This window comes from Mustela lutreola, chromosome 15 (assembly GCF_030435805.1).
Source record: "Mustela lutreola isolate mMusLut2 chromosome 15, mMusLut2.pri, whole genome shotgun sequence".
In the NCBI taxonomy this organism is placed as follows: domain Eukaryota; kingdom Metazoa; phylum Chordata; class Mammalia; order Carnivora; family Mustelidae; genus Mustela; species Mustela lutreola.
The window spans coordinates 38,084,328-38,154,619 of NC_081304.1; the positions used below are offsets into that span (position 1 = coordinate 38,084,328).

The following is a 70,292-nucleotide window of genomic DNA, read 5'->3' on the forward strand; positions in this document are numbered from 1 at the left end:
ACCTCACTGTGGATGGAGCTGAGGTCACTGGAGGAGGGGGCACCTGGCACCAGCTTCCTGCTTAGAATAGACACAGACTCATTATCTAGCGAGTACCTATCATAATCCCAAAGATGCACGGTTCCCCTCCGGTGCCTTCAATCACCACCCTGAATGCGAGCGGAAACTTAAAGCAGGCGTCAAACCCACGCAGATGGGAGCTGACAGCTTGGTCTCCAGCCTGCTCCCTGCTCCCCGCACCGAGACACCTGGCTTGTGAGGAGGGGATGCTTTGTCCTCACCAAGGCTGGTCCAGCCTGAGGAGGGGGAGGAGGGAGCCCTGCTGAGTGGAGGTGTGAGTCGGGGTCCCTGACATGGCAACTCTGATCCTGGTCAGGCTACGACAGGTCAGCGAGGCTCACATCCATCTCTCACTTAACACAGGGCTGCTGGAGATGACGAGCGGGATGCCTGGCACATAGCAAGCCCTTTATCACGGCAGCAGACCTACTATGTTCCTAGAGCTCCATCCTCCCAGATGCTGGGGCCTGTCACCCCCACACAAACCCTGAGGAATCAATACAGCTGGCCCAAAGCAACCATAATCCTGTCCTCCCCTCAAAGCCCAAGGACCCAGGCTTCTCAAAAGGCCTGTGGAGGGAGGAGCTCCCACCCAGTGCAGGGGTGGGGCAGGGCCGGAGTGCCTTTGCCTCAGCAACCTGGGCTGGGAGGCTTGCCTAAACGCCTCCTCTTCTCTGCACCCCAACTGCTTCACCTACCAAATTCTAGGACAGTTGGCTGGGGTGGTCCTGCAGATGCAGATCCCCGGGCTCTTTGAGCCTTCCCTGGAGTCCCCGGGGTCCCAGAGGAGACAGGGTAGAGGAACACGGGCTCTCCATTACTCAGACTTCCTCTCAGGAAGGAGGGATCCAGGAAGTGGCCCCTTCCATGGGTCCAATCTGCTGGGCGACTGCCAGGAAGCCACACGCCCCCTCCTCACTGGTCTCCCCGTGGACACGGTCCGTGTGGCTGCTGGCACCTCCAACAAGGGATGTTTAACTCAGGGCTTCCACTCATGCAGCGTGATGTCACAGAAAGAATGTAAGCTGGGGTCCAGACAGACCTGGGTTCAAATTTTGATTCTGCTACTTCTAGACTGTGTGGCTTTAGACCTGTCCTTCTCCCGTCTGTGGCCATAAAGTAGGCATAGGAGTGCCTTCTTCCCAGGGCTATTTGAGGACCCAGGGAAGCTCTGGGCATGGACACTACTTGTTTCTCAGGGGGGTTAATCCCCTCTTTCCCTGGGCACCTGGTCTCAGTGTAGCAGGAGGGTGAAGCTGCCACCTCGGGGTCACGCTGTGCCTGTCTCCCCAGGAGCTGCACCTTCCCTGCCTCCATCTCTTCTGTGACGCCCAGCCTGCTGCAGAAACCCCAGACACAGCGCCTTTCAGAAGCAAGGCCCAAAGGCCAGATTTGGTGAAAAAGTCATCTTTGATGGATTTTTGCTTCCTTGTGAACATTTCTTTTTTTTCTTTTTTTAAAGATTTTATTTATTTGACAGAGAGAGAGAGAGAGAGAGAGAGAGAGAGAGAGACAGAGATCACAAGTAGGCAGAGAGGCAGGCAGAGAGAGGAGGAAGCAGGCTCCCTGTTGAGCAGAGAGCCCGATGCGGGTCTCCATCCCAGGCCTGAGATCATGACCTGAGCCACCCAGGCGCCCATGTGAACATTTCTATTCAGGAACACAGAAAGAGGCACCGACCAGGAGCCAGGCTGACATGAAAGCTGGTGCTCTCGCTGCAGAGCTGTGCCAGGATTCGGGGCCCCAGGGCTGTTCCAGGAGGCCTGGCTGTCAGAGCTAGGTGCCCTCCCCCTGCAGCTCCCCCCCAACAGGGGAAGGGTGGCAAGGTGAGGAGGGACAACCACAGTTCAGTCAGGCTGCCCTGGGCGTGACTCCCAACTCAGTCACTGGAGAGCTGTGCAACCTGGGGAGATGAAGTAAACCTCTCTGAACTTTGGTGTCTTCTCCAGCAAGATGGGGACAACCACAGTTCTCTGAGCACATTAGAGTGCAGATTAAATGAGGCAAAAATCTGTGAATCTTCATAGTAGGTGCTTAATGGATACTTGTTTTTTCCTCCTATTGATACGTTTTTGTTGAAATTTGATGTAAGGCGATTTATTGTTTGATACTGAGGACCCAACAAGGAGTAAGATCTAATTGCTGTCTCTCTGGGTGCCACAGTCCAGTGGGAGGAGCCCTCCCTCCCCCTTCCCCTCCTCTCCCCTTCCCTCTGCTCCCTTCCAACCCCTCCCCTCCTTCCCTTCCTGCTTCACTGGGGCAGCAGGTGGGGACAAGGGGAGTCATTGGAAGCTCAGAAGGGCTCAAGCTGGCTGCTGTTGAAAAGGGGATGCTTGGGGGGCATCTGGGTGGCTCAGCTGGTTAAGCGTCTGGCTTGGGCTCAGGTCATGATCTCAGGGTCCTGGGACTGAGCCCTGTGTGGCTCATGTCCAGCTCTCTGCTTAGTGGAGAGTCTGCTGCTTCCCTGTCCCTGTCCCTCCCCCACTCCCTCTGCTCCTGTTCTCTCTCTGTCTCTCAAATAAATAAATAAAATAAAAATAAAAAAATAAATAAATAAAGGGAAGGGGATGCTCACAGGCCCAGTGTATATAAGCTTGTGTTCTCTGTCTCCCTAATCCCCAGGCCTTGTCTTCCCTTAACCTCTGAGTTGAGTGAGGTCCCTTTCTAGGTCTGTGTTGCAAACCCTTTCTATTTTGAGCCCAGCTGAATATAGGTAAAATCCCGAGCCTGTGGGGGAACTGGAAATGGCTGATCTTTGCTCCCAGCGCTGAGTTTCGTCCCCTTCCTCCTGCCATTCAGAACCCTCACTTGATTTCCTCAACCAAACAGAGCTCAAGACCAGGTTGGAAGAAAAAAGATTTTTAAAAAAGAACAGGAGTCGGTCTGGCTCTTCAGCTGGCCCTAGGGTTGGGCTGGCGCTGGGGTTTTGTGTTGGTAGGGACCATGTTGTCCCTTGGGAAGGTAGGGAAGAGGGCCCGCTGGCGAACCGCAGGAGCCCACTGCTGCTGCTTGCCAATATACAGCCTTGACTAAGTCACTCCTTGGCCGTCCCGTTTCCTCATCTGCAAAATTCATCTGCAGAATTGCAGAAGGATGAGCTTGTAGGCTCCCAGCAGAAACCCTCGCCGCCCCCTTTTCCTATTCCCTGAAGTTCCAGGAGCCCCAGGCCTCTGAAGCAGGGAGGCTGGGGAAACCAGGGCGGCTCCTTCCTAGAGGTGGGACTGCAGTTCTCCAAGGTCCCTCCACACCCTGGCTCCTGACTGGGAGTCCGAGCTGTGATTGTAGCATGCCGCACCTGGAGCTTCTGGAACAAAGAGACGGGAGGGCCTATATCCTAGTGAGTGTCCCTCAAGAGCTGATGTTCTCTCGCCTTCTCCTGGGAGACACAGCACTTACTCCTGCCATGCTGTATTTGCTCAGACTATCCGGGGGAGGTTCCTTTTGGGCATGGCCATCAGAGGCCCTGGGAGACGTGGGGTGGGGAGACTCACAAAGGCATCGCTCCAGGCACCTGACTTGGCTAGGTCTTCAATCCCTAACCCTAACCCTGCGGGCTGCAGAGCCTGCCGGCAGCACCATGAGTCACAGGTCATGCAGCGGGAAGAGGATGGGGGTGCTTCCTTGACGTTCCCACTCTCTCTGGCCTCTGCCCCAAACATGGCCCTCCTGCTGCTCTCCTTACTTCTGCCCTCACCCTCTCCAGGTGTCCCCTGCTCCCCTGGGGTGAACTCCAGGACCTCAGAAGCTTCCCTGTGCATGTGTGATCCCTTCGACCTGTGCTCTCCACATCGCCTGCCCCAGATCCCTACTCTAACCCGGCACCCCGCCTGCTGCTTTATGAACTCGAGTTTCGTTTTCATGCTTTCCTGGGTGCATTTGTGGATGTGGAAGCCTGGAAGGGCTTTCTGTCCCTGGCTGGGCCAGTTTCTGATTCAAACCAGAGCTCCGGCGTTAGTGACTCAGGACTGCCTCCACTCCCCCCCGCCCCCAACCTTTCTGGTCCCCTCTTGCTTCCATCCAGCACAGGTCCCAGTGTGGGCTTCTCCTCTCTGTGGGCTCCTGTGGCCTGCCACCTCCGTGAGACCCACAAGTGAAGAATTATTATGATTTTTTTTTTTTTAAATCTCTGTATCCCCAGGGCCTCGAACAAAGTGTGGCAGAGTGTAAGGGCTTGACAGATAACTGTGAATGCATCCATAGAGAGGGTGCGGGCTGTCTGGAGCCTACCAGTATAGGGAGGAATGAATAATAAACCAGCTTATTGAGTGTTTACTATGTGCCAGGCATTCTAATGACAACAGGTGACATATATTGCGAGGGTATACTGTGCAAGCAGGATGATATTTATTCCTCACAATAACCAACAGAAGTAGGTAGTTCCGAGATCCCTCTTTTATGTAGATATGGAAACCGAGGCATGGGGATATGCCAACACTTTGTGACAGCTTATTCACCAACTGAGGCTGTGCGCTTCAGAGCCCGAACTCTGCCAGGCTCTGGGTCTACCCATCTCCAGCTAGGGCACCAGTCAGTTGTGAGGCCTGGAAACATCTCAAGGACCATCTGCCATGGTCTCTTTACATAGTGGGAAACTGAGGCCAGGGCCAGGAGAGGCTGGCTGGGCTGCCCCACTCTTGCTGTCAGCTGTGTCTGTTGTCTGGTTGCCCTCCCCCATCCTTTTGGCTTCCTCTTCAGAAAGAGGAGATGGGGGTCCCCCTCATTGGACCCTGCTCATTCTCAGCCGTTTCCAGACCGCTGTTTTTTGGACAGCGCCCCCCGATGCGGCTTTGTTGCCATGGAGACCATGGTGGGTACAGGTGCATCTACACGATGGTGAAGGATAAAGCTCCAGTTCCTTCCCTCTGAGAGCTGAGAGGTGCACGGATAGGTCCTGGGACATGCAAACTCGCCAGGCACATGCCAAAGGACCGGGTTAGGCTTCCGGTGTGGGCGGGTCTGGGCGAGGGGCGGAGACTGGAAGGGCTGGGAAGGGAGGGTACAGGACTCAGAGCCTGGTTCACTCGAGTGGAAAAATTTCCCCTCGAAATTCCTGCTTTAGAGTCCACAGCACCAGAACATCAGCATCTAACCCCCAGCCTCATCTTCCCAGAGCAAGGAAGAGAAAAGGATTTCATCTTCTTTGGAGGAGGGGTCACCTTTTATTTTTCTTTTTTAACTTGAAAAATATATTAAAAATACACACCCCAAAGAAAAAGTCACCCCCAGGGCCACTACATAAAATTACCCCAAAATAAATTAAAATAGACACTCCCCTCCAAAGCAAGACCTATTGCTCAGAGGTTAGAAACTAAGTTTGTGAAAACTACTAATTATTTCTATGCTTAGGCAGAGATACCCATCTCTCTCTAAATACATTCATATCTGTAAAAACACATTGTATCGAATTAGAATCATACTCTGCAAATTGGCTTACTTCTTGCTTTTTTAACTTCACAGTGTATCCTGGAGATTTTCCCTATTGGTAAGCATCGATCTATTTTATACTGCCGTGGAGGGGATTAAGAGTAGAGAAAGAGGAGGACTGAAGCAGGACAGTCCTGGCGGGGGCGGGGGGGGGCGGTCTCTGAAGGAGGTAGGGTGTGACTGATGAGCTGAGCGACAGAAAAATCGTGTTTGTTATAATTACAGTGTGCGGGGTATGGTCATCCCATCACGCCATTTCCTTCCCTCACAATCCACAAAGGAGACCTGATCCTCCCCTGCTTACAGATGCAGAAATAAGGCCCAAGTTCAGAACGATGGGGTGCGGAGAGAAACCAGGTCTCGATTCTGATTCCCGGCTGGCAACCACCAAGCCTGTGGGATTCCCCCCACCCCAGCTAAGGCAAGCTGTGCAGCCTCTGGTGGGTGGGATCTGGGGGAGCCTCTTCCCCTTTCCGAAGTCCCCTCTGTCCTTTCTCTTCCGGGAGTCAGAGCCAGGTGGAGCTCTGCGCTCCACAGAGCACTTTGGAATTCATAAAATGGTAATTTATTGAACAAGCCTTTGGAGAAGGGAAGTAATGAAAACCGCTATATAAATTACGAGGCCATTGGTGTTATATGGCTGGAGCTAATGCTGTTAGTCCCCAGAAGGGTGCAGGGAGCCTCCCCCAACTCCACCCTTCTTGGCCAAGCTGTCAGCCCCTGGGGAAGAGCCTCCAAGAACAAGGGGCCGATGGGTCCCCGACACAGACAGGCCTACGCCTGGGCTCAGCTGGGGAAGCTCCTCCTTGCCACGGTGGCGAGAATCGTGATGGGACCCAGGGTGCTGCGTCGATGGACCAGGGCCCCGTGTGTTGGGGTATTCACCACAGCTGCACCTCCCCAGCCTGAAGATCCCCATTCTCTTCCCTGCAGACATTTTAATTCTGGCATCATGATGCCTCTCCCATGTAATGTGGCCCCCCTTTTGCTCCCTGAAAAGCTGTTAACTGGACTTACCCTAGAAATCAGTGGCCTCTTAGAATTGAAGAAAGGTCACATTCTTGTTTCTCTTGTATGTTTATGGCCGTTAGGATTTGCAGGCCTGGATGCCACCAGCCGGTCCTTCCCTCATGGGAAACTGGTTCCTGGGTGGGGAGAGCATGTGCCGTGTGACCCCAAGTATGAGGCCCTCAGTCTGGTGGGTCTGAAATTGAGGATTTTCTCCGGATGTGGGAGCTTTAGGGCTACAAAGGGGCAAGTCCCGCTGCTGTCTCTGGGCCCTGACTTCCTTCCCCCATCCGCTGGGGACGACTGCCATACGAAGGCATGACAGGTTTGTCAGAAACAAGCAGCACCCCCGCCATGCAGGGTCCCTCTGACGTGGCCACGAGGTCTTAACCTGAATGACCCGGATGGCAGTGTCTGTGAGGGGGAACCTGAGGCTTTGGGGGTGGCTTGTCCTCTTGTCTGGTGACCCATTTCCACGTGGCCTGGGGAGCTGGCCAGAGTCACTGCTTAGCGTTTGTGGGATTTTCCTTCTAACTGGGTTCTCCCCTCCAGGAAATAGAATGATTGCATCTCAGAGATTTGAGTGACAGATAGAAGAAATGAGACCCAGAGAAGTTAAAGACTTTCCACACAGCACATCCTTGCTAGGCCCAGAAGGGGAGGGATGTGGAGTCAGGCCACTTGTTCCCTGCGAATGTCCTGCTCTAGCTTTCCTGACTCGGTTACTTGAGAAGAAGTAGGGCTGGAGGTGAGGGGGGGTGATGCTTGAGAAGGCCTGGGGCCTGGCTTCTCTCTGTTAATGGCCCTCCAGGTTGAAAGGGAGCTGGGATTTAGGTTTTACTCCAGGCTTTCGATGTGTGATCTTGGGCTGATTGCATACCCTGTCTGGGCCTCAGTTTTCCCACCTCTAAAATAGGGAATTTGGGCAAATAAAGTAGTTTCTAAACCCATTTGCAAACTGGAGCCACTAAAGCAGGTTGTTCAAACGCGATTCCCTGGGCCCCACCCTTGGCCAAGTACCCCGGGGAGAGGGCTCAGGAACCTCTGAATTTAACCAGCTTCCCAGGAGACTGGATGCAGTTAATGTCTGAGCTGATATTTGGACACTGTGGGCTGGATGACCAGGAGGTGGGTGGGAGAAGCCAGACTGTGTGAGCCTGGTTGGAGTGGGGTTTGAGGAGGTATTATAGGGGAACATGGGAAGTGCAGGGCTGGGCTTCAGAACAGCTGACATTTTTGTCTCTTGGTTGTGTGACCTTGAACAAGTTACTTAACCTCTCTGAGCTTTTGTTTCCTCATCTATAAAAAGTGGAGTAATAATAATAATTCCCTGGAAGGGCAGGAGAGAGGATTAAATTCTATGATCGATGGGGGTAAGATTCCTATTTACGGACCACACATCTCCCATGTCAGCCCCTCCCAGTTTGACCTACCCCCCCTCCTGTGGTCCTGACTGAGTCTGGCTCATAGCTCTGTCCCCTGGAATCTGGGGGACCAGAGGGTGAGCCACAGGGCCAAGGAGAGCAGGGGAGGGGCTTGGCAGAGAAGGAGAAGGAGAGGAACAGCAGGGAGAGAAGGGAGGAGTGGGAAAAGGCGGAGGGTCCTCTGGGGACTGAAATATGGCTCCTTCATTCCGGAATGTGCTTCTTAATCAACTTAATGGGCCTCTGACTGAGCAGGGGCCTCGGAAGCTAGGAAAGATGGGGATGGCAGCCCAGGCCGCCCACTCCAGGGCTTCAGAGAAGGGTTCTGCTGTGGGGGGGAGCCTGGGATCTGAGCTGGCTTTTGAGACCTTCATCATTTTCCTCCTGACCCTTGCCCTAGCCCCGGCCTGGCTCCTCCCGGATTTGGTGGGAACTGGGAGCCCCGACCCTGGCCTTTAGATTTCCAACTTCTGACTTAGCTTAGCAGCATCATGAATTCAGGGTGTGCTGGAGGGAAGGTGGAGAAGCCCACTGAGGGGTGGGTCAGTGGTCACGGTCATGGCTGGGGCACCCAGGGGTGGCTCTTTCAGATGCCATCCATCAGGAGAGCTCCAGAAATGTCCTTCAAGCAGCGGCAGTGACTCTCAGCCTGAGTCACTGGTGGTGCCAGCTTCTCGAGCAGGACGCCTTGTGGGTGCCCGAGCAGGGACGCGATGGTGGGAAGTGGGGCCGCAGCCATTTCTCTCCATCTGCTCTCCTTTCTCTGCCCCTCGAACTACTGCCCATGGGAAAGAATCGGGATCTCCCCTGCCCGGCCAACCATTCTAGCAGGGTAGCTGCTTTCTGATGGCTCCGGTCTGGGTCTTGAGCTTCCTGACCTCCCTCCCTTCCTGCCACCCTCCCAGCAGCGAGGGAGAAGCGTGATAAGTGAGTGCAGCGCTTGAGCACCTCGGTGAGATTTGATCCGCCACTCGGGGCCTTCTGCCTACGTGGGAGGCGTCTCAGATCCGGCCAGGTGGCGGGACAGGGCGCCAGGGCAGCAGGGGCAGGACGGTGTGGAAGGGGAGGGGTGGAAGCAGGAAGACGGAGCTTTCCCCGGGTGGTTGGGCAGTGCCCTTCCTGCGTGTAGAACTGAGGAAAGCGTGTCTTCCATGTGCTGCGTGTGTGATGGCCAGCAGCCCATGGGCAGGCTGGGATCTTGTGCTGCCAGACCTTGTCACAGCTTGAAGGGCGCCACTGCCATCCCTTTGGGGGTACAAAGGCCGAGGGGGCCAGAGGACGAGGGGCAGGGTCAGAGCAAAACCCTAAATCTCAGGCTCCTGGTCCTGGGTGCATTTTTTACCCCATAATGATGATGGCAATGATGGGGATGATGACGGTGATAAAACGGTAGTACCAGCATCTGCTTCCCAAGGGTTTTACTAAGAATTGTACCCACGGTCACTCATTCAATCCTCACACCAACCCTGTGGGGTCGGTGTTATGCTTTACGCCCATTTGACTTCTGGGGGCACCGAAAAACGGACAGGTTTAAGTGATTTCCCCGAGGCTGCAGAGCTGAATGCGGTGAGAGCTGTGATCCACATCCACAGGTCACATGGCCCACTGCGGCCTGTAATGCAGTTTCACCGTGAAGTGCACAGATGTCCCTCCTTGCCCTGCCCCCCCCGAGCTCCTGGCCTCTCGCTGCCCCAGCACAGACCTGGGGACCTGGTTGGGGGTAGGCGGGTGGGAGAGGCAGGGTCCTGATGTCTGAGACTCCTTCCTGGAGATGATTAAGTTGATTGCCTTGAGAACATTTTTTGTCTCCCTGGTGTCAAGCCCAGAGCAGCCAGGGAGACAATGGCTGCAGGAATCACATTTGTTAATCTTGCATTCGTTAATTTATTTTATTTTCCATCCTTAGAATTAGGACGAGCCTCTTGAACTCAATATGCAAATGTATGCAAAGCAAGATGAACAGACATCTTTAAAACCTTGGCACTTTGTTTCCCCTCCTTTCCATTAATGGAATTGCAGACCTCCCCAGGCAGTGGGTGGAAGGGTGGTGGCAGTGGGTGGGCCTGGGGGAGGGGGTCTTTTGTCATGTTTCAGGGCAAGTTTCTGTCCGTGAACTCATCTGACCCTGGGACGCTCTGCCGTGGGTCCACATTCTACCTGGGAGGCCAATGAAGGTCAAAGCAGTGAAGTGACATATGCTCGAGGTCACGTAAAAAGGAAGGAGCGGAGCTCAGGTCTGGGGTTTTGGACTCCAAACCCCATGCTCTTTGCTCTGCACACGCACCCCCTTCTTCTGCCCACGGCCCCAGCACTAACTTCTTTTCTAGCTCTCCTGCAGGGGGGGGACATGCAGCTCAATGGCCTGGCTAGGGCCCAGCTGGGCCTGTAGTCCTTGAAATGTGGCATGCAGGGAGGGACTTTTGAGGCCTGTATCCCACCACAGTCCCCAGTACCTTCTCCCCTGCAGCCCTTCCTGCAGTTGGCCTTGGCCCCTTGGCCAGGAGGTGGAAAGAGGCTCTGACTGCTGCCCTGCCCTCCTCCTGCCCTCCCCACGGGGCCCAGTGGAGCGGGTTATTGCTTGCCAGGTGTTTAGCAATCTCTCGGATCAGAGGCCTTGGCCTAATTGCTAGAAAAGCCTCCCTCGGCTCCCCAGGAAGCAAAAGCTGACAGATTTCCCAGCAGCCGTCATGTTGCTGGAGGGAAGATGGAGAGAGAGGGAGGAAGACAAAGAGAATCAGAGAGGGGCACAGAGAGAGGTGAGTATCAGGACTTGCACGTCTCCAGAAAGGGGCACCCTTTCTCCCTTCTCCCTTCTCCCCCTCGCTGTTCGTCCCCTCCCCTCTCTCCCTTAATCTACCTGGAACCCAACTGCAAAGCTAACAGCCTGAAGGATGAGGACAGGGCCACAGAAGGACCTGGGGACTGTGTGGGGCAGTGAGCTGGGTGGGATGGATGGGGAGGAGGGAGCAGGCCCCTGAGAAGAGGCAGAGAACATCAGCGAGTCTGGAGGAGCCTATGTAGGCAGAGAAATGGTTCTGCATTCTTTAGACCAAGCCCCACAGTGGGTTGGTGTCGACTCTACATGCTGAGCTGGGAATATTATCTGACCCTACTATTATCTGCCCTACTTCCCTGCTCAGATGGCTCCACCCTTGCCCAAAGCCCTTCCCTTCCTTAGACCCAGGAATGAGGAGTTCGGAGGCCCAAGGGAGAGGTCATGCAGACAGACCAGCGCCACCTCCCCGGGCATCTAGCCCCTGGTTCCTGCACCCATGGAGCATGTTCTAGGCATCAGCCTGTTGCTCGGGGAACTATGCCCAGACCCAAAGTGAGCCTGCAGGCTGGTGTCAAGGGAGAGGTGCCCACCATCTGCTCTGCAAAGAAACAGATACCATCAGCTCAGCCAAGTCAAACAGCCTGGATGAAAACAGGTTCTCCCGGAATCCCAATACCAACAGCCAGCGTCTCAGTGAACGATCCAGGGTCTGAGGCAGAGGGAACAGCAACAGCCCTGCCCCGGGGTATCAGCGAGCCTGCCCTCTCCACAGCAGGTGGGCACCAGGCCACCCAACCCCATGACGCTTCCCCACCCCCCATCCCCTTCCCTTCATTGAATTATTCTCCAGTGTCAGGTTTTACTGGGAAAGAATGAGAGGGAGTTTGAAAAATAAATAAACGTTTAAAAAAACAAATCAATAAATAAGAGAGCAGGCCACTCTTTTCCCCTTTAATTTTTTAAAGGAAAAATTAATTTTCCCTTCGCCTAAGTACCTGTCACCTTAAATTAATGTCTCTGAGAGCGAAAATGACGGAGAAGTTGGGTCATTAGGCAAATTTTAATTAGAGGCTCAGATGTCCTTTACTAATAAGATGCTACATATATTTCCTTCTGTTCTTGCCTCCCAACAGCCAGGACATCTCTGTAATGCAGCCAAGGCCCCTGGAGGGCCAAGAAGTTGGGGCCTTGGGGAGATGGGTGTGGGGCAAGGGAGGGGAATGTTGGGGGCTTTTTCCATGCAGGGGAGGGAAGGGCAGGGGAGGGGATTGTGAGGAGAGGGGGTCCACTCTAGGGCCCAAATCAGCTTCCGTTTTCCTAATGTATGTTGTGTGTGCTGTGTGTGTGTGTGTGTGTGTGTGTGTGTGCACAAAGAGACAGTGTATCAGAGATAGCAGAGTGCTCAAGAGGTTGGGTTCAGAAGCCAGACTAGTCCAGATTGACATTTAAGCTCTAATTATATGTCCTCGAATGGCTACTTAACTTTTCTGTGCCTCAGTTTCTTTACCTGAAAAGTGAGGTTGAAATCGTTCAAATTGACTTAATAAACCCTTTGAACAGGTCCTGGTGAGGGTAACCCTTGATGTTGGCCACACCCAGGTGCTGGGGAGAAGGGGTGAGGGCACACGTGTGTGTACTTTTGTGTGTGTGTAACATTTCAAAAGAGACAGCACTGATTTTGGACTCAAGGGCCTGATTTTGAATAGGACATCTGCTACTTCTAGTCTGGGTGATGTTGGTAGGTCACCTTCCTTCTCTGGTCCTTTTTAGGTTTGCCATCTGCCAAGAAGCCCGAAGATGAGACCTGGGATTCTGACCGTCCCTCTGTGGGTAGGACATGCGAGATGAGACAAGTGACAAATGCTGGGAAGCAGCGCCGTGGATCAAGAGGCATGTCTGCTCACACTGGCCCTTGAGGGAGCCCCGATCAGCATGCAGGACAGGATGCCTGGCCTGCCTCCAAGCAGGTGTGTAGGAGTGTCTGTCTGTGCATGTGCTCAGGGACAGGCTCTTTGAAAGTTTCCCTCTTCATCCCTCAAGGACTCCTCTGTGCTCTTCCTGATCAAGTCCATCTCTGGCTCTGAAAATGGGCATCATTTCACCCAGGCCCACACCAGCCACGGTGCGGCCATAGAGCCCGGCAGCCCCTCTAGGGTGTGGTGGTGGTCAGACACAACTACGTATGCAGAAATTTAGCACATCCTACACTTCTCTGTCTAGATCTAACATGCTCAGGCTCGGGACTGGAACATGATTCAGCAGGAGCTTCTCTTATCTTGTTGTGGGAACTGAGCCCCAAGGGACACCCTAGACTCCTCTGGCAATGGGATTGTCCATTTCTGGGCCTCCGTTTCCTCTGGAAGCCATTTAGCATGGGGCAGGAGGATACTGGCTATGAGCGTCACTCTGGATATTCTTGGATATTCTTGCTCCCCCTGGCCATGTTTGGGGAGAAAATGGAGAGTGGAAAAGTGCACAGGCTCTGTGGATATTAAGCACCTACCATATGCTGGGCTGACCTTTTTATTCCTTTAACCAGCCCAGAGAGACTGTCATTACCACCTTTCATAGAGGGAAACACTGAGGCTGGGTAATTTTCCTAGGTCCCTCTGCTTTTAGTTCTTTCCTTTGTAAATAAGCATGGAGGCTAGTGGCAGGGCCCTGGGAGGGTCAGAATGTTCCACAGCCTCTGTGGATGGCAGGTGGTAGTGTTCTGAGCAGCTGTGTGCCTTCAGATGAGGCTCTGCCCCTCTCTGGGCCTCCAACTCCCTCTGGTGCTGAGAATCAAATGAGCTCGGGCAACATCTCCTGAGACCAGGTCTGGAGGACTCCTTGGAGAAAAGCAATAATGCAGGGCTGAGGGGCTGATGTAGGGTTGGTGGAGCTGAGTTGAGGCTCATTGGCCCTAAGTTCATCTTTGGGGCATGAGGTACAAGCGAAGGGCAGAGCCATTGCTGGACCATTACTCACCAAGGCAACACCTCGCTGCTGCTGGCTCCCTGGACCCAGCTTCCTGCAGAAAGGAGGGAAATTGCACTCATTTTCCAGGAACAAAGAGGCCAGCTCACTGACCCTGTCAGTTTCCTCCCACCTTTACTCTGTTCCCTACCTCTGCTTGGTTGTATAAGGACTTCTTCTTCCTCTCAGAGATGGGTGGAAAGACACCCCCCCCCAAAAAAAAAAAAAAAAAGCAGTAGGGCAAAGAGCTCAGAAGTGGGGCAGAGACCTCGAAGTCCTGTTCATCAATTTCTCCTTCCCCAGCTCACTCTGGTGGGGAGGGAGTCAGGGGCACTTAGGTAGTAGCAGGAAAAGTAAGGGTAGAGGCCCTCTAGGGAGAGCAAATTTGCTGATGGGGTTGAGAGGGAGCTGGGGGTAGACTGCAGGTACAGAGGAAGTCCAGACTAGGAAGAGAGAATTTGCTTTTTTGATCATTTGCTGTGTACGAAGCTCTTCTGCTTGTGCTATCTCATTAAATTCCCACAATACCCACCATTGGCCCATTTTAAATACTGCAACAGACTCAGAGAGGTTAAGTGATTTGCCTAAGAACACAGAGCATCTCAGATGGCAGGCTAAGGATTGGAACACCAGCCCTATCTGACTCCAGAGACTTCTCCATTCTCCCATGATGCCTCTGCCCTGCCCAGAAGGTGGGAGTTCTGAGTTTCAGACAAGGAAAGAACGTTACCTTACTATGCAAATCTCTCTGAGCCTATATTTACCAATTATGTAAAATGAGATTAGACTAAATGATTTCTAATGTCTCTTTTAGTGCTGTCTTTCTGTGCTTAAGAGGGGAGAGTTTTGGGGCTCCCCAAACCCAGAGTCGAGAACCACGAATAGCTTGGAGGGACATTAGGGCATCAGGACTGTGGTGAGTGAATTAGAATGAGGTCTTTTTGACTTTAAGGACTTCATCATTACCACCTTCAGACACAGAGTACATTGTCTACTCATTCTAGCTCCGTAGCCATATGCCTACCCTAGGAAGGGAGGAAAGAGACAGCCCCATCTCTGGGATCCAGCAGGTGAGGAAACACACCAGTACTTTCTCTGTGACACAAGAAACCCTTGTCTCCAAGCCACAGACCCCAATTAACAGCTTAGCACCAAAGTTCCCAAGATGCTTTCCTGTCTTTGGATACACTGAATAATGGAGATGTTTCTGGGGCTGGGAAGAGAAGGATGGAAGGTAGGATGTGAACCTGTAAAAATGTAGAAAGAGAGATTTCAGACTCCTGGGTGTTACACTTCCTTCACACTTTTAGGAAGGTGTCTGGCTCCTGAAAGGACTCCTGACCCAAGTATAATTTTCTTGTAATTAAACCCCTTCCTTTGAGCTCACACTATCATCGTAAGTATTGAGGAGTGAGAGAAAGAGGCAGGGTTCTGCCTCCTGGGGGAGACCAGCCGTTGTCCTGTGGGAATGTGAATCCAGTGAGGGTGACATAGCTCCCAATGAGGAGGAGCGTCCAACCCAACAAGCTATCATGGCTGCCTCCCTTGGGGCATTCTTGGGCTGGTGGAGAAGATAGAATCCTTGTCTAGTGGGGGTAATAGGGGGCTGGACTGAAGGAGTTAAAGGGACTGAAGGCAGAAAATATAAAGTTCAAATGCAAAAAGATGATATAACCGAGGAAGAGCATTCAACTCGATGCTGGAGGGAAGAGGGAGAGAGGTAAGTCACCCTCAGGGAGCCCAGGGTAAAGTCGAAGGGTGTGTGTGTGTGTGTGTGTGTGTGTGTGTGTGTGTGTGTGTATGCGCACACATGCAGTCACATACCCAGGACAGGAACTCCTTTGTTTGACAGAGACTGTAACAAGGAAACTTCAAGAAAAGGATTCTCTTGTCTTGTTCCTCATCATCTGGGGCAGAAAAGCTCAAATTGGAAACACGTATATTCCCTCTACCAAGTTGAAGTTGTTAGATTTTGTACTCTTTGTTGAGTTATGAGAAAAATGTCTGGAAGTCTCAAGAGCACACTTGGTCATTGTGTGACTTTAGAAGGCGTCTTTCCCCATTCTGGGCCTTAGTCGGGTTGATGGAATTTAGAAAGTCTCTCAGATCTTTTCTAGTCCCCAACATTCTTGTTTTTATTTTTGTTTTGTTTTTCCCCTTGTAAGCCTTCTCAACCAGCTTCCTGAAGGGGACAGGATCTGTCCGTGGTTCTGAAGACCATGGGGCCAATGAGAATCTCCCATCTGGCCCAATCACAGTCATGATTGAAGTAATCTGAAGTTCAAGTGGCCTTTGACTTCTTGCATTTCTGCGGCGGTGTTCAAAGTCTTGTGGTATATCTGAGATGAGTGAAGCAAAGAAGAGAGGACAGAAGAGAACCTGTCATTCACTAAGTCCTCAGGAGAATCCTGTGAGGAGGGATTGTTATTATCAGACTAGTTTTACTGATGTGAAAGCAGAAGTCCAGACAAATTAAATATTTGGTCCAAACCGACCAGTTAGCAAGTGGTAGATCTTAGTTTCCAGTACAGAACCCATACTTCTTCCACTGCAAAATGAATGGCTGACTAGGTGTAAGAACAGAATGGGTCTACAAGAACCTCTTAGTGAGTCCTTTCAGATTTCCCATCTCTTTCTACCTGCACCACTGTCTTGGTTGTGACAGGCAAAATACCAGATTTCTTCTCAGAGTCAGTCCATCTTTCTCCCTTCTCTGAAGAGTGAAGCTGGGCGGGGCTTCTCTCTCTTTATCCTTGCCCTCCAGATCTCAAATATGCCTCTTGGGAGAGTTTTTGTCACACTAAGTGGCTTTGCAAGATTGGAAATGTTCAAACAGCCCACTCTTCTCCACAAGGGTCATTTGGTGGCTCCCTAGAATACTAAATCTGCAGGTGGGGAGACATCCTGCTGGGACACACTCTACTCACCCAGTATCTCCTGCTGATGCCGTTCTTTCTCCACTTCTCACCTACATTGTGTACAGGGAATTTGTGAGTAGTAACTGTGTTAAGGGAGAAGAGCCCCCTCGAATGCCCAAAGGAAAACACTTTCCTGTAAATGTTGGTAATGTGATGGATTTGTCAACATAACTAGAAACCAATTGCATCAGTTGTGAAACACAAATCAGGATTCTGTTTATTCTGCTTCAGTGTAAAAATTGCTAAAATGTCATCAAGAAAGGAAGTAAAAGCAAAGGAAGCAGGATGAGAGTCACCAGAATCCTGGGTTTAGAAAACAATCAGGATAAAGTTTATTAGCATGAGTCAGCACCTTGGACAGAGACAGAAGCTTGTTATCTGCCCTCCCCCTTTCTCTCTTTTTAAGGATGCTCTGCCTATGGCTAGGGTCAGGTCCTCCAACTGGCAGGCCTCCTTTTCCTGACCCTTGCCTTCCCTTTGCCCTAGCTTTGGCATCTCCTGGGGGCTGTGAACAGCTGGCACTGTCCTGGCACACTTACAGGATGAACTTGCTACTTTTCAAAGCTCAGGCCTCCGACACGGAGGGCATCTGGGCTGCTCAGGCCTCCTCCCCACAGGGTAGGTGACCTTCTTCTTTGATGAAGGAGCAGGTGGGTCGGTTTGGCTCTAGTGAGGATTTTTTGCTGTGACAGGTGGCCTAGAGCGATTGGACAGGAACCCTCTCCCTTCCCCCACATCCAGGAGACTCTGGCTACAGGGAAGAAGGAGAAAAATTAAAACTACAGTTTATTATAAAATTAGGGCCATAAAACCACAGGCTATAGCAATGTAACAGCCACAACCATAAATATGGAGCTCATTCGATCATCGAATAGGTGATTTTACACATTAAGCAGAAACACTCATGTACAGGTAACAGAGAGCAACTGTCGTGTTTCTGTTTGTGGCAATTACTGCCCCTTTATGGAGTTCTTGTGACTGCTTATTGTTGAATAGATGGAGGTCTGGGATGGGGTAGGTCAGTGTATATAAAACTGTAGCCAGCCTCCAAGGAGCATGGGCCCAGTGTTCAGGTCAGATGGGTAATGATAACATTGGGATGTAGGAAGCAGGATGTTGTTTGCTTGTTGTTGTTTTTCTAATCAACATTTTCATTAAGTTTTGCTCTGTGGTATGCAGTGTAACCCTATCTTTCATCTTCCGATGAAATCTTCAGTAATACTGGCTTCACTTGCTAAGACTTTATGATGGATTTGGATCAGCTTTGGGGGCTTGGCCCTCCTTAAAGGTGGGTGCAGGTTGCCAACCTGGAGCTCTCAAACTGGTTTCCAACTCCAGGTAATTTAAAAATGGTTCAGCATAGAGCAGAAGCAGAAAGAGCTTTTTTCTTGAAACACCATGAATAATGAAAGTCCTGTTGTGTTTCGTGAGCTATCATCAAATGTGATACTGGTCCATAAGACTGGAGCATTTTGGTGGCAGGTTATTTTCCCTCCTAGTCCTTCTGTTTTTCCTGGCTCCAGCCTCATCAGTAGAGTACCTCTCTCTCTGCTAACTCCAAGGACAATGCCAGCCCAGGCCCTTCCAATTGCCCAGGTTCCAGCTTGCCACATGGAAATAGAATGTTTTGAAGTATTCCTTGGGTTTTTCTCCCCCCACCAACCCAATTTTTATTCAGTGAGTCATGGCCACTGTCAACATTGAGAACTCAGCTCTGGAGCTGGTTTTTGAGCTTAGGCTCCTCTCTTCCCATCTGATAAGGGTTTCTGTGACCTCCCCTGATCTGTCAGGTTCACAAGACAAAGGTGGATTTGTAGAGTAGGGTTTTTTTTCCCCTCCCTGAGTTCTAGAAAAGGCTTAGAGGCACAGTTGGCCATTATCCAGAAATGTCTCTAACAACGAGTGATACATTCTAATCTCTAAATTCAACAAACATGCTTTCAACAAAATTTGATGAGCACCTATGGTATGCCAGGCTCTGGACACAGGGGTGTAAAGTGAATTAGACACAATCCCTTCCCTCAAAGTATTCCCAATCTGATGGGTGGGGGAGTTGTGAAAGTAACAAATAAGTGATAACGTAATAGGGGATGTTATAACAATAAGACTATGTAATATGGGCTGTATAACAGTAAGACTATTGCCATGTCATTATCTGGGGGCTAACTAATACATTACCTGTGGCTAAAATACTTTAAGAACTGGGATGTGCTTAACTCCCACAAAGGGACCTAGAAGAGGTGAGTAGTGCATATTAAGACCTCTTTTGTGAAGGGAGAATGTCTGTGATTCCTTGTCGGAGGGTCATATCCAAGCCCCTACTTATCTCCCAGCCGGAAGAGCCCACCTCATCTTCTCTGTCCCTTCTCCAGCTTGGGATCCCTTCTGATCCCAAGGTTAATTCCTTTCTGCCATTGCATTCATTACCCCTGCCCCCAACTTCCAAGCCCCTTCTGAGAAGTGAGTACCTCTGGGTCCAGTGTTCCCTTACCCACAGATAACATGTGATGGAGGATTGACTACATTTTTATTTGTAACTCAGCTCTATCTGCGGCTTCCTTCCATGCCCAATTAATTGAGATTTAGCCATTTATATAAGCAGCAGAACTATCCTGGGGAAAGGGGTGAGGGTCACTTGCTGGGGGACTCTAGGCCATCTTTCTGAAGGAGGGGTAGCATGAGATATGGGACTTTGAAAGATGTAGAGATATATAATTAGCTTGGTTTCTTATCTGTGAATGTTGTAGGATGTGGAGGTTGGTGTGGGACAGGTAGCTGACTTACCCTCTTCCACCTCCCTTGTGTGTATTCTGGGGAGGACCCTGACCAGGCTTATGCCACAGAAAACCCTGAGCATCCTTCCCCTGTCAGATGGCAACCCAATATTCTGTAAGCTGGCTCTTGTTCTCATTTTTTCAGAGGTGAGAAAAGTCATACCCTTTCCTCCTCTCTCCTGCAACAGTTATTTCAGTGATCTATACTGCCAGGAATAATCTTAATATGGCTGTAGAACTTTGTAGTTGATGAGTCTTTCCACTTGGGTGTAAGCAGAGCCCTATAGTATGGATAAGTTGGGAAAGAACTGTCAGTTTCATTTTACAGACAAGATCCTAGAGCCTCAGAAAGATTGCCTCAGGTGGAGAGCTGGGACCAGAACTCAGGTCCCCTGACACCAAGGAAGGACCTTGTTGTTCTACTAGACCGGAAGCTCTACCTCATCTTAACCTGAATACCTGTTGCTGAACATGACTCTCACTTCTTCATTCTTGGACTTGGAAAGCTTCCACAAGGGGAATCCCCACATAATTTAAAATCTCTGGGTTTAACCCATATCCCCTGAATAGTCGTGATAGCTGGCACTTACTAGATGCCATTTGTGGGCATTGTTCTAAGTTCTTCACATGTGTTAACTCATACAATCACTCAACTCTATGAGGTCAGTCCTATTATTATCCCTAATTGACAAATGGTAAAATCGAAATACAGGGACCTTAACCAACTTATTCTAAGTGGCAAATGGCAGACCGAGCAGCCTGCTCCAAAGTCTAAACCGTTAACCGCTATACCACATTGTCTCTGGAGGCCACATGTGTTCAAGCCCTTGTTCTGCATTTACTTGCAGTGTGACTTTGGATGAGTCGCTTAACCCCTCTGGGACTGAGCTTCATTCATTGACAGATAACAACAATACCTCACATTCATGTGGTACTGTGTAGTTTACAAAGTGCTTTGTCAGGCACCATCTCATTTGATCCTCACAGATGCCAGCGAAGATGACAATCTTGACTTTCCCCACGAGAAAGCCCAAGGCTAACTAGTATGCTCTGACGTAAGTCCTAGAACCCAAGCCTTGGTGGTTTCCTTGATGTGGATTAGGTGTGTCTTGGACTAAATGCTGTCCAAGGGTCCTTCCAGCTCTTGTCTTCTCTGTGCTTGGAAAATAAGAATCTGAGGTGGTCTCAGTCAATTTGGGGTGCTACAATAAATTACCATAGATCAGGATGACATAAACAACAAAAACTTATTTCTTGCCATTTTGGAGTCTGGATGTCTGACATCAAATTGCCAGTATGGTTGGGTTCTGGTAAAAGCTCCCTTGTGGGTTGTAGACTACCCACTTCTTATGATCTCACATAGTAGAGAGAGTGTGAGAGAGATCTCTACCAACTCCTTTGTAGGAGAACTAATCTCATTCATGAGTGTTCTACCTTCATGACTTAATTACATCCCAAAGGCCCCCACTTCCTAATACTGTCACACTCAAAGCTAGGATTTCAACATATGAATTTAGGGTGGACATAGACATTCAGGCTATAATAGGGGTTAATAGTGAGCTCTTAGCTTGCGGCCAGCCCAAGCTAGTGGTACGGATAGCAGATCCTTTGTACACAGCATGCAGACTCTGAAGCTGTCCTTTGTAATCCCCTACCAACCACAAGGCTTAATGGGAGCCTCCCACAGACCATCCTCCCAGTAGAAGCTGGCATTAGAGAACAGCCGTGAAACCACCTCTTGACCTTCTCTTCCTCAGTTTGAGAAGCCTCCTCTCCCTTGCCCTTTCATTTTTTTCAGATATCAACCCTGGGGATGACCAGGAAGCATCTCTGAGCTGAGGCTTTGTCCCCAGAGAGGCAAAGGGAAAAAGGGCAAAAATATAAAATGAAGATTGTACAGAAGAATTACCCTGTGTGTTTCTCCCATCTCCCTCATCTCCCCGTGTAAATTACCCTATTATTCTGCTCCCTTAGGACGCCTGATCGTCCTTATTTCTTCTTTTGAGCTAAAGTCATTCATGCAGTAAATTAGTTCTTTGCTTCGAAACAGCTCTGATTGTGGCAGTTGCCACCACCAGTAGCAGCACCACATCCCCCGGACAGTTTCCAAAAACAAAAAACAAAAAACAAAAAAAAAGGAGAAAAGAAAGAAAAAAAAAACAAAAAACCCTCAACAACTCTCCCTTCCTCCCACTCTATTCACATGTATGGAAAGACATGGGGTGCCTATTTCCTGGGAAATGTTTTCTTCGAAAGGCAAGTAGGTGTTGAGAGGGAGTCCAGATGGAATCTTAACTAAGAAACAACTCAAGTTGGACATGGCCTGAAAACTTCCACTCTCCTGTCTCCCTTTAAAAAAACAAACCTTGGGGGTGCCTGGGTGGCTCAGTGGGTTAAAGCCTCTGCCTTCGGCTCAGGTCATGATTCCAGGGTCCTAGGATCGAGCCCCACATTGGGCTCTCTGCTCCGCAGGGAGCCTGCTTCCTCCTCTCTCTCTGCTTGCCTCTCTGCCTACTTGTGATCTCTGTCTGTCAAATAAATAAATAAAAATGTTTAAAAAAACAAACCTTGGTTTTCCTTGGGTTGCTGGGGAAGCAGAATTATAACATAGAGGTTAAGGACCCAGTGTTGGTGTCAGACACTCCTGGACTGAGTCCTGGATTCTGCCACTTTTTAGCTGTGTGGCCTTCGGTAAATGTCTTAAAAGGCCTTAATATGCAAGTTTCCTTTAAACATTTATTCATATTCATTTTATTTTTCTATCTGACTGTCCATCAAGTATTTATTTAATGCCTACTATGTGCCAGTTTCTGTTGGAGAAGTAGGAAGTTCAGCAGTAAAGAAAATATATAAAAATACCTGCTTTCATGCAGCTTACACTCTAGTGGGATAATTCCAGTATCTGAGGTCAAATGATTTGCAAGTAATTTCTCTTATTCTTTGGGTTGTCTTTTCAATTTTTTGATAATACCTTTCAATGCCAGTTACCATATTCTTGCTTATTATGGTTTTGTAGTGAGTTGTGATATTGAGGAATTGTGAGTCCTCTGACTTTGTTATTATTTATCAACATTGTTTTGGCTGTTTAGGGTCCTCTTACATCTCCACATGAATTTAAAGATTGGCTTTATTTTTATTTCATTTTATTGATTTTATTTATTTATAATTATGGTTATTAATTATGATTCTTTTTTATTTCATTATTATTTTATTTTTATTTCAGAAAAAAAAGGCTACTGGAATTTTGATAAGGATTGCATTGAATCTGTGGATCACTTCAGTTAGTATAGGCATCTTAACAATATGGTCTTCTTACCTATGAATATGTGATATGTTTGTTGGGGAGGGAAAATTTTCCTCTACTTTTGAGGTTCTTTTGGCTGGTCTAAGAATTAAATTGATATGAATAGGCTACAGGAGAAAATCAGATTTAATCATGCACTTACAGGAACTCCATAAGAATATGAGGCCTCCAGGCAGTTGGGCAACTGGGGCTTATATGCCATCTAAAGCTAAGGAGAAGGGGGTATGGGTCTGGAAGAGAAGGAAGACAATTCATAGGAGCATGAAAAGGAGTAAATATTTGGAAAACAAATAGTTGCTGGATTGTGCAGAAACAATGGGACACAGAGGAATTTTAACATGACTTTGTTGGGTTCCTTCCTGTCTACCACACCTAGTTCACATTATACTGTAGTTGTCTAGGGTGATACCTCCCTTCCTGGAACAGTTTCTCTGTCTATATTTCTTTTAAACAGCAAGAGGGGAGGCAAAAAAGAAAAACTTCTTGAGTCTCCTATTTCTTAAAAATAATCAACCTAAAATAACCCACATGCCAAAGAGATGCCTTTTGGGGTGGTAAATTTTGCTCCCTTAAGTTTCCATTTAGTTAGGTCTTCTTTAATTTCTTTTGACCATTTTTGTGGTTTTCAATGTATGAGTCTTTTATCTCCTTGGTTAAGTCTATTCCTAAATATTTTATTTTCTTAGATGCAATTATAAATATTTTTATTCTCTTAACTTCCTTGTCTATATTGCTGGTACATAGAAACACAAATGATCTTACACCATACAACTTTGCTAAATTGCTAGCTTTAACAGCTTCCTTGTGAGTTATTTGGGATTTTATACATATGGGATCATGTCATCTATAAACATAAGTAGTTTTACTTCATGCCTTCCAACATGGATGCTTCTTATTTATTTTTCTTGTCTAATTGCTCTAGTAGTTTAAATAGCAGTGGTGGAAGTAAGTATCCTCGTCTTGTCCTAACACCTGTCTTTTGAGTTACCTTGCTTCTTATTACTCCTTGCCCTAGTTTCAGTAATTTTGGGGGATGGATGGGACTATTACATATTTTTCTTACTTATGTTGACCCTAGAAATGCACTTAAGTCTGTTTTTGCAGGAGCTAGTCATTTTGTAGAAAAGACCTCTTAGGCTATTTAGTCTCCAATGACTGGAAGCAACATTGAAAAACTCTGACATTGAAAAACTCTGACATAGAAAATGGGAGATTAGTTCTCATGGCCTAGCTTAATGGCCCTCTCTCCATCTCACCCAGAATAATAAAAACAAGCTGTATTATCACATTAGAAACTGAGTCCGAAAGAAAATCTGGAAGTTAATCAAACTTATAGGGGTCTAAGGTTGGGGAAGGCTCTGGGAGAAATAGGCTTGAAGGATGGGAGATGAATAGATCCTGTATCCCATACAATAACCAAGTTTGTTCCATTTCTCAGCTAGGTGTCTGTTGTCCAATCATGGAGCCCCTTGGAAATGTGTCATCAGTTGCTAGGGAACTTACCCTTGAGAGCATGAGTCATATTTTAAGCTGTGCATCTGTATATTCATGAGACAGTGGCGGGGGTGGGGTGCGCAGGAAGAGAGGGGAGAGAATGAGATAAGGGGGAGATATACTAGTTGTCTCATGGAGTCCTCTAAAGAAGAGAAGCAGAGAAAACACTTCGGCTCTTGCCCCTCTTTCTTTTCCTGTCTGTTCTTCTTCCTGGGGCCTCTGCACCATCCTCCTTTCTCTGGATATCTGGGCACCCTCCCCCCCCCAACTCCTGTGAGCCCAGGTGTGTGAGGGCGGACGTGCTTCCAACTGCCCAATAAGCTGTTGAGCTCTGTGACCTGCTGCCAATGCCTGGGGGTGACGTTGCCCAGCTACAGTTGCTGGGGGAACCTCAAGTTAGAATTTCTTCACTTCAGGGCGTGTAGAGTCTCAATCACTACCCTGAATTAATGTTGCTGTTCCCCGGCTAAATGTAAGTGAGTGTCGGCTTCTGGGATGATTGAAGTTAGAGCGTTCCTGCTTGGATACTGTCAATCATTCCTCCCTCACTCTCTGCTGTGTGCGCTCAGCCTGCACAGCCCAAGTGGGAATCATGGGGGGGAAACACAAGAAACCACGAGCAGGCCTCTGAAAATCCCCTATCAAATGGCAGGTACATCCAGAGAGGTCTTCCGGTGGTGGAGTTAGTCCCCATGCTAAGAGCATTCCCAAGCTGATGGAAAAGACAACTTCTAGCCTTAGGAAGCTCCTGGTGTGATGGGGAAAGACCAAGGTCCTACTTAAAGTAAGCACTTACTCTGATGGGGGAGACCTAGTCCCTGCCCTGGGGAACCTCCAGTCCTAGGGGGAGGGACACTCATTGGGAGATAGAAAATGTGGATGGCACCATGCGGTCCCTCAGATGTCCTATTTGATAGGTGTGATCAGGCCGGCTGGGCATGACTGTTGACAGAACTGCTGGGACTCATGCTGACTGACTTTCTGATGCACAAGGGCTGTAGCAGCCTAGCTGATCCCTTATTTCACCCACGAAACCCTGACCACTCCTTCCTGCTCTCACCCCAAGGCTCTTCTGAGTTTTTTCCATTTTTGACCAGCTTTGCATCCCCTCTTTGGACTCCCCATTCCCCAAATGTTTATTATGAAATTTTAAACATGAAAAGAACTCTAAGGACTCGCCATTGAGTACTCAGCATGTAGAGTCTACGAATGTGAACATTTTGCTCTCTCTCCTATCCATATGTCTACTCCTCAATCATCTTATTTTTGGCATACTGTAAAGTAAGACACAGACCATCAGTATATGTTACTCCAAACACTTCAACACTTCATCATGTATATCATGAAGCAGAATTCAGTGTTTGCTAGTGGTTCTTTGTGTGTGTGTGTGTGTGTGTGTGTGTATGTGTCAGGGGGTGTTAAGTTTGTATCAGTAAAATGGTTAAAAAACGCAGATTATAAGTATATTCTTCCAGAAGATTTGACAACTTCTTACACATGTGTAACCCAAATCCCTACCAAGATATGGAACATTTCTATCACATAGAAAGTCTCCTCATGCTCCTTTCCAGTCAATCATGGATCTTATCTTGCAGCAGCAATCAGTTTTCATTTTTTTAAAAAAACCTTTCTAGGATTTCATGTAAATGGAACCAAATAGTTTGTACTCTTCATGTTTTGGGAATTCACCCATTTTCCTGCATGTGTCGCCACTTTCTTCCTTTTCTATCACTGAGTAGTAGTAACAATTTGTTTTTCCCTTTTCCCCCTTTGTGTGGAGTTGTTTCCAGTTAGGGGCTACTGTGAATGTTATTGTAAAAGTATTTTTGTAGATGTATATTTTCTTTTCTTTTGGGTAAATACCTTAAAGTGGAAATGCTGGGCCATAGAGCAGGATACCTTTAATATAGCCACCTTATTTTGAAATGTCTTCAAATATTTTCCCTTCTCTTTATCGGGTTGTTTGTGCTTTTATTGTGTTTTTGTTCCTTATATATACTTGGTATAATTTCTTTAATGGACATGTTTTGCAAATATTTCCCCCTAATCTGTGACTTATTATCCATTTTCTTTCTTGGATAGGAAGTAGGCTTTATTGGTGGGGCGTGAGTAAGGACGGCACGATGCAGAATCTCTCAGGAGTGCACAAGTCACCATTTGTCCATTTGTCCAAGGGGAGCCATAATTAGGAATGTATTTAACCTCACAGCCAAGCAGGATAAACTGCTTTTCAGCTGCCATATCTCCAAATTCATCCATATCAAACTTGGTAAATCACCACTTCTTGGAGATGTGGGGTCACCTGGCCCCGGCGAACTTGAACTTGGCTCTGTGAAGGGCTTCAGCCACATGTTTCTTGTTCAGTAGCTTGGCGTGGAAGGACATGATGACTTGGCGAGTGTGGACCATGGTCACTGTGCCCTGGGGCTTTCCAAAGACACCCCAAATACCTGACTGGAGCCTAGATTGGGAGACAGTGTGAGATCAGACATGTTCACTGAAAAATGTAGTCTCCAAGGTCCCTTAGGACAGCCCCTATGCAGCAACAGACTGCGTACACCACTGAGGAGGCCACTGTGTGCAGCCACCGCACACTATCATTTTCTTAATGAGGTTTTTGATGAGCAGAGTTTTTAATTTTTATAAAATCTAAATGGTGATTTTTTTTACTTTGATAATTATTATTTTTTGCTTCCCGCCTAAAAAACTTTTGCCCATCTGTAGGTCTCCTATGTTTTATTCTAGAAGCTTTATAGTTTTACCCTTTACCTTTAAGTCTGTCATTCACCTCAAATTAAATTTTGCGTATTTTGTGAGGTAAGGATCAGTTTATGTTTCTCCGTATTATTAGCCAATTGTGCCAACCACACCTGTTGAAAAGACTGCTTTATCCATAGAATCATTTTGGCTCCTCATTGAAAATCAAATGGTCATATACATGTCAGTCTATTTCTGGGTTCTCTGTTGTGTTCTGTTGAATTATACATATTTCTTTGTCAACATCTTTCTGTGTACCAAGCTTTACTACATCCTGTCTCCAAGACAGTTTACCAGCTTTATACAAGCCTGAAGTTAGTCCTTAATTAACATTAACCTCAGATTGCCTTGGATAGTCTAGAAGTCCTTTGCATTTCCATAAAAATTTTAGAATAAGTCTATCAACTATTACAAGTAAAGCCTGCTGAAAATGGGATTAGGATTGTGTTCAAATGTAGATCTATTGGTGAGACTTAATATTTGGAGAGAATTAATGTTTGAACAATATTGAGTCTTCCAGAAGACAGAAACATTTTATTTAAGGCTTCCTAAATGTTCTCAGAATTTTTAAGCAGTTTTCAGTGTATAGTTCTGGTACATCTTTTGTTAAATCTATTTTTAAGTATTAAAAAAATTTTTTTTTGCTGTATTGTTAATGAAATTTTAGAAAAAAAATGTCTTCGTGCTGCAGTGGTTTGTGCTAGTATGTGGATATAGTGAATATTGCTCTTTTATCTTGTGTTTCTTTTTTAAGATTTTACTTATTAATTTGAGAGAGAGAGAGAGAGAGTAGAGATAAAGCAGGAAGAGTCGGGATCAATTTATATATTACATATAACTCTGAAGGGTCTTGATCCAGGACCCCGGAGTCATGATCCAGGACCCGGGATCATGATCAGGCTAGAGCTTAACCTACTGAGCCACCCAGGTGCCCTTACCTTGTGACTTTGCTAAATTCATTTATTCCACCTTGTTGCTATTTTGTTGGTTACTTGGGATTTTCTACATAAAAAAAAAAATCATATCACTTGTGCATAAAGTTTTAGTTCTTCCTTTCTGATCTCTGTGCCTTTTATTTCTTTATCTTGCTTTATTGCCTTGGCCAAAACCTCCAATGAAACATTATATGAATGTAGTGAGAGTGCACATCTTTGCTTTGTTCTTAATCTTAGGGAGAATGTATATTAACTATACTAAATATAGTGTTAGCTCTAGTTTTTCATAGGTGTACTTTATCAGGTTGAAGAAATTCCTTCTTCTCCTAATTTTCTCTGATTTAAAAACAAAGATGAACAGGTATTAGATTTTATAAAAACAGTCATGGTTTTTCTTCTTTATGTTGTTAATGTAGTGAATCACATTAATGAGTTTGAGTGTTCAAACAATCTTGCATTCCTAGGATAAACCTACTTGCTTGTGATGTATCTTTTTGTGTATTTCTGGTTTTATTTGCTAATAATCTGTTAAGGATCTATGTTCTTGAGGGATATTGATTTGTCTTTCTTTCTTTTTTTTTTCCCTTTTGTAATGTTTTTGTCTGGTTTTACTATCAGGGTTATTCTAGCACCATGAATCAAGTTAGGAATGTTCATGTTCCTCTATTTTTCTGAGTTTGTATAGGATTAATATTATTTCTTTCTTAAATGTTTGATTAAATTCATAGTGAAAACCTCCAGTTATGGAATTTTGCTTGTAGAAAGATTTTTCATAACAAATTAACTTTATTTAGTAGATAAAAGGCTATTTAAATTTTTCTATTTTATCTTGTGTCAGTTTTAGTAATCTGTATTTTTCAAGGAATGTGTCCAGTTTGTCTAAAGTTGCTCATAATGTTCTTATTACCCTTCTAATGTCTGTGGAAAATATAGTAATAGTCCCTCTTTCAATAGGCCCTGTTAAGTCTCTGATATTAGTAATTGTGCTCTTTTTTACCCCTCTTCAACCTATGGACCCTCCCCCATTCCCTACTTTTTTGTTTAAACTAATGCTCTTGGGGCACCTGGGTGGCTCAGTCGGTTAAAGCCTCTGCCTTCAGCTCAGGTCGTGATCCTGGGGTCCTGGGATTGAGCCCCACATGGGCTCTCTGCTCAGCAGGGGGCCTGCTTCCCTTCCTCTCTCTCTCTGCCTCTCTGCCTACTTGTGATCTCTGTCTGTCAGATAAATAAATAAAATCTTTAAAAAAAAACAAACGAATGCTCTTGGCTCTGATTTTCTGGGAAAGTCAAGGGTGGACCTCCTAGGCAAGTCAGTTCACCACTCTTTACTTCAACATGATTTTATCTTCTCTTTCTTCCTTCCTTCTGACCTTAAAGGAAGAATTGTCCTTAATTCTTCCTGTTTGAATGCTCCTCTGACAGGAAACCCATATCCTGAACTCCCATTAGGGTTCCAATACCTCCAACACAACATTCTTCTTGATGCTTCCCTCTTTCCCTTTTATGGCCCACGCTGCTCTCTGTGCCACGGTGTCTGTAGGCATCTGCAGCCTTAGCTCTGGATATGACAGTCCCAAGTATCAGAGTGACTTCTAAGTCTAGAACATGTCATGTTTCACTCACTGGTATTTTTCTCAGGCTTTGCCTCCATATGGAGTATGTTTTCCCCCCACAGTCTTCCTGGAGAACATTTACACAGTCCTTGAGTAACTTCCTCCTTGAAGTCTGATGAAATCAATCACCTTTTTGTTCTGCGGTCTACTTAGACTGCTACTGTGGATAAAAGCATCTGTTCTACTTCATTGTGTGCATTTGTTGATGTCTTTGCTTCCCCCACTGATACCATAAAGTCCCTGGGGCAGGAACCATGTCTGTTTATATTTATATTCTTAGTGCACACTGTAGGCTCGACATATGTTTGTTGACTGAATATAGAACATTCGCATTTTGTGACGATCAGGGTTTCCAATGTGGAACTATTCACCCTTTTCCCATCAGTCCTTTCTTCTCCTGTTCTCTTAACCCCCCTCCCTTTCTTAAAAGTGTGATGTCACTGGTGAGTTCTTGCTCTTCATTATTTGCCGATTTCTGCTCTGCTGGGTCCTTTGCTTTTTCCTCCTATCAGTCTGTATTTTCTCCACTAAATTTTGAAGCAGCATTACATTACTCATGAACCACTATCTCAAAATCTAGTTCTTAGACGTCTCCTTGCCCCACTCCAATCCGTCTTTCCTACCATGCAATGACTCATTTCCTTAAAACATATTGGGGAAAATGGGACTACATCAACATAAAAAGCTTCTGCTCAGCCAAGGGAAAGGTCAACAAAAAGAAAACACCCTGCTCAATGGGAGAAGATATTTGCAAATGACATATCTGATAATGTGTTAGTATCCAAATATATCAATACAACTTAGCACAAAAAAACCAAATAATCCAATTAAAAGTGGGAAGAAGACATCAACAGACACTTCTCCAAAGAAGACAGACAGAGAGATGGCCAACAGACACATGGAAAGATGCTCAGCATCACTTATCAGCAGGGAAACACAAATCAAAAACACAATGAGATATCATCTCACACCTGCCAGAATGGCTAAAATAAAAAACACAAGAAACAAGTGTTGGTGAGGATGTGGAGAAAAAGGAACCCTTATTCGTTTGCTGGGAATGCAAACTGGTGCTGCCACTGTGGAAAACAGCATGGAGGTTCCTCAAAAAATTAAAAATAGTATTACTATATGATCCAGTAATTCTACTACTGGGTATTTACCCAAGGAATATGAAAATATTAATTTGAAAAGATATATGCACCCCTATGTTTATTTTATTTATTTTTTAAAAGAGTTTTAAACATTTTTGTTTATTCATGAGAGACACACAGGGAGAGAGGCAGAGGCAGAGGGAGGAGCAGGCTCCCCGCTGAGTAGGGAGCCTGATGTGGGACTCAACCCCAGGACCCCGGGATCATGACCAGAGCTGTAGGCAGATGCTTAATCATCTGAGCCACCCAGGTGCCCTGTGTCCCTGTGTTTATTTACAATAGCCAAATTATGGAAGCAGCCCAAAAGTCCACTGACAGATGAATGGATAAGGACACATGTGCGCACGCGCACACACGCGCGCGCGCACACACACACACACACACTAGAATATGATTCAGCTGTAAAAAAGGAATGCAATCTTGCGATTTGCAACAACATAAATGGCTCTAGAGGATATAATGCTAAGTAAAATAAGTGAGAGAAAGACAAATACCATATGATTTCACTCTTATGTGGAATTTAAGAAACAAAAGAATAAAGGACAAAGGAAGTAAGTCGAGAACGAGACTCTCAACTACAGATAACAAACTGATGGTTGCCAGAGGGGAGGTGAGTGGGGGAATGAGTAAAACAGGTGAAGGGGAGTACATTTATTGTGATGAGCGCAATAAGTAAGGTATGGAAGCAATGAATCACTATATTCTATATCTGAAACTGATACAACACTGTTAACTATACTGGAATTAAAAAATATATAACAGGAAAAAGCTTCCCTCACTCTTCATCATTCACAGGCCAAACCATAGTTCTCACTGAGTAGTAGTACCCTTGCCTTCCATGTGCTGCATATGCATGTTCGCTTAGTGTTACATTTTAGGGGCATGTATAAGTGTCCTGGTAAGGAAAAGAAAACTGAGGCTTAGAACCATAACTTACTCAAGGTCGTTCAAGTACTAGGAGGAAATGGACCCAGATCCCTGCCTTCCCTGGCAAGCTTGAACCTTATTTCTGAATTCTCTGCTCTCCCCATCTTTAGGCAAAGTTGCCAGTAGTGGAAGCCCTCACAATTTTTTCTTCTTTCTTTTTTTGTAATGCGAAGGCTGGTTTATGCTGTGATTACTAGAGCATCCACTTCAAAGACCGCGATCTCGCCATCTGGAATAAATATTTAGCTGGCCACAGGCTGGATAAAAAGCCGAGTCACCTCCTCCAATTGAGGCTTTTCTGTTTTAGAGATTGTGGCCGATTTTGATAAGTGACAATTGGGGCCACTTGTGTTTTCTCTTCTCTGTGCTTTAAATTCCCGCCTGTGTATTTTAAATTCACCAATAAAGAGTGAGCCTGAGGGACGCTCAGCCTCTAACCTTGACCCTCGTGAAAATAGAAGCCCGGTCCAGGTGGCCTCTCTCCACTTGTGACTTTACCGTGTGGCCCCAGGTGTGCTGTGTAGTTTCCAAGTCTTATAAGAAATAATCCTTTTTTTTTTTCTTTTTTTAAAAGTTTTCTGGTGGTTGCTGCTGAAACATATCTTGCAATTGTAATGAGAACCACAAGGGCTGATCTAGTCATGATGTTGGTTTGGAAAGGGGAGATGTCTGCAGGATGCTCACGCAGGCCCAGGTGAGTGCCCCCAGGCATTTCTAGCCCATAGCATTACCACTGATAGGTTGAGACCTCACACAGAAATGCCCTGTAGAGAACCCTGGGGCCTATCCTTGTGTGTCCTTCACAGTCTTCCAGAAGGGCCATGTGCTGCTACCCTGGGTCTTGGCTCTCACTGATCCCCTTTCCAGAAGGCTCCCTCCCCTGCCCCCTCCCCCATTTGTGGACACTTGCCAAATTTCCACCCCTCCTTCATGCCTCATGCAACTCTCACCTCTTCCAGGAAGCCTGACTGCTTATACCGTCAGGGATATTATGACCCTTTCTTTGATTGTTCCTTCCTGAAAGTGCTGGTTGCCTGAACTCTGCATAAGCCCTCCAAGAGCGGCTGCTGTTCATCCTGTCAGCCAGCACAGGGCAGGTGCTCACAGACGCTTCTTGTCATGGAGGGTTTCCTGTTCACCTCACAGCTGGCTCATTCGCTCACTTGATCTTTATTTCCTGCCCCCCCAGCTTTACTGACATTTAATTGACATATAATATTGTGTAGGTTTAAGGCATACAACGTGATGGTCTGATACGTGTATACATGGTGAAGCGATCACTACAGGAGGGTTAGCAAACACCCCCATGCCCTCACATAATTACCATTTCCTTTTTATGGTGAGAACATTTACGATCTACTCTTTCTGCAGCTAATACAGTCGTCCCCATGCTGTACATTCAGTCCCCAGAGCTTATTTTCTTTGTAACGGGAAGTCTGTGCCCGTTGGCTGACGTCTCACCATTTCCCCACCTCCCAGCCCCTGGCAACCATCATGCTCCAAGGTGTTTCTACCTTGTTTCTACAGGATTGGCTTTTCAAAATTCCACATGTAAGTGAGAGGATCCAGTACTTGTCTTTCTCTGTCTGACTTACCTAACTTAGGATAATGTCCTCACATGCCATTCTGTTGCCGCAAAGGTCAAGATCTCGTTCTTTTTTAAGGTCAATGAATATTCCGTGGTGTATGTGTACCACATCTTCCTTATCCGCTCGCCCGCAGTAGATGTTTAAGTTGTTTCTGTGTCTTGGCTTACTGGCAATAATGCTGCAGTGGCCACGGGAGTACAAATATCTCTTCAAAATTCTGATTTCATTTCCTTTGGCTTTGTACCCAGAAGTGGGATGGCTAGATCGTAGAGTAGTCTTAATTTTGTGAGGGCCTTCCTCCTGTTTTCCATAGTGGCTGCACCAATTTACATTCCCACCAAGAGTGTACAGAGGTTCCATTTTCTCTGCATCCTCGCCAGTGTTTTTTATGTCTGTCTTTCCCCACTGCCCCAGCTTTATTGATGTATATGGACAAAATTATAAGATATTTAAAGTGGTATGATGATGATATGCGTATACATGGTGACCCGATTCCCTCCCTCAAGTTAAGCAACACACATTCCCTCACCTCAGATAGGGCATTATGCTAAGTGAAATAAGCCAAACAGAGGAAGACAGATACTCTTTGCTAAAAAATAAAAAAATAAAAAAATAAAAAAATTGAGCCCATAGAAATAAAATGTAAGGTTGTTGGCAGAGACTGAGGAGTGGGGGAAATAGGAAGAGGTTGGTAAAAGGGTCAGACTTTCAGGTATAAGATCACTAAGGCCTGAGGATCTAATGTGTGACACCGTGACTGTGGTTGATAACATTCTGGTGTATAACTGAAATTTATTAACAGGAGAATTTAAATGTTTTCACCCTTCCAACAAAAAAAACAAAACCCTGTTCTCACCCTCCCAACAAAAAACCAAAAAACCAAAAAAACCCACTTTGATCTTTGAATAAGCCCGGTCAAGAACCAGTCTTTGGGAAGGTGACCCAGAGCTGAGACTGATGACCAGATGCTAGGGACAATGACATGAGCACACAGGTTCTGGGACACTTGTTCTGTGCTAGGTTCTATTCTAAACCCTTTGCATGGATTGCAAATTCAATCCTCAGAATAATCCCTTGAGGTAAGCACTTATTAGCCTCATTTTGCAGATGAGGAAACTGAGGCACAGAGAGTTTTTTTTTTCTTTTAAGAAATTGGTCAGATGGTAGCTATGCGTGTGGTGAGCAGAGCGTAATGTATAGAGATGTTGAATCACTATGTCATACACTTGACACTAATGTAACATTGTGTGTCAACTATACTAAAAAAAAAAAAAAAAAGGAAAAAAGAAAAGAAAAGAAAGAAATCTGCCCACAATCACAGGGTGAATGGCAGATCAGGAGCCAGGCGTCTTGGCTGAGTCCAATCCAGACAGCTGTGGAGCTCCCGTTTCTGCGTAGGTTTACTCATTACAGACTAATAATGATAACCGCCACTTATTTGGTACTTAAAATGTGCAATATATTATTCTAAGCACTTTAGATGCCTTGTTTCGCTTTAATCCTCCCCCCCACCAAAATCCCATGAAGCCGGTATTATGACTCACATTTCGCAGGCGAGGAAATAGATGTTCAGGGAAAGTTAACTCCTCAAGGTCACACAGTAAGTAAGATGCCGAATTGGGACCTGAGCCCAGGTCTGTCTGACTCCAAAGTGTGTGCTCGAGACCGTCCCATCCCGCTGCCTCTGCTGTCACAAGATCTCGGAATTAGAAGAGCCGCCTTTAGAATCTCCTACTTGATGTGGAAGTTGTTCTGAGAGTCTCTGACAGAGGATCTTCTCAGCCCAATTTGAATGCTTCCAGGGGTGGGGAGCTTGCTCCCTCCTGGGGCAGCCCACCTGTGGTTGCACAGGGCTGATTGGCAGAGAACTCTTTTTTTCCAACAAGCCCAAGAAGTCAGTCTCCCTCAATCCCCAGAGAGTCCCTTCCCGAGCAGCCTCTATCCCCGGTCCTTCAGGACAGACTGTGTGCTCCTCCAGCTTTGCCCGTGGGAAGACGGAGTCAAATCTCCTAGACCAGAAAGGGCCTGACTGGCCTAAAGTTGTGCAGTGGGGGTGGGGAACCAGGATGTAGCAGGCATCCATGGGCAGAGATGTTCTGGGTCTTTCATCTTAAGTGGTTTCTGATCTGTCTGGCTGAGCCATTGCCTAGAGCCACTCCTGTTTAACAGTCCTGTAGACTCCCAGGCTGGGCTATTGCAGGAGTAAATCACCCGGGCCTGACTTAGCCCCCACCCAGTCCCAGCCCCCCAGGACACATAGCCCCCTGGTCTCCATGGCAACAGGGCCATCTGTTTCACACAGCATCCCAGGCCAGGAGAAGTTCATTCTGTCCCAACTCTGCTAAGTTATCCGTTGTGTAGGAAGAAGAGGGAGAAAGGAGCCTCAGGGGAGGAGGGCGGGCTTTGTGGTTCCTTGTGATTGCATTTAGAACAAGGCAGCCTGTTAGAGCTGGAAGAGCCCTTAGAGGGCCACTGGCCCAACACCCTCACTTTATATACAGAAACTGGCTTGAGAGAGGAAACGAGTAGTTAGGGACAAAGCTGGGGCTAGCGGGTAACCAATAAACATTTGCTAAATGAATGAATCACAGAATCAAAGAGTTGGAGGCAGGCAACAGATTATGCCAAAATTCTCATCCAGTGCATGCAAGTGTCCAGAAATTATACTCTACAACAGATGGTCCAAACTGGGCTTGAATGCTTGATCTGTGCTCGATCACTACCTTAACTGCTTCCATTACTGGACGCTTTGAATAGAGAAAGCTTCTACATACTGAGAGGACGCCTGAGTGCCTGTCAGTTTACCCATGGGTTGTGATTCTGTCCTTGGAGTCCCCAAGATTCCAGTCCTTCGCAGGTGTTGTCTTGTTGGACTAGCTCTGGGCAGGGGTGGGTGGGGGATGGGGAGTGGGGGATGTCTGAGAAGGATTCTTCATCTTCTAGGGGTCTCGGGGGTGAAGTAATTGACCGGAGGTTGAGTGAGAGCTAGGTAAGAGTACCCTGGCCCTTGGGTGGGGGCAGTTGTCTTTTATCTCCTCTGGGTGCTTCCCATTTTCCTCCCATCAGGTGGGCTGGCCCAGCCCTTTTCTTGTCTGTGCCATCTGTGGGGTTAGTTTCTGAGCTGCCTTGGCTCCCCTCCTGCCTGCCCTGGCCTCCCAGGGACCTACTGTCTCTGTAAGGCAAGAAAGCAGCCCCCTCCCCCTCCCCAGCCCAACCTCAGGGCCAGGTCTTGTGAATGGGTGGAGATGGTGTCAGATCCCAAGTCCCCAGCCCAGCCCCTCCCGCCAGAAGCCCCTGGCCCCAGCTGCCAGCAGCCTCCCTGATCCCAGGTGTGGAGGCTGAGGACATGCCAAAGGGCCAGGGGTCTCTCACCTTCCTGCTGTAGATGCTCTGTTGTGTGATTTGGTGGGAACTATAATCTCCTCCCAACATTTCTATTTCCCTTCTCAGTGTCCCTAGTGTCTTGTATTTCTCACAAGAAGCTCCACGTGGGGAAGGGTTTGAGCGGGTGGGCTTCCGGTCACAGTTCCATAAGGGGGTCGCCTTGGGAGATGGGGACAAAGGAATGAGTGTTGGGGGCAGAAGGCAGAGTTAGGGCTGAGAAAGGGGCAGCAGAAGGTGATTTGGGGAGTAGCACCTCTGTCCTCTCTTCCCACACATCTTAAATTCTGCCCCTCCTTCCCATCTTCCAATTAGGCTAAGAAGCTCAGAAGGGTAACAGAGCGTCCTTCCTGGACCTCAAAATAAGCCGAAAGCCTTCACGTGGATTGATAACTGGATTCCCTCCGCCTTAACTGGGAGCTTGCTTTCCACCACAGGGGGCAGTGGTTTAGCCAATCAGTGCAGGCATGCAAATGAGAGACTCCCGAGTAGCCATTTCCCTGGCCATTCATAGGCCAGACTTACACCCTCAGCTCTATGATTGGTCCATCACAAGACTGAGCTTGGGAGTTCAGGCTGTTCTTTTCTTGAATAACTGGACCAGTGGGCAGGGGAGGGAACACGAGAGTAGATAATTAGAACACACACGCGCCCGCGCACACACACACACACACACACACACCTCTCTCTCTCTCTCTTTCAGTTTACTTTGAAATGCGTTATATCACAATTTTACTTCCCGTTTGACTTCAAATAATGCAACCGTTAGTTAACTTCTGTTAGATGGTGTGGGGCATTGGGAGAAGGTTGGGAAGGGCAGACAGGGACAAACATGGGATGAATATGGTAGCTGCCACTGCCACCCCTACCCAGTAACACCTACCCACATTATATCCTGTCTCCCTTCTGATTGGTGTCAGATCCCTCTGTGGCCCCCTCCCTCAGATGTGTTCACTGAGACCGCTCCACCATTTAGCACCAGGGCCTCGGGTGCGCCCTGAGTGGGGCTCTGTGTGTACAGACCAGACATGAAGATGGATTGCTCCCCGCAATAAATATCGACTGATTCATAAATCTGGTTGCCAGATTCAATCAAAGTCGCTGCCTGCATAATCCAGGAGCGTAAGATGCCAGCTAATTCTGTGCAGGGCCTGCTGATTCCCAGCGGAAGATGTTGTATGAACGTCAATGTCTCTCAGCTCCGTGCAACCTGGAGGCTGTGTGCGGGGGCTGGGGAGAGCACATTTTCCCAGCCGAGGGGCAAGTGGTGAAGACAGAGTGAGCCAGGGGGCAGAAGGTTCCACAGGGCAGGACTACCACCGCTTTTCTCTCACCATCCCCTAGGCTCCTCCTCTCGAGCCTGTCACGACAGCAACCGCTGTCAGCCTGAACCTAGGGAATGCTGAACATCTGGACGAAAAGCACAACCAGCCAGCCCATCACTCAGATATTTCTAAATACCCAGAGCTTTGTACTGAAAACAAAAAACAAAAAAACAAAAAAACACCCCACCTTGACGATGATGATTTTTCACTTTTCATCCAGATGCTGGATGTCAGGTAAATACAGCCTTGGGGGCCCTTAATTGCTCTTTCCTAGAACCCCTCTTGTTGATGTGGGGCCCCACAGCCCTGTGAGGGATTTAATAAGAGGGAGAAGCCAGTTGCTCTTGCTGGCACATTTTTTTTTCAGGTGCTTTGAGGCGGATTCTTCTTGCACTGGGGTTGGCTGTGTGGCTGGTGCGGCTGGGGTTGTTGGAGGGGGAGATAGAGGAGACCGCCCCATCTGCCCTCCATCACCCCTCCAGCATTTGGACCCAGCCTCCGCTCACCTTCGCCCTCTCTCATTCTCTCGTGAGGCATCCTTTCATTCTCTTGCTTTGTGCAGCCCTTCTGCTCTTGTTCTCTTCTGAGCTCAGAGTCAGTAATCCAAACTGCTCTCCCCTCCCCAGCCTATCACGGAGTGACTCCAAGAAACTAGCCCTGCCCTGCCCAACCCTGGACGAAGCTGGGTTTCCTGTGCTCCTGATGGAGGAGACGCAGGGCCAGGAGGGTACAGGAGCTGGGCGTGGCCAGGCCAGGGGCTTGGGTGGGGGTGGGGGGGCTGCAGTAGGTACACCTGCTAAGAAGGCGGGCTAGGCTGCCGGACCCTCTGGGCTCTCATCCCAGCTCTGCTACCAGCTCTGTGGCCTCAGGAGGTCCCCCGACCCTCAGTGTTCTCATCTGGAAGACAGGGGTAGTAATAGTGCCTGCCTCACAGGATCGTCGTGGGGTGAAGTCAGTCAGTGTGTGAATGAGCCGGGGCAGTGACTGGAACAGGACACACAGTCCGGCGTTGGTGGGGACTTCTGTCCCGGGCTGGGTCTTTGCCACCCCTATTCTACCAAGAGTGTGGAGCATCCAGAGGGCGCAGGTCCCTGGCTGGTATACACGAGTGTGCAAACGTCCGTCAGAAATAGTCTCCGTCATGCTCCTGTGTGATGTCCATAACGACTGCAGGCAAGGGGCAGAGGGCAGGCCTGGGTCGAATGTTCCAACCGTTTGGAGAGTCAGGGAAGATCTGATGGGGAGAGGGAGGATGGCCTCTGCTGGGTCCCTGGAGGATGAGTCGTTATGATCGGTGTGGGAGGACACTTGGCGGGAGGGCACTAGCGTGAGCAAAGGTACAGAGACAGGAAAGCGCAGGGTCTGGAGAACAGAGGATGAGAAAGGGAGCTCAGCTGGAAAGGGAAGGTGGTGCTGAATTATGGAGGCCCTAGAAAGCTCCGTGAAGGACTGTGCCTGATCCCATAGGCCTCGAGAGCCGTCGAAGGCTGTGCAGCAGGGGAGGAAATCAGAGCTGCATGGTAATATGGTCTCTGCGGTGGAGATGTGGCGGCAGGAGAGAAGGGGGCAAGACTGCCTTGGGGGTGGGGTGCCCTGGCCCTGAGCGAGGGGCTGTGGAATGGAGTGGACAGCGACCCGACGTAAAGTGAAGGGCGGGTTCCGGAGAGCTGACACATCCCGCCAGGAGAAGTAGGGTGTGAGCAGCAGGGTGGGACACACCACGAATTTTGTGGTAGTTACTCAGTTTCCCTCCGGGGAAGGGCACAGCGGCCTCCCTCAGGAGGTAGGTCATGGGATTTGGGACAGAACCCTCCTAAATCCAGAGAACATTAGAGCTGGAGACACCCAGAGAGACAATGTGGTGCAGCCCTTGGATGAGGTCTCCAGAGGGTGGAGGGCAAGGGGTTAGGAGGGGCCCCCTGCTGCTCCCACCCCCGCCTGGCCACTTCAGTCCCATTCAAAGCTAGCCAGGTCCTCAGAGGCGGCCGGCTGGAGCTGCCTGCCAGACACCAGTGAGGCACGCAGGAGGGCAAGGTCAGAGCAGTGCTGGCCCCCCTCCCAAGAGCCCGCGCTGCAGCAGGAGGGGGATGGGTGCTTCCAAGTCCACGCATGTGATCCATGCAGCAAGAACTCCAGCAGCATGAGGTGCCGCCGTGTTCCAGCAACTGTGAGATATTCTCGGCAACTTGTGCTCTCCCGCTCACCCCCTCTGCTTTCCCGTCAGTCTCTGGCTGCCTGTTGACTCTGCATATCTTTTTCTAAATTTTCCCCTCTCCTTTCCCTCCCTCGCACTCACACCCTCCGTGGCTTCTAGGGACCCTCCTGATGGAACAGCTGCTTGTGCTGCAGTGGGAACAAATGGGCGGTCCTAATGGTCATGATCCTTGGGACCACGCAGCGAAAATGTCCTGCCTGGGTTGGCCTGGCTCCCGCCGCCCTCACTCCCACACTTGCTTGCGGCTGGGTGGGTTTACAGGTGCATGGTTGTGATATCCTCCCGTCGCTTCCGAACATGGACCCAGACTGTGTCCCAGGTGGTGCTGGCTCCCACCTTCAGAAGGCGAAAGACCCGGGGAGGGTGCACATGTGTGCCAGGCAGGATGAGACGCTCCAGGGATAAAACAAGCTGGACGAAATCCATGCTCTCCCAGACAAACACATCCATGCATTAGGACAAAATATATTGTACTAGATGGCCAGAGGTATTAAGGAGAAAAGACGAGGAAGGGGGGTTAGGTCATAGTGGGGCTGACTTGCAATTCTAACTGATGTTGCTGGGGGAGGGGGCTCTCTGAGAGGATGATATGTGAGTCAAGACTGGAAGAAAGTGAACCAGCCATGTGATGTCTAGAGGAAGTGCAGGCGGAGGGAACCGCAGTTGCAAAGGCCCAGAGGCAGGACTGAGCATGTGGTGTGTGAGGAATGGGGAGGTGGCCCATGAGACTGGGGAGGGGCGAGCAGCCTGGACTAAAGTAGGACGTAAGGTCATTGAGGTTAGAGGGCCTGGGTCATACAGGTCCCTGGCAGCCAGCACAGGACTGTGGGCTTTTCCTCTGGCTGAGCTCTGATCCCTGGGGGAATCCTCCTCAGACCCAAGCCCTGCAGGAGTGCAGCTTCCATGTTCTCTGGCAAGAGCCTCCTCCTCTGCCCCTTTTCCCTCCACCTATCCAGAACTTTCTGGAATGGGGGGGGGGGAGGTCCTTCCGTGCTCCTGGTGCAGTATGTGCGTTTCCATCTAGTCTCCATGCCTGTTCTGGGGGCGTCCAGGTGCCTTGGCCTTGGCACAGCTGGGCCATGCACACAGGCAGGGCGAGACTCTGCAGGGAGAGAAGAAAGGCCAGATCCCAGGCAAGTGTCTGATCTGCGGGTGCCGCGGGCTGGGGTCCACCTTGGCCGGAAGCAAGGTTAGCTGTCTGCCGGCTTGCTCAGACCTAGCACTTGTGACCAACAGTGTTGTTTTTCAGTGGATGAGATGACCACCCCCCCCCAGCCCTACTCTGACCCTCTCCACCTCTCCACAAGCTTCCCAGCTTGTGGGATTTTCAAAAAATAGTATTGGGGGGAGCGTGGGCTCTGAGGCCGGACAGCTTGCAGTTCTAGGTCTCCCACTTGCCTGTGATCTTGAACAAGTGGCTCAGTTTCTCTGTGCCTTAGTTTCTTCATCTGTAGAGTGGGCAGAGTGGAATGGTGCCGCTGTGGGAGGGCTGGATATGACAATCGTGCCTGGCACAGAGCAAGTCCTCACTGGGGGGGTTGGGGGAATAGAGGCACCAGAGCCACTATTGCTCAGTGCCCAAGGTCCTGCTTGGTGCGCCAGGGGGCTCTGGAGGTGGCTGTGGTTCTCACACTGCGGGTTACCCCAGGACTGTCCTCATATTCGTGCTGCTCTCTGTGCAGCTTCTGCCTTCTCTCAGGTGCCACTTGCTGGTCCTATTACCTCCTGCTTTTCTCTTTAAGTGCATGGTTTGTGCATGTTATAAAAAATGGGGGGACGCCTGGGTGGCTCAGTTGGTTAAGCAGCTGCCTTCGGCTCAGGTCATGATCCCAGCGTCCTGGGATCGAGTCCCATATCGGGCTCCTTGCTCCGCAGGGAGCCTGCTTCTCCGTCTGACTCTGCCTTCCACTCTGTCTGCCTGTGCTCGCTCTCGCTCGCTCTCTCTGACAAATAAATAAAATCTTTGAAAAGAAAAAAAAAATGGGGGCACCTGGGTGGCTCAGTGGGTTAAAGCCTCTGCCTTCGGCTCAGGTCATGATCCCAGGGTCCTGGGATTGAGCCCCACATCGGGCTCTCTGCTCAGCGAGAAGCCTGCTTCCTCCTCTCTCTCTGCCTGCCTCTCTGCCTACTTGTGATCTCTGTCCGTCAAATAAATAAATAAAATCTTAAAAAAAAAAATGACCCTCTGCAGGAGAGGGAGGAGAGAGAAAGCCACACAAGGGACCTTAGGAAATGTGGGTTCTCACCCTTCCTGTGCTGTGTGGCCTTGGACGGGTCACCTCTCCTCCCTGGGTCCTGAGCAATCATTTCTGTGAAAGCTCCAGCTTGGCCCAGAGGATCAGGGGGTCCCTCTGGCCGGGAAAAAAAATCTATTCTGAGGATCAAAAAATGAATCAAACCCAGGTTCTAGTGCCAAAGTTGAAAGCCTCTCATCCGTGAAAAGAGGGTTTAAATTACCCTGTGTTTAAAAAAGAAGAGAGAGGGGGAAAAAAAAATTAATGGGGCTTAGAATGGAAAGTCTGAGTGCAACCTGCTTTGTGGGCAAAGAGGGTTGGGGGGGAGGGTTATTATCTTTAGCATCTGAGCTTTTGGAATCTGTTATCTCTGATTTAAAAAGTGTTGCAGGTGTGGGGAGGGTGTGGGGGAGTTCCAGATTAGGTGTTAGACGGGAAACAGGTAGGCCTCAGAGTGGGAAACAGGGGAAGATGCAGGTGGGGGACAGCTGGAGGAATCGGGCCAAATATGGCTGGTCTGAGGGTTGGGGGTGGCTCGGAGGCTGGACTGGTGAGAAATTTTCTCAGTCTAGAGAAGGAGTAAGTTTTGCTGAGGAAAAGCCTTGCAAATGGCTTTTGCCAGTGAGGCAGCCTCCGCTCAGAATTTGCATCTGCTTCCTCTTGTAGAATTTGCTTGAACATCAGTGCCAGCCACTGGGGTCAAAATGAGGACTGGCACAAAAGATGTTGTGCCCAGTGCAATTTGGGGCCAGGCAGGACCGAACCAGGCTATGTCGGGAAGAGCCGGAGCAGGCCAGGAGTGAGTTTTTGGCCGTGGCCATGGTGTCAGAGGTGGGGGTGTATGGGGCCATCTCAAGTGATTGGGGGACCAGGGTTGTCAACTAACTGGAGGACTGGAGGAATCAGGTCACTGGGTGCGGACCACGAAGGACAAAGATTTGTCGGCAGGGTGTTCCAGGCCAAGGGATGGCATGACGCAAGGACTGGAGGCGGGCAAGTGTAGGTCTGTTGGAGGAACAGGAGGTGGCCCGATGTCAGCTATAGTTTCTAGGCCCATTGCTCATTCTAGAGACCCAGGATCCTCTGACAGTCCAGTCTTATGTCTAGGGAACTCTGGCTCTTATTGGCACAGCTGATTGGATTACGGTATGCTGAGCCAAGCAGAGAGCCCTGCTCCTGGGAATTGGGAATTTGGACTCAGAGCTAGTCAGATGGATGGTGGGGAGGTGAGCGGGCAGGAAGCCCATCATGGCGGCAGAGATTGGGGGCAGACCAGGTAAAGCCGCCTGCCAGCCTAGGGCTATGGGGCCCTGAGTAAGCAGAAAAAGCCGGTGTGTAATGAAGAGCAGGAGAGGATAGTAGAGAGAGGACGGAGGCTGATATGACCCTGGAGACCCTATCCAAGGTGTCCTGTTCTGCTTCCATGAAACTCCCTTGAGTTAGTTAGTACCAGTGGGTTTATGTTCCTGGCACCAGCAAGCCCTGGGGGGGCGGGGGGCGGCTCTGGCTTGCTATAGGATGGCGCATGTGTGCCGGGGAGGGGGCAGGTGTTAGAGAGGAGTCCGAGGCATGGGGACCAGGTTGGGCAGGGTTTGGAACGGTGTGCTTCCAGATCACATGTAACTCTGTGGGTTGTATGCAGACGGAGGGTCGCTGAAGTTTTCGAGTGCCTCGGAAGCCCAGATGTAGTGGAAGGGAAGGGGGCAGATGGAGCCTGAAGTGAAGGCTCTGAGGGTTCCCAGACGGAAGGCCTCAAGGGCAGGAGGCAGCTCAGAGGGTTGCTGGATGCTCCTTGCAAGGGCCCGGGCCCAGGTCCCCAGTGGATGTAGGAGGCACCTTCTGTCAGATTCCCTAGCATGCTCCCTATCCCCAGGACCGGCAGTCTTGAGGAACCTGTCCCGGAATCCCCACACCCAGGAACCCCAGCCATCCACAGATTCATGCCTGCATGGCCCAGCCCACAAAAACAGGGGCCCTCCAGCTCCCAGCACAGTGGTATTAAAAGAGCCCGGCGTTTGGATCCTGACAGATCTGGGTTCCTATTCTGGCTCATACTTAAGAGCTGTGTGACTTTGAGCAAATCTCTTATCCTCTCTGAGCTGCAGGGACCTCATCTGTAAGTCGCGATCGATAATTCTGCCACCTAGAGTTGTTCTGAAGATTAAATGAAGCACAAATGTAAGAGGCCCAGTGGGTGTCCAGCACGTGGTGTGTACCCCGAATTCCCTTCCCTCCGCCTTCCTCCTTCAGGAGGTAGGGTTGGTCCCGTCTGTCTACACTGCTGTAATCGCTGTGCTGCAGGGTCCAAGAAGGTCTTCCCTCTTCAATGATGAGGGTGCGCCTGGTACTTCCTGAGTGTTTAATATGTGCTTGCTAAATAAAAGAATGCATGTAGAAATGATTCCTAGAGATGCCGTACCTGGAATCTGGAGGTTACTACCTCTTCACCTAACTCTTCCTTCTCTCCACCGTGAGCGTCCAGTGTATAGAGTTGGTTCTCTGCTCGGTCTGGGGAGACCAGTCTGCTGTCTGCTATAAGCTGGCAGTCCCCGGGGGCTAGACCCAGCTTCTAGATCCTTCTTATCTCCCTGTCCAGTGGCCTCTCCCACTGGTGTCTGGGTACCCTGTCCCCCCTGCTCCCTGCCCTGTCTCCACCCCAGACTTGGCTGAGGCCTCCTGCTTCCCTGAAGCTGGGTCCCTCTGAGGCTGTGAGTGGCCCAAAATTTAAATCCCACCCTATAACTTGACATTAGTCTTGCTGTCTCTGATATCCTGTCCTTTCCTCTTCTGCCCCTCAACCCTCTCTCAGTGATAACCACTGTTCAGAGCATGACAGGTGTTCCTCCAGACCTTTTTCTTTACATAGCTTAAAATCTTTCCCTTAACATAAAATCCAAACTCCATACTGTAGATGACAAAACCTTTTCTGAGCCGGCCTCTGCTTTCCTCTCTGACCTCACCCTCTGCTCCCTTCCTCCTCTCCCTCCATCATGCACATACCAGGCTTCTACCTGGCTTCTAAACACTAAATAAACTCCTTCCCACCTCAGGGCCTTTGCACAGGCTGTTCTGTCTGCCAGGAACAATCTTGGCCTTATGGTCACATAACCAGCTCCTCATACTTAAGTTTCCAAAAAATGCTACCTTCTTGGAGAATTCTTCTCTAGCGACACTCCTTATTATTATTATTATTTTTTTCCACAACGTGTATTATTGTTTAAAATTAGAAACTGCTGATTTACTCCTCTTGGGTCCATCTCTCCCTCTGGAATGATGTAAGTTCCACGAGGGTGGGACCTTATTTTTTCTTTTTCTTTTCTTTTCTTTTCTTTCTTTCTTTCTTTCTTTTCTTTTTTTTTTTTTTTGCTACCCTGTGTTCCCTAGTAGCTAGATGAGAAACAGCACACAATGGTCCGGTGAATATCTGTTAAAGGAATGAATCCTTCCGTGTGTGTGTGTGTGTGTGTGTGTTTCTGTGTCTGTGTCTGTGTGTCTGTGTGTGTGTAGTTTATTTAACTAAAGTGGGAACACCCTGTAGGATTTTTTTTTTTTTTTTTTAACTTGCATCTTTCACTCAGCCGTGGGGCAGGGCTGTCTTCTTCCTTCAGAATTCACTGTCAGTTTATCTGCCTGTTACTGTTAGTCTGAGAGCTCCCAAGGCAGGGCTCGCCCAGGGAGGAGAGGAGGTCTGCCTGTAGTATCTTCTGGATCTGGCTTTAGTCCTGCCTCAGGCTGGCTCCTTGGCCCCAGGCAAGTTCCCTGGAAGCTTCTTTTGTCTAAGCTGGGATCCCCACGGGTCCCACTTTGCTTTCCGGCCCCTGAGGTTGAGTGTCAGCCTGTGCTCCAGGCCCGGCCCAGCTGGCTCAAGGATACACCACCCGTAAACCAACCTAGGGTTTTAGCTGAATCTGTGGCACCAGGCTCTGGCTGTAAACCCAGAAGGTGGCCCTACTCTTTGCCCCCACAGCTCTGGCCTCCCACCTCTGTCTCCTGGGAAGCAGAAAGGCTGTCCCTGAGGAGGCCAGATAGCCCTGAGCAGCCAGCCTGGCCCGCTCTGCAGCATCTGCCCCTCTGCTGGGAAAGAAAAGAACAAAAACAAACCTTGCTGTCATCATGCAATTAAGTGGAAATCAAATAATCCCAAGAACAGAAAAGCCAATTAATAAAGGAGCAATGAAAACTAACAGAACCATGGGGGCTGCAGGGAAATGTTGCACAAACACAGACCCGGACGCTGGAGCGCGTCTGGAGACGACCGGGCTCTGGGCTGTGGCTGGGATGGGTGCGCAGTCTGAAGGTGCCCTGCTGCGGGGGATCCCCTTGGGCACAGCACAGCCCAAGGGACTGCCCAACTTGCTGAGGAGACGTGGTCTCTGTCCTGGAGGTTAAGAATTCGAGTTTATTAAGTGACTGTTATATGTCAGACCCAGTGCAAGGTATTTGTACATAACCTTAATTCCCCAAAGTTATGATGCTCAACTTGACCATCTCGCTTGGCATAAAACTCAATGTGCTCCCTCCTGCGGCTGGCACGTCCTACTCACTGAGGTCCCCATTGCCTCTCCAAAGTCCTCACCTACAGTTTGCTTCCTTCTACCATCTTGGTTTCCCTCATGCTCTTTAAGCACTGCAGGCACGCTCGCGCCTCAGGGCCTTTGCACTTACTGTTTCTGCCTGCCGGGAACCTGCTTCCCCTGGACACTCACAGGCCTTGATCCACTCACTTCATTTTGCTCAAGTGTCACCTCACCCTAGAGGCTTTTCTTGACCGTTTTTCCTAAAATAACACCCTACCCTACCCTTCAGTCCTCAGCCCCTTTCCCTGCTAACTTTCCTGCATAACAGTTATCCCCACCACCTGACCTTTTGTATGTTGATTCGGTTCTTTCCCCTCTCCTTCCTACTAGAACAGAGGGTTGGAGGGAGGACAAACCCTTGCTTTATCTCCAGCTTAGACCAGCCTAGAGGGGGTATTTTTCGCATAGGTATTGCATGAATGAGACCCGTGAGGCACAGGGAGGTGGAGTTACTTGCCTAGCTCCAGCCCAGCATTAAGTGGCAGACCTCACCTGCTAGCCTAGACCTTTTTGCCCTCATTACGCGGCGTTCCAGGCTTCTGTGGCGGCTGGCAGGATGTAGACGGACAGCAGCCTCCCCAAGATGCTTGCATCCTAACCCCTGGAATGATGACCATGTTAGATGGCAGCAAAGGGCAAGTAAGGCTGCAGATGGAATTGTTCGTTCTTGGCTAAGCTTACGACGAGGCAGCACAGTGCCGCGTTATGCACGTGGGCCTAGAGTAATCACAAGGGCCTTTTGACATGGAAGGGAAGGGCAGAAGAGGCAGGGGGGATGTGATGGCAAAGGCAGGAGTGAAATGACAATGGGAGGGCTCCGCTGGCCCTCCACGCCATAAGCCAGGGATCTTCCGGGGGCCTCTAGCGCCTCCAAGAAGGAACCCAGACCTGTGACATGTTGGTGTCAACCCAGTGAGACCCGTTTCAGACTTCTGACCTCCAGCACTGTAGAATATTAAATCTGTATTGGTTAAGTCACCAAGTATGTGGTCATTCGTTATGGCAGTCACAGGAAACTAATACACATCATGTCTGGAAGCTGCCTGGTCTCAGGGCAGGAGCTTGAGCAGAGGGGGTGGCTGGGCCTGGGGACTGCTCAGCACGCAGGGTGGCGTCTGGGGGAAGGGGCTGGCCTCTGGGCTGGGCTGGAGGGGAGAGCTGGGGGGAGGCAGGCAGGAGGAGGTCTCAAGCCTGTGCCCTTGGCCTGGTGACTGCGGTGGGGGCTGGGGTGGAGAGATTTTTCCAGAGCACTGTGAAGCCATGCCCCGGACCCCCATGCCCCGGACCCCCAGTCCCTCGGTCACTGCAGGCACTCTGTCCTGAATCCTCCCTCTCCATGCTTGCCTTTGGCTCACAATGAAGCCCACACATACCCCGGTGGGTACCAAATGCAGTGGACCTCTGCCCCTCTGCCTCTGAGTGAGTGGACAGTGACAGAGGTCCAAATTCCTTACCTGGAATTCAGGGAGCCTACAGTCCCTGAAAACTGAGCTGTTTCTCGAAACTCATTTGGTGACAGATTTGATTTGAGTTGACATGAGACTATGAACACCGAGTTTACTTATTTTGCTTGATGTGAAGCATCACAAGTCTCACTGCAGACACGTTAATGTATCTGATGATGGGGTGCACCTCTGGAGGCTTTATCAAATAAACATTTTATGCACCAAATTACTTTTAAAACATCTGGTTCCCAGGGTTTTTGAAAACCATTTGGACTCATTGCTTCCATGCTATGGGGTTGAAAGGAAGCAGTCTTCTTCGGGCTCTTGGGATGCTGTGGGCACTCGACAGATGCTCAGATGACCCCTGGAAGGAGGCAGTAGTGTTCTCATTCTACACGTCAGAAAACAGAGGCTCAGACAGGTTAAGTAACTTTCTCGGGGGTGTCTAGCTGCTAAGAAACAGAGCGGCACTCAAACACAAAATTCCTGGGCTTATTCACTCTACAAGTCACTGAATTAGAATGTCCACCATCAGGGGACTCGTTCTTCCAAGAGTCAATCCAGGGTAAATTCTATCCCATGACTTCTGTCCTGTGCATCCTCCACTTTGGTCCTACTGGACCTGGGACTCAGAGGAAGGCTGGCTGGAGTTCTCAGTTCCTCCTTTCTGATCAGGTAGAGGTTGGGAACCCCTAACTTCCACATTCCTGGATGACCTGTGTGCAGAGAGCTCTTGAATGCGTGGTCAACCATGACCCTCCTCCCCACCCTACCCCGGCCATTGACAGTGGCAGGCTCCTGCTTCATCACAGCTGTAGCTGGGAGTGGGTTGGGGGTTGGCGTTCAAGCCCTCTTTGCTATCTGAAGTCTGTGTGACTTCTAGGTTCATAGAGTCGGGGAACTGTGGGGTGCTTGGGGGTTAGAAAGGGCTGGCTGGAGGTGCCTTGGCACCACTGGACCACCTGGGGCCATTGGGGGGCATGTCTTATGAAGCCAGGGTCCCCAGTGAGGCCCTCTGGCGCGATGGCAACAATGTGCGGTAGGAATGGAAGGCCTGCTGGCAGTGGGCGGTTCAAGGAGCCTGAGCAGCCCACGCGTGGATCACCCCTGAAGAGTCAGGGGAGATGGGGTTGTCTTGTACCCAACAACACTCAGAGTGTCCCCATCGGAGCTCAGGAGCCCAGTGGCCAGAGTGGAGTAGAGGCAGGAAGGACTAGGGAATAAACTGGATGCTCCAGTCAGAGTCCACGAGGATCTCGGTTGACTGGAGCAAACACCAGAACTGAACAAGGTGAGGTTTAACAGGGACAAAGGGGGCATCCCGCTATGGGTGTCCCAAGAGCCAAGACAGGGCCCAGCAGCAGGAGGGATGGTGACCTGGGGGCTTTAACAGATAGACAGCAGACAGCAGGCAGCAGTGAGTCTTTTGGGGGAAGGTATAGCTATCCAGGCAGATGTTCTCCTAGGCTCTGCTGATGCAAGAGCCAAGATGAGGGGCCAGAGGGTTCTTCTGGGGCCAAGTCCAGTTCCTAGTGGAAGATTCAGGAAGGATATTGACAAAGCAGGATGTCCACATCCACGGGTAGCCCTGGTGTGTGTGGGGGGGTCTGGACCTGGCACTACACGTCGGGGTTTAGAGTTAGGGATGAAAAACTTCCTGGGGGGCACTGGCCTCTGTCCGGTTTTAGACAGCAGTGACCAAGAATGCCTTAGACTAAAGGCTGTAGGGCATGGGAAAGCAGGAGGGCCAGGGCTAGAGACAAACAAAGCACATTGTGAACTGTTAGGAATACCAGGCTCAGGCATCTGTGGGGATGAAGATGCCCTCTGTGGGTGGATGGGCTGGCTCAGGGCAGGGCAATGGCCCTGGTGCCCTCGGGGTGTCCCTCTCAGTTCCCCCCCAGGGCATGGCTGTGAGCGCTGAGCCAGGAAGAGAGGAGCATAGTGGGGAGTGGGGTGAGGAGCCCGGGGAGAGCTCTGTCGGAGACAGACTGGCAGCCTCAGCTGGCTCCCAGGCCCTGGGAGGGAAGGAGGCGGGCAGGGGCCTAGCGGAGCGCACTCTCCCTTTTAATTACCCCCTCAGCCTAATTGGTCTCCCAGCCTCCCCTCCCTCTTCGAGGAAGAGGCCTTTGTTTGCCGCCTGCATGTTTACCAAGCAAATGGTTTTTAAAAGCTTTCGTAGACACAGAGAACCCATTTAGGAGGCTCAGCGGATAAAATTATTTATAGAGATGAATGGTGATCGTTCTTGTGCCTTTAGGAAATCAGGAGCCATATGCCCAGGCAGGCGGGGCCGGGGCGCCTCCGCTCGGCTCCCCGCTGGCCACACTGGCCACACTGGCCCCGCGCCTCCCCTGCGCTGCTGGACTGTCTCCTGGCCCCGGTCCGTTCTATGTCCTCCGCATCTTGTCTGTTTCCTTTCCACGCCTCTGCTCTCCTGGCTCACCTTTCCCCCTCTTCCCCAGTCCACTAGCCCCTGCTTCCCCTGGCGGGCTTCCTCAGCTCTCTGTTTGCTTTTTTTTTTTTTTTTTTTAAGATTTTTTATTTATTGGACAGACGGAAATCACAAGTAGGCAGAGAGAGAGGAGGAAGCAGGCTCCCTGCTGAGCAGAGAGCCCGATGTGGGGCTCCATCCCAGGACCCTGGGATCTCCTGACCTGAGCCGAAGAGTCTCCTGACTCTTCGACCTGAGCCGAAGGCAGACACGTTAACCCACTGAGCCACCAAGGCGCCCCTCTCTGTTTGCTTTTGCCCAGGTGTCTCTACCCCTCTCTGTGTTCTCGGCCTCCCTGCATCTCTGGCTGACCTTTCTCTGCTTTTATCTTTGTAAGCCTGCAGCTCTGTCTCTATCTCTGTCTCTCTCTCTGTCCTCCATCTTTGTCTCTCCTCCATCTCTGTCTCTCTCTATATCTCCACTGTCTCTGTCTCTATCTCTCCTCCATCTCTGTCTCTATTGCTCCTCTCTCTCTCTCTGTTCCCCCTCGATCTCTCTGTCCATTTGGTGCTGTCTCTCTGTCATTTCTCTCTCCCCCATGTCTTGGTCTCGGCCCCTCTTTCTTTTCCCCTCTATCCCTCTCTCTCCCGCTATACCCCGGGTGCTTTGTCTGGCCCACGACACTGGGCTGCAGGCAGTGGGGGTGAGTCCCTCTCTGAGAGGGTCTCCTAGGCCGTTGTGACGCCCTGTGAGTGGCGGGGGGCGGGGGGAGGTGGCTCTGGAATGAGTTGGGCCTGCCTGCCTTAGCTGAGGCAAGTACCTCCTGGCCACATGTGTCTGGGGCCTTGAGTGGGGGCCCTCTGTTCCCCCCTGCAGAAATAAGGCCCACAGTAGAAAAGCTTGCCTCCCAGGGTCACCCAGCAGATGAGGAGGGGACTAGAGAGAGGCGAGATTGAGAGCCAGATCACTCCCCAAGTTCTCACTTGTCCTTAGGCTCAGACTCACTGGGACGGTGTGTGTGTGGGGGGGTAAAGTCCAAGGGGGCATGGGAGGCTCTCAGGGGTCAAGGATTCCAGGGGAGCTCTTGAGACCTGGGCAGAACTTTGTGAAATTTCTCTAAGATCTGATCCACCGAGGCCTACTGCAGATAGGCTCCTGTCTACCTGCTAAGCCTACCAAGTGCACCCCAGTCCTTCCCTGTAGTCTGATGGGGTACCTCAGGGTTGGGAAACCCTACTGTGAGTCTGCTAGTCTGCCTTTAGGCAGCTGTGCCTGAGAAAGCATCATCTCTTCCCTGAGCCACTCCTAGCTGGGGACCATGTGTCTGGAGATAGAGAGGGGTCAAGCCTCCTGCTTTGGGAGGGCCTGGTGCGAGGGGGGAGATGTAGCCTCCATGCATGTGGCAGCCTTGTGGTATCCCAGAAAACAGTGGTCTTTGGAGAATGGGGACAGGCTTGGCTCCAGTGCTGATTAATGTGTCACTAACCGTGTGCCCTGGACTGGTCACTTGGCCCTTGAAAGCCTGGTTTCTTCCTCTAAAAGATAATCTGGGGATACTACATCTCAGGGTTGATGGCAGTATGACTTGGCGATTAAAGCCCAAACTTGGGGTGGGAAATCACCGAAAAACCCAGGTCCTAAGTCATATTTTCCCCTTCTTCTTAGCTGTGTGATATTAGGCAAGTTACTTAACCTCTCTGAGCCACAGTTTCTTTCTCTATAAAATGGTGATAAAAATAGTCTCTTTCACCATAGAGTCATCGTGAGCACAGTTCAATAAGATCTTGTATGCACAGTCTTGGCTTGGACAAGTTATTTAACCTCTTTGGGCCTCAGTTTCCTAATGTGTACATTGGAGATAATAACAGCACTCACCTTCCATGGTGGTGAGGGGGATAAATGAAATAGCAGGTGGAAAGCCACTGGACCACTGTCAGGGACGGAGTAGGCATCAAGCAGAGGCTCTCCTGTTGTTACTAGCACAATGCCAGGCCCGCAGGAGGAGGTGGTCCCATCCCGGCCCCTCCCCCTACGGTCCTGGCTTCCTCTGTCTTCCGACACCCTTTCTCTGGGAGTTCCCCCTTTATCCCTGTCCTGTCTGCTATGACTGGAAAGAGGGGAAGCAGGGGGGCTGTGGTCTCCTGGGACAATCTCTGTCCACATTCCTATTCATCCATCCATCCATCTGTGAACTTGCAGCTGGAGCCTCCAAAAAGCTCTTTAATGAGCCCCTCTGGGGGCTTTCAGATCACCTGTTTCCCAGGAGGCCTATGTACTGCTCCCAGCGGGCTGGTGCAGCCCCGAGGAGGTGGGGTGGGAATAGGGTAGAGCATCTTGAGCGGAAGCCCCTTGGTGCAGGACCTCTTGCCCCCCTTGCTCCCCAGCAGGAGTACCTGGCGTTCCAAAGCCAGCGTTGGGAGCAGTGTGCTACCTGCATGGCCCTTCGCTACACCATGGTGGACACAGCAAACTGGGCTCAGGGCTCCTGGGATTTGGGTGGCTGGGCCTCTGTGGTCATCCTTATTGTTCTGCCTGATCTGCTCTTTAGATGGTCCTGCCCGTCTTCCTCCCTGTGAAACTGAGGAGGGGAATTCAAATCTGGGTTAGGGGGGCTCGCAATTCTGGTTTTCTGACTTTGTACTTGAACTTACATTTAGAGACACTTTGTATCTCCTTATCATCTGGACCTCAATTAGCCGGTTTATAGGATGGAATTAACAACTCTGACCCCACTTAGCCTTTTATGGGGGGGTAGATTAATAATTAATAACCACACTGATGCCTGCCAGCATTTATTCCGAGTTCAGTGTGTGCTGGGCACTGTGCTAGGGCTTTCCGGCATGGTCCTATTTACTGCTCGCGACCTTATGGGGCAGGGGCTGTTATGGTCCCCATTCTCCATGTGGCAAAGCAGACAGTGAAGCCCTTGGCCCAAGGTCACACAGCAAGCACCCTGTGGAGGAGCAGGGGCTCCAGCCTCGCTTTGTCTGATGTGCTTCTGGTACACCTACCACTGAACCACACGGGGGACTCTAAAGACTCAGGAACTTTGGTGGGGAAGGGTGCCAATTTCCAATCTGGGGAAGGAGACCCCACTGTAAGGACATCTTCCCAGGGGATGCTGTGGTGTCAAGGCAGGCAGCTGCCCTGGAGTCTGGAGAGTTTTGCCTCCCACAGGAGGATCTTTGGCTAGGCTTGCTTGGGCGGGGTGTGGTGGGAACATAAGGTCTCTCTGGATCCTTAAGTCCCTACCTGATGCTGGGGGCAGCTGGAACATGAATGACAGCAGAGCAGAGGTCTAGGGAAGTTGAGAGAGACCCAAAAGGGGAGCGCTCCTGGTTGGCTCTGCACTCAGAACACTTTGCACATAGCAGGGGCTTAATTACTGTAGCTCAAATGACAGAGGGGTCCAGCATAAAGATCCTGAGCTCACGCCCTGTTTTCCAGAGCCCTCTTCTGTGAAGCCCACGTTCTGGGCATGACTGAGAAGAGGGAGGTCCCTTTCTGCTCAGAATGTGGGGCTGGGGCCTCTCCTCAGGACGGAACCTGATGTCTTTCCATGTTTCTGTTAGCAACAACGTTGTGCAACAGTTGTTGGGAGAGATCACTGGAAGTCCCCCACCGCCTTGGCCATGCCATATGAGCAGCACCGGGACCGGTCAGACAAGTGGGGGCGCACCGTGCCCCGAGCCCCCCGCCTTCCCAGTTTCCAGATGAGTAACTGCCAGCCGTCTTGGGAGTATTCAAGGATAATTTATTTTGAAAAAGTACCATCATGACTCTCACACAGAAATAAAGTGAACACGTGTCAAGATTGTATTTAACTCATTAATTAGTGAGGGACCCCGTGAGATGTTACAACCTGTTCAAAGGAGAATTCGAAGTACCTCTCATATATAGTCAAATAAGGTATGCTGGAATGAATTTACAAATAGCTGCAAAAACTGGCAAGTCTAGTCAGTATCCACAGAACAACAATCGGTTGCATGCCTCCGAAAGCAATTTGCATTTCTATGAGCAAGAATTATTTACCTGATGATCACTTGGGATGTGAATGACAGCAGGGCAGGGGGCCAGAGAAGAAGATCAGAAGGGCCCCGTGGTGGTAATGGGCTGCCTCCTTGCACTTGGCCGGCCCACTCCCCCGTGGGCAGGCATCATCTGCAGGGGCTGTGCGGGGCCCACCTGTGCACAACCTGGAAGCAGGCGGAGCTGAGGGGCCCCTCTGAGACCTGCATTTCACCTGCTGGTGAGCAGTTTGGGGCCGGAGCACTCCACCAGGAAGAGCCGAACAGTGCCGGTGACCCTACCCCTGGAGGTGCCCTCTGCATTATGGACAGAGCACATTTGAGGCGATGGGGCCAGCTGAGGGAAGGCCGGCTGCGGGAGGAGGTGGAGAGAGGAGGAGGGGCTCTGGTGGGGACAGAAGGTTGGGGAGGGAAAGTTTGCAGGGAGAGAGGGAGAAAAGCTGAGAGGTGGTTTGATGAGGAAACAGAAGTGTCAGCCTGGAAGCCTGGGGCTGAGGTCCCACCCAGGGCCCTGGTGTTGGTGGGGGGAGCCTTTCTCTGGTTGAAGGGGTGACGTAAGATGGTAAGATCAGCAGGGCCACGGTAATTCTGACTTCTCTGTGGGTCTGGTGATACTTAGGAGCGTGCTGTTCCCCAGACCTGCCGCCTCCTTCCACGCCTCTGTGCCTTTGTCCATGCTGTTTCCTTTGCTTGGAAGGCTGCTCTCTCTTGTCCACCGGCCTGAGTCCTATTCCCTGGCAGGGCCCGTCCTTGTCAGAAAGTCACCTTTCTTTAGCATTCCAGACTCTCCCAGGCGTCATCAACTCCTCGTCCCTCGGCCATGCCGCGTTACTAGGGTGTAGGTAAAGAACAAGGGACTTGAGATCAGACACACTGGGGCTCAACTCCGGCTCTGCCATTTAGACTGTGCTACCTCCAACAAGGCTAGCCTCTCTGAGCTTCAGTGTTCCTGTGTCTGAAAATGGGACCATTTCATTCCAGTAATGGCACCCACCTGTCAGTGTGGTGATGTTTTGGAGGATCATGCTTGGAAATCCCCCAGCCCCATCCCTGGCTAGAGCCCGCGAGCTGCTCATATACACCTGTAAGACGGAGCACGGCCCTCAGGTCACTGCGGTTGGTCATGACCATATGCCCCACCAGGCTGGGCTGTGTCTCATCTACTTGTGTGCCCCCCTGCCGGGTCCAGTGTCTGGACCTTAGCAGGCTCGCAGTGAATCCCAGTTGGGTACAGTGATTTTGGAAATAAATGGCAGAAGTGGAGCAACAGGGAAGGACTGAGAGGAGAAGAGGCCCAGCTGGGCAAGGTGTGGAGGTCTGAGCTGCCAAGAGGAGCTGCCAGGGACAGCAATAATTAGCTTGGGAGGGAGGGGTATGGGCCCAGCTAAGGCTGGCTGCCGGTAGGAAAGCTGGCATCTGGCTGGGGACTTATCTCCCAGGGCAGGAGCCCTCTGGATTTTCTCCAGGACACTGAACAGCCCCCTGGACGTGCCCAAGGATGGATGGAGACGAGGGTGTGGGTAAGAACCGATCCTTGGCTTTCTTGCAGGGAAAGAAAAGAAAACTTGGTGGCCAGCTAGGAGATGATCTCACCATTCTCCCTGAGATGGAGACCAGGGCAGGAAGGGGTGAAGCACTTACTGGCTGCTTTCCTCAGGCTGCCTCATAGGAACTAAAGCTCAGAGACAGGCAGTTACTTGCTTAAGGTTACGCAGCAAGTTGATCCATTCCATTTCATGATCGCATTTTACAACCGCAGAATGGTGGGAGGAAGGAAGGACAGAGCAGGTTCTTTCCATTGGACAGATGAGAAAATGAGCTCTTGGAAGAGGCAGGCACAAGCCTGGGACCAAGAATGAGTCAGCAGCGGAGCAGTGAACTTGAGCTCGGGACCCCGGTCTCCTGTTTGGAACAGGAGGCTGTCCCTGGGTCTTGGCAGGGCTTTGTTCCACTTATAATCAAGTTTTGGACCCCAGAGCTCGGTGATGGGACGGTGAGAGGCTCTCCTGTCAGGGCTCAGGCAGGGGCACCTCACCCCACTGGCAACTGGCTTGGCAGAGTCCCAGGCTCCCAGGCTGCCCTGGAAACGGAGGGGCCAGGGGCTGCCAGGTTTGTTGGCAGTGTGGCGGCCCCACCCTGGGAATGGGGAGAAGATGGGATTTGGGAAGCGGCGTTGGGCGGTGCTCCAGCGTCCTGACTCTGCTCCTGGCAGTGCCCACTTGGATCCCAGCTGCTCTGGGCCCTGTCCTCCTGCCACATAGGGTCCATCCTGCCAGCTGATTCCAAGCCTGGATGCTGCCTAGAAAAGCCACCTCTTCCCTACCCTTCACTACATCATAGAGGGGGAACCCATTCATCCCATCCCATGGTTGGGGGGCAGGGAACTCAGGGGCCCTGAGCCTCCAGCCTGCCTCTGCCCCTATCACTCCCTGTTCTGGCTGCCTGTCCGCTCTGCCAGGCTATGCAGAGGCTCAAAGGGCAGGTGGGTGGGGGGTCAACTCCCCTTCCATGGGGATCCTGGGCCTCCCAAACAAAGGTGGGAAGATGGGGGGTCAGGCAAACACAAACATGTACTAACAGTCTGTGTGTGCCTGTAGACATCATTAATCCTCCCGAAGACCCTATAAATTAACTGTCCTTGTTCCGATTGTACAGACAGGGAAACAGACGCAGCCAGACGCCAATGCACCTGCACAAAGTCATAGCTCGGGGGTGGTGGGCTCATCTCTCATGGAGGAGGCCTTTGGAGCTGGGCCTGGCTGAACAGGTAAGGACATCTTCAGGCAGAAGAAAGAGCCAGAAGGCGCTGGGGGTGCAGCAGTAAGGCTGCAATGTCCATCTAGAAAGTTTGGGCTGCATCCTGTAGGCGTTATCCGTTGGGAACGTGACTATTTGATTGAGGTCTGTCTCTCTTCCCAAGCTGTAAGCTCGTTGAGGGTCAAGGGCTTGTCTATTTATTTCTCCTTCCCAGACTTGGCACACCATAGATACTCAGTACATCTTTGTCCGTCGAATGAGAAGGGCCTGTCTGAGTCCTGCGCCCAGGACCTCTTGCTCTGCCCCTCCCTTCACCACGCTCCCACCCACCTTGAGCTTCCCGCCCCTGGGCCCTTCGTATGGGATTTTTCTGCTGCTTCTGAGGCGGCCAGAGGGCCAGAGGATCCTTCCCTCTGGGCTGAGTCACACCACCCAGCCAGGGTCCTGGGCTCCGGTGGGGTGGCGGTGGGGGGGGGGGGGCTGGGGTGGGAGGAGGCTCTCCTGCAGCTTTGGTCTCTCTTCTGTCCCGCCTGGGCCCACCCATGCCTACCATCTGTGGGGGCCTTGGGCAACGGTGCAAAGGGAGACCCACACACCACACGTCTAAATCCCTAAATGTCACTGAGACAGCCACCTGACAGGCAAACATACCTGCGTAATGACAAAATTGCAGAGAATGTATGAGGCTACGGCGGTAAACTACCGAACAATTTGATGATGCCTATGCACATCCTGGAGTCCTGTTGGTGGGCTGCTGTCTGGATGAGTAATAAAATAAAAACATGTGAGGAAGCCGGACGCCAACGAGTAGGAGACACAGGATTCTGTTCATGTGAGGTTCAAGAACAGGCAGGCTGCGTCTATGGTTACAGAAATCAGAACATCTGTGGCTTCTGGGAAATGGGTTTCAGGGAGAAGGAATATGACGGACCTGTCTGGGGTTGTCTTCTATCTAGAGGGGGGTGTTGGGAGAATAGGGGTAAACACCGAGCCAGACTCATCCAGCTGGGTACTTCCAATGAGGCCGTCACACCGTACGTCAATTACACCTCAAACACAGTAACAGAAAACCCCGTAACATCAGAATCATGAGAAATTTAGATCTTAGGATTAAAAATCATAAAAATAGCTGTGAGCAATGCTTAAACTGTCACATATTTACTCCACAAAATTTATTTCTCTTGCCATGATGTCATCAAAATCACCAATTTTGTTGTTATAATTAGGATATTTGTATAATTCGTGTTCTATTTACAGGAATGATCTAAGGCAACCTTGCCCGGTAGAAATAACATGAGCTGAAGATGGGAGTCACATTTGTAATTTTCTAGCAGCCACATTTTAAAACGTGAAAATAAACTGATGAAATTCATTTTGATAATATATGTTATTTAATCCAAGGCATCCAGAATGTTTATTACAACAAGTAGTTGATATAAAAAATTACTGACAGGGGCTCCGGGTGGCTCAGTGAGTTAAAGCCTCTGCCTTCAGCTCAGGTCATGATCCCAGAACCCTGGGGTCGATCCCCAAATCAGGCTCTCTGCTCCGCAGGGAGTCTGCTTCCTCCTCTCTGTCTGCCTGCCTCCCTGCCTATGTATCAAATAAATAAATAAAATCTTAAAAAAAAATTGCTGACATTATTTTGTGCTCTTTTTTCTTACTAGATCTCTCTCTGGAATTTTGTGTGTATTTTATACTTAGAGTATATCTCAGTTCGAACTGGTTATATTTTATGGGCACCTGAGGGGCTCAGCAGGTTAGCGGTCTGCCTTCGGGTTAGATTGTGATCTCCCAGTCCTGGAATGAGCCATGCATCAGGCTTCCTGCTCAGCAAGGAGTCTGGTTCTCTCTCCCTTAGTGCTTCTCCCCACCACTCATTCTCTCTCTCTCAAATAAATAATATCTTAAAAAAAAAACTGGTCACATTTCAAGTGTTCAATTATTGTATAGAGAGTGGCTACTGTCTAGGACAGCTCCGCTAAAGGATGAAAAAAAAAATCACATGCAATCTTATTCCAAGTGTACAAAATTTGAATATACTTTCATTTAAATATTTAAGTCCAACTGATAGAAAAAAATTCAAAAATTAAATTTTGTTCATGTTTTTTAAAAAGCACGCAAAATGATTGATTTAAATCAAAAGATGGATTACCTATTGTGATTATATATTATAATTAACGAATATCAAAAATTTAAATCAAAATTGTTTACATAGTGAGGAAATTTTATTTTAATTTTTTGGAAAAGATATTTATCATTCAATTATTTTGGAAGGTTTTACTTATTTATTTGACAGACAGAGATCACAAGCAGGCAGAACAGCAGGCAGAGAGAGGGGGAAGCAGGCTCCCTGCTGAGCAGAGAGCCCGATGTGGGGCTCGATCCCAGGACCCTGAAACCATGACCTGGGCTGAAGGCAGAGATTTTAACCCACTGAGCCACCCAGGCGCCCCTCATTCAATAATTTTATAAAAAATTTTCATAAGAAAATGGCATTAACTCTTCCATTTTTTTGGTTAATGTAATGAATCAGTATCGTGCTTTTTACATCTCGACCTGCCTATAGACCATATGATTAATTTGACTTGCTCCACGTAACAGAATGTTCCTTAGATGCTGTGTCAACTGTAGCAAATACTACAGGTAATAACTCGGTAATTGTGAGCACTTCCAGGAGCATTAATTGGAGCAGTCAGATAGCTAGAAAAGGACACTCGGCATTACTTGGAAGCGATATTTGTTTTTCAAGGATCTGTTGCATTCATGCTATCTAAAAGTGAGGATGTTCGAAGAGCTAATTAATTCTTCTTCTTGGTTACCTAAGGGTTTCCGCAGCTCCGTGCTTTCTCCACGCTCCCCGTTCCATCAAGTGGAGCATGATGGCAGCGGGGCAGCAGGTCCCAGAAAGCTTGGCAGGTTTCTGACTGGTGTTGTTTCTTTTGGAAATCTGCAGCAAACGACATGGATGGGGAGATGCATGTCCCTGAGGCCCTCACTGGGTAATCATGAGGGCGGGCGCTTAGGATCATGGGTCGTCTGATGCCGGCCCTGAGCGTATTCTTCCTGAGTGGCAAGCGATGCCCTTGTGTTCTTTATGGGGCGAACTCATATGTAGTGAGTTCCAGCAGCTGCTGCCTGGTGTTATAATAAAGTGGTCGCGCAGTCACCCCCGTTTGCTCGGGGACTGTCTGGGGCCGCTTTTGAGCTGCATGGGAGTGACCACACTGCATGGCCGCAGGCCTGAAATAGTTGCTACCTGGAGCTTTAAGATAATTTGTCGACCCAGGGCAGAGTCTTGCCTCGGTCTGAGTGGTTCTTCTCCTTGGGGCTCCTTGAGCTGAGACCTTCTATGCTGTCCAGAGTCTGGACAGACTTCTGCTGTGGTTGCAAGCCCCTTAAAGGAAGAGATCAAGGGGACCAGGGAGGTCCCCCCAAAGCACACCTTCCAAATTAAAGTCTTTGGACCTGAGGTGTTTTCTGCAGTGAATTTGCTCTATACATGGCATCTGGGATCATATTCTCTCCTTAGCGAGGCCAAAGCAAGCACAGGGTTGGGGCTGACCAAGAGAATGGTTTTTTCCTTCCCTGTTTCTGTCAGTCAGTCCCCAGCCCTTACAAGAAGAGCCATGATGGAATTTCCCACAATTCTCTACTCTCCTCTGAAGGAACAGAGCTGATACTAAGCTCTGTCTTCTGGCCCCAGTGTCCTGGACGAGGGATATTGGTGAGCTGGGCCCCTTGCCTGCCTGGGGAAGTCAGATTCAGACTCAGAGGGGGGCCAATGTGGTCAGAGATGAGGAGTGAGTAAAAGGCAAAGTGTTGGGGTAGGGGCTGCTCCCCCCTATTGCAGTACTGGGCACCCCTGTTGGAGTATTTTGTTCGATTTCACACCCATCTTCCCAGTAGATGCATCTTTCTTGGTCAGTCCCATTGGGCCTACATAGTACCCGGCACATGGCGGCTCCCCGGTCCTCACGTGTGGTCAGCCATTGAGCAGGTGCTCAATGCCAGGCACAGGTACGGATTACACAGATGACTCCAAACGGTCTGTGCCCTCAAGAGGCTCACTGTCCAGTGGGGGACACAGAGAGACTAGCAGCTTGGGTCCTCACTTTGAGGATAGAAGCCTTCAGGAAGCACTCCCTCTGGGAGTTCCAAGTAGGGCACCATAATTCAGCTTGTGGGTTTGGGAAGGCTTGGGCAAAGGGTGACAGATTAGACCACTTGTTGAATGAACGCGCGAACAAATGAGAGATGAGGGCCTCATGCTGGGTCTGTGAACTTTAAAAATGTGGGGAGGGATTGCTTCTGAAGTTTTAAAAAATTGAGTCCATTTAAAATGTTCCTGAGCTGAAAGTGGGACAGAAGGAGAGGCCTGGAGGGAGGGGCTGAACCGGGAGGGGCTGCCGGGAGCAGGAGGGCCAAGGCCAAGGGGATGGGCTCTTGGGCCTCCTGCCCAGACTCACAGGGCAATCCCCATAGAGCCGCCAGCCCAGGGAAGTTGTCGCTGCTGGCGCAGAGAGAGATGAGCTGTCGCAGTGGCTCGAGGACAAATCTCTTTTAATTCTGTTCTTTGGAGGAGGGGGTGGGGTCGGGCAATGTCAGAGTGAGAGATTGGCTCTGTGAGTAATGGCCATGCCAGCTCCACTAACACCCCCGGTGAGGGATGAGGGGAGAGAGACCCCCCTCCCTCGCTTTTCCTGGGGGCTTGCCCCCAGGGGACAGGAGGGGACTGCTATCCACCTGGCCCTGACCTGGGCACGCAGAAGCCAATCATCTCAGAGAGCTGAAGCTGGGAAGGTCCTTAGGAACCATCTTCCAAGGGCTTCTGAAGGGGCCTCTGAAGGGGTTTTAAGGAGGAGACCATGGGAGGGTCCTTAGGGGTCCACCACCCCCACTGAGTAGCTGATGAAATTTTGTATGCATGGGAATTTGTTTGAGAAAAGTGGTGGGGATACATTCATAGTTGTCCTTGGCTTCTTTAAAGGATTGGTACTTCTCACCCCAAGTTAAGATTCTGCCCTCTTGCTTAGCAGATAGGGAAAGAGAGGGGCCTGTCCTGTGTCCCATGGCAGGTGTGTAGATGCTAGGGGCTGGGCTGGTTGTGTTCATCTTCATCTCCCCATGATCTCTGCTAAAGGGAGGTACTGAATGAGAGCACCCCCAGTCTCCTGGTCCTCCCTGCATGGCCTTTCTCCTTGCATACCACGTGGCGAAAGGGCTGAGGGCAGTGAGAGGCAAGGGTGAGACCGGGAGATTCTGGCAAATCCTGTTATGTGTGGTGTGTGCACAAGCCTTCCTGCCTGTTTCCCCAGAGGTTACTAGGGGTAACCTAGTTACTAGGGGTTACGAGGGGGCTTTGGTGCTCCAGGAGGCAGACGGAAAGCACCTGTAAAGACCCCTCACCTGGGGCAGCCCATCTCCGTACTCTCCCAAAAGACACCTGTGTGTGGCAGGGGGAGGGGACAGAGAGCAGCCTCATGGAGGTGTGAGGCAACCACAGGCTGTAGTGAAGGCCAGGCAGGAGGGTGTCGTTGTGGTCCTGGTGAGAAGACTGAGAGAAAGAGCAAAGAAGTGGTCTCTGTCCCTTGTGGTGACCCACAAAGGAGCGGTGGACTTCCTGTTGGTGTGAGGAAGTTCGAAAACCTGGAAAGGGGATTGCTTCTGAGGGTTTAGACCATATCTAGCCCTAGTCCCTGCTTTGGCTTCGTGTCACTCTAGGCAAGACTGGTCTATGGGTTGGCCTCCGTTTTCTCGTCTGTTAAATGGGAAATAATCACAGTAGCAACACTTCTTAGCAAACAAGGCCAGAAGGCAGGAAGGCGGGCATGAAACACTTGGATGCCTACAGAGAACGGATGTGGGATTGTGGACAAGCCTTCCAGAAAGGTTGCGTAGGAAGAAGAGATAGAGGCGGGGAGGGGAGGAAGGGGCCGGGAGAGCCAGAGAAGGAAGCCTCAGACTCCACTCAAGGTGTCTACTTGCCTTCCCCAAAGCACAGCTGCTTGACAAGAGCCTCTGACAGAGCCTGACAGGAGACGGCCTTCGACCTGGGAGGGAAATGGTGAGCCATGATTTTCCACATGTTCTAGCCCAGCCCTCGACTGCCATGGAATACAGATAACTCACTACAGGAGTAGACAGGAGGGACAGAGTCCAGAAATAATATGGCCATGGGAAGCAGAAGCGGGATAAGAATTATTCAACTGCTTAAAGCCAAATTGCTCGTAAGATCCATACTCAGAGCAGTGGGAAATAAAGAAAGAAAGCTGGGAGGATCTGGGCAGGCTCCCTGGAGGAGGTGACTCATGTGCTGGCTCTGGGTAGGATCCGGGGAGGGACCCAGGGAGAGGAACAGCCCAGTGCGGGGGATCAGCACAGGTAAGGTGGAGGCTTCAGGAACAAGGGAAGTCCAGCCATTTTTTTTCTCCTGGATTCATCTCAGAGGCGAGAAAGGTCACGACGTGGGCTCGTGGTCCTGCTGACTTCTTAACTTCGGCTTCTTGAGGGTGTGTGTGACTCCCCGGAGGGCCCCACCCCGCGGGCTCCCACGACTGGGAAACACATCCCAGTGCTTTCTGTGGGCCTCCCAGCCCCTGCGGGAGGCACGCGGAGCTGGGCTCCGCTCCAGGCTGTTCTCCGAGAAGCTCGCCTGTTTACCACTTTGCTGCAGAACAGATGGATGACGCGGAGGCCCCATTTTTCTCCAGGAGCAGCGGGGAGAATGAATCTCACCAAGTGTTGCCGACACCGTCCTACCAGGTTCCCCATCCATCTCGGACGGGGCGGCTGACAGAGCACCGGCCTATCCCTCAGCCCTGCTCTGGGGCCCAGCGGAGAGAGGAAGACCAGACAAACATTCCTCCCTGTGGCTCCTTCTCTCCCCACGCTGGGCCTCTGGCCTGGACGGCGCTCAGAAGCAGACGCGGCTCCAAGACAGAGAGAGAGAGAGGAGGCGGGGTGGGGAGGAGGGGGAGATGGACGGTTGTGCATTCAGGTCCAAAGGGCTTACACAGTCTTAAACCTTGGCTACAAGGCCGTCATTTCACTGAAGCCACAAAGGGCGAGACTTCTCGGGGATGAGGCTGCTGGGAAGATGGGGCGGTGGTCCAGAGACCCAGACCTGAATCCTGGCTCCTCCCATGAAATTCTAGGACTTGGGGCAAATCATTCTACTGTTCTGGGTCTTGTTTTCTTCCAGAACTGGAATGGGTTCCTCCCAGTGTTTGTGAGTGATGACGAACAGGGGATTGAAAGATATGGTACGGATTCCCCCCCCCCCCCATTTATTGATCACTTACTGTGTGCTTTAGACTGTATGGAAAAGAGGGCCATAAGCATGCAGGCAGGCAGAGATAGGTATCTGCAGGTTGGAGATAAGGCCTAGCCTGACAGCAGGGAACTTATCTCATGCTGGCTTTCTCTGGGCTGTGCTCACAGGCTGGCTGGCCTGCCACCAGGGCTCCCCTCGCCATTCCCCACCCCTCTCCCCTTCCACGGCCTGAAGCTCGGTCCCCCCATGAGACTTTACAGGGATAGGGGGCCCACGGTGGTCCTCTGCGCCCTGTGCCTGGCTGAGGAGAGGGAGCGGGGTCGGTGTGGTCTGGCAGGCTGCTCCTTGGCCCACCTTAACCAAAGCCCTGCTTCTCTGAGCCCAGTGTCCCTGGCCTTGGCTCCAGGGGCCCGCCCTCTCCAAGCATTCCTGTCCCTTACGATGTCACCTGGACCAAGATCAAGGCACTCCAGCTTTCTCCTCCCAGCACACACAAAAGATTCAGTTCAGACCTCCTAGTTTTAGAATAGCTCCAATGAATATCAGTAAAGAGTCTGTCCCGAATATCAGTAAAGAGTCTGTCCCGAAGACGATTTTAAATGTAGGAATTATGACACCAGCCCGGATTCAGATCTCTTTTGGGTTGTCAGACCAGTTGATTGAACCCCTCCTGCCCCCAGATTAGCAAAACATCAATATCTTTCTTTTAGGGACAACAAGCCTCTCCTCCAAATTGTTGAAGTACCCCAGAGAGGAGGCTCCGTCCAGGAGGGAAGCGCCACATCTAAACACCAAGCTGGACAAAATAAAAGGGGGAGTATCATATGGAGACTCAGATCAGGTGTCCTATCACTTTAGGAAATCCATGTTCCCTGGAAAATGATAAAATAGTAGTTAGCATTTCCTGAGGTGTGAGCTATGGGCTGGACATTTTCTGTTCTTCCCATGTAATAACTCATTTCATCTTCTCAAGAACGCTGCAAGGTGAGCGCTATCTTCTCCCCATTTCATAGACAGGGAAAGGAGCTCAGGGAGAAATCAATTTCCGCGGCTTTCCATGGCAAAGTCAGGTTGGCCGGGGTGACCCCCCCAAGTCACTTGGGGTGCCCTTCCTGTGCAGGTAGTCTCAGCGGGGCTCCCGCCATCCACAGGAAAGGGGTTAACCTCTCCAGATCTCTGTCCCCTTTTCCCACAGGGGTCTTCATGACTTCTGTGCAAAGAATGTTAGCCTAGAGAGCCAGGGTGTGTGCCACCCCCCCACGAGGGCTTCCGGTCCTAGGTTCTACCTCACCAGGCACCCGTCCAAATAAATCATTTCATTAGAGTTAATAACATAGTCCCTTAACCTGCACTGTTTCCAAATAGAGGGCCCTCCAGTCTGCTTTAATGAACAGATAAGAATCTTTGTAATTAACTCAGTGATGGCTTGCATGTAAATGGGACCGCTTCTGAGTGCCGGGAGACTAGTTATTTATTTATTGTTTTAAGTATGGGGTAAATATGCTCCTGACCCACCCTGACTCCAACAAGGTCCCATGCAGCCAACCACCCTTCCCAGGGTTATTTCTGCTGATGGGCAGTAGCGCCTCTTTGCAGAGATCCCCTGGGTATAGGAGAGCCCAGAGTGCGGCCTGTCTTCATTCCACCAGGGCCCTTCTGGCGAGGCCCACTGTCCTTCCTTCCGTAACTCTGGGCCACCCTGCCTGGTGGCGCGGTGGGGCTGGGGCGGCTCTGTCCCATTATGTGCTCAAGCATTAGCCGCCTCTGCCCATCACCGTGCTGGGGCTGTAGCGGGCACATGTGTGTGCCGGCCTGTGTGTTCTTGTATGCGCGCTTGTGCGTGTGTGTGTGTGTGTGTATTGCGTGTGCATGCCTGCGGCTCGGGGCAGCAAGCTTGGCGGGCATGCGGGTGAGCAGTGGTGCTCAGAGGGCACTCACTTCTGTGCTCTGTGCGCACATTGGGTGCGTGTGCCCACGCATGTGTCTGTGCGCTCTCCTTGCCCAGCCACTCACTGGAGCCCGGTTCCTCATCTTTTGACAGAGGCAGCAGTGGAGTCACCGGATGCTTCTGGGGCTTTGTGGTGTCTGTTCATGGAGCAGAATTTGCTGGGGTGGAGGGTCAGCTCGTGGCTCTGGCATATCTGGAGTTTTCCCAGAGGAGCTCAGCTGCTGACAGTGCTCTGGGCTCCCCCCCCCCCCCCCCCCCCCGCCTCCCCTCTCCCTTCCCTGGGAGAAGCCATCCCTGCCCAGAGGGTTAACCCTTGCCTAGCTCTTGTCTCCTGGGCCCACCACTTCCCTGGATCCCGAGAAAGCCATCTCACCAGGGGACTGGAATCTGGACCAGAGCGGCAAGGAGGAGAGCAGAAGCAGGAAGACCCTGTGGGGTGGGCAAATGTGTGTGAGGGAGGAGGCCTGGGAGCAGTGTCCTAGCTCTAGGGGAGGGAAGACTATGTGTGGAGGTGGTGGGGGCAGAGAAGGGGAGGCTAGGGGGACACTTCACTCTCTGTAACTCTCTCCCACTCTCCTCCCTGAGAGGTCCAGGGTGCAGGGCTGAAAGGGGAGTCCACTTTCAAGGCAAGCGCTGCGCTGCAGGGCTAGGTGCTAAACACGGGACCCAGAGAGCCACGCCAGGGCCCTGATCACGTTCCCTAGCAACCTGGGCTTGCTGTCAGTTCTCCTAGCGGGCGGGACCCCTCCTGGAAGGAGCAGCCCCAGTGCTCCTGCCTGAGGTCCATGCTTAGTGCCCAGGGCAGGGATGTCAGGCACCGTGAGGCCTATGTTTGAATGTATGTATATGAGTCTGCGCATGGGTCACCTTTGGGCTTCTGATGGGATGGCACAAAGGCACAGCCCTGGGAGGGTCCTCTGATGACATCTAGTCCACATCCCTTGTCTCACAGAGGAGGGCTACAGACTCATGCTAGATCATACTGTGAGGGGGTGGCCCAGGGGACTGGAAGCCAAGACTCTTGGCCCTGATGCAGGCCTCCCGCTGTGTACCAGGCTCCTTTTCCCCCTCGAGGGGCAGAAAGGGTTAGGACCTCTCCCCAGGCTCTCCCACACCTGGACAGCGGCATTCTCCCCAGCAGCCCAGGGTTTCTCCAGCGTCACCCAAGGGACTGTTACCTCCTCCCCTCCTCACACCTGCTCCTCTTGGTCCAGTGCCTGCAGAGCTCTCTCCGTGCAGCCAAAAGAAATCCACCTTGCCTCTCGAGCTCCTAAAGGCTGGAGTCTGACTTCCCAGCCATCTGGTAGACCCTTCTTCACGACTCCCCTCAGCACCATGGACAACCTGGCTCTAGGCTGCCTTTCTGGATTCCTGCCTGCCTTCCCCACTTGCTTCACTCTCTCTGCTCTGTGGGCTAGGGGCTTGCACCAAGTACTTTGGGCTAACTTGCCCGTTTGTATGTCCCTCTGATGTATGGCGTCCTTTCTTTAGGGTATGATCCGTCTCTCTCATCAGACAAGGTGTTCGTCAAGGGTAGTTTGGCTTGTTTTCCCTCTCAGACTGGGAGCTGCTGTAGAACAGGGCCTGTTTCTCTTCTCTAAGACTGGGAGCTCCCAGGGAACAGAACCTGGTCTCTTCCCTCCTACCGGGAGTTCCCTGTGGGCAGGGGACCTTTCAAGCTCTGTCTTAGCCCCGAGACTCACCGCCCCTCCAGCATGCACAGAGATAGTTACCATACCCACCCCCCCTTTGCTCCTCTGGGCACTTCCCACCCCAACGTGGCAAATCCAAACCCACGGTGGCATCCGGGAGAGGGTGGCAGAGCTGGCAAAATTTTGAGAACAGCCAAGGACCGCTGAGGTCTGTTACCCTCCCTGCTGCCCCACAGCAGCTCTATCCTCCGTAAGGGCAGGGTGGCAGGGTTTGGGGGGAGGTGTGACCTGGCAGGGCGGGCTGGTGCCCAGGGCTTCACACCTGAACACACACAAACCATCAAGCGTGCAGGCACTCGCGTCCCTCAGGTGACCATGGAGAAGCCCCTGGATTCTAGCTGAGGTTCCTGGCTTGTTCACACGTGGGGCTCAGGCAGTGGCTGAGCAAGAATCCACACCCAGCCTCTGGACTCCCAGCCCCGTGTTCTTACCTCTGCATCAGAATGATCCTCCGAGGGGCGCCTGGGTGGCTCAGTGGGTTAAAGCTTCTGCCTTCGGCTCAGGTCATGATCTCAGGGTCCTGGGATCGAGCCCCGCATCGGGCTCTCTGCTCAGCAAGAAGCCTGCTTCCCTCTCTCTCTCTGCCTGCCTCTCTGCCTACTTGTGCCTACTCTGTCTGTCAAATAAATTAAAAAAAAAAAAAAAAAAAAAAAAGAATGAACCTCCGAACTCCAGGTTCCCGAGTGGGGGATGCTGTGTGGCAGTGGAAAGATCTGGAACTTGGAGTCCTGTGCTCTGGGTTTGAATCCTGACGCTGTCTCCTATTTATTTGCTCTGTGTCATGAGAAAAGTGGTAGAATCCTCTCAGTAGGAGGGAGCATGCTCCCACTTCTGTTCCGTCTGTCCCCACACACTATCCATGATCTGTGCCTTCAGTGGTGGCCCCACAGGCTGCCCCCATACCTGAGCACATGAAATCTCGAGAGACCCCTCCTTATGCCCCTCTCAACCTCCAAATCTGTGCAACCTCATCCCCCTCCAACCGCCGATGTTGCTTAAGGATGCAGCAGGAAGAGGGTATCTTTGTAGCTGCCTGCTGGGTCACTTCCGAGCTGGAGACCATCGGCGAGCTACTCGCCCTCTACATGTTCCTACGTCTTTAACGTGGCAGTAATAATTCTTACCTCTCTAGACTCTTGTTAGGGATACAGGTGTTGAAACAGCGGGGCCTCATGAGGGAGGTCAGTGGACACTGCCTTGCAGGGGGGATTTCCATGTTTGTCCAAATGGGGAAATGAGGGCCCAGAGCTGGTGGTAGACTGGCTGAAGGTCACACAGCACATGTACTGTCTGTCAGACACCGGGAGTCCTTGCTGACCTGTTCTAGGAAGTATCCTCCCTTCAAGTGAGGGTTTCCTTCCTCTGGCCCATTTGTTGCATTTTCAGCCATCTCAGTTTGGCTTCAAGACCCCCCCTCTACTCCCAAAGCCTTCTCTTCAGGGGAGCAGCGTGCCTGGCACTTAGTAGGCACTTGTGAAGACTTGCTGAAGACAGGCATGGAGGCACGTGCAGGGCAGGTGCGGACGGGCTGCTGGCAGGGGAGAGGGTGGTGGGCAGGGAGCTGAGCACCAGGGTGGGCAAAGGCTCCAGGTGCTTTTTCCATCCCTCCAGCTCTGCCTTTGCCAGGCCTGGCTGTCTGAGAAATCTCATTTTGCTAGCAAGCTGATTCATGGGCCTGGGGTCCTAGTGCTCCCTGAGCAGCTCTCTGTCAATAACTATTCTTTACAAGGTCCCTCGATTCGTTTTCGGGGTTGAAGACAAATTTTTAAAGAGGAGTTCAGTGCCAGGGCCATTCCAGAGGGGCTGTTAACTTAATGTCCTGCCTCGTTCCCTCCAAGCCTGTTCCCT

General features: G+C 50.4%; 1 long non-coding RNA gene and 1 pseudogene across 1 annotated transcript; one reads left to right on the top strand and one right to left on the bottom strand.

Moving 5' to 3' along the window:
• The first annotated feature begins 24,523 nt into the window (after positions 1 to 24,523).
• On the top strand, positions 24,524 to 54,525 carry LOC131816507 (uncharacterized). The gene is made up of 3 exons (XR_009348084.1): positions 24,524 to 24,612; positions 32,098 to 32,217; positions 54,296 to 54,525. It is a non-coding gene; the product is annotated as an uncharacterized LOC131816507 (long non-coding RNA).
• Positions 26,646 to 26,768, bottom strand: LOC131817214 (small nucleolar RNA SNORA70; annotated as a pseudogene).
• Positions 54,526 to 70,292: the final 15,767 nt, after the last annotated feature.